This window comes from Dermacentor andersoni, chromosome 5 (assembly GCF_023375885.2).
Source record: "Dermacentor andersoni chromosome 5, qqDerAnde1_hic_scaffold, whole genome shotgun sequence".
NCBI classification, from domain to species: domain Eukaryota; kingdom Metazoa; phylum Arthropoda; class Arachnida; order Ixodida; family Ixodidae; genus Dermacentor; species Dermacentor andersoni.
In genome coordinates, this window is record NC_092818.1 from 175,254,703 (window position 1) to 175,326,791 (window position 72,089).

A 72,089-nucleotide genomic window follows, 5' to 3' on the forward strand; every position below is an offset into this window, starting at 1 on the left:
GACGCAATATCCCTTTTCGTCGCAGTGTTACGAACCTGGCATTGCGATTTTCTTGATATTTGGCGATCTTCAATTTTAATAAAATGCTCGAAGGTGTAAACCAAATTCCTCAAGCATCACAGTCTAAAATACTACCTTTTCTTCTACGCGCATTATATTTCCCCTAACTCCGCAAATAATGTGGAAAAGGGGAGCGGGGCATTGGCGTTTCGATTATTTTGGGCAACAGCACCAACAGCAGCAACAACTGTGGTCCATCGCATTTTGGCGCACTTGTGTGCAAACTTACAAAGACTGAGCAAAGTCATAAAAGCGCGAAGCGCTACCAAAGGCCTGCAGTACTGACGCCCCTTTTTCGGTAGTCACACATTTTTAGCAGTTAACCACCGCTGTCAGCACAAGCAGGCACAGCTTTCGCGGAATGGGACACGAGCTCCCAGCCATTGGAAAAGACAAAGACGCACCGAATGCGTGCGGCGGTCAAGCGGTCCGTGCACGAGTGGCGCAAGCCGAGAATTCCCAGCACCGACGGCGCGCAGCGAACCGGTGGTGGACATGGCTGGGGTAGAGCCCAACTGCTACGTAAGCCGCTCTTGCCAAACTGACAGTGTCACTGGCTTCCAGTACAGCGGCTCTGGTGACGGCATCACGGACGAGCTGGTCGAGTGCTGCCAGAAACTGCTCCAGGTTCCGACCGACCCTCGCTACACGCACACCGGGCCCGAAGAGGCGCCCGTGCGCCTGGGACGACGTCGAAACGGTGCCTCGGACGCCGACGCCAGCGCACCAGCGAGTGGGGGCAGGCGGTTCAGGCTGATCGGCTTCCTGAGCCGTTTGCACAAGCCGAAGCAGCCGGCGGAGAAGACTCGGCCGAGGTGGGTTGATCGCGTTAGCGAAGACAGTGATAAGGCCCCGGAGCTAGTTTAACCGCATACGAATAAAGAAGAAGAAGAAGAAGAAAGACAAACAGACGTACTTAGCTCTGCTCAACTGACTTTAATGAGGCAGAAGTACGAGATCCCATCATGTCATGAATAGTCGATATGCATATGACTTATACTCCATACTCAGCTATGTGTTTGACATTATGCGGCCGTTGTCTATAGTGCTGCTGCTAATAGCCTACGTGGCCACCTTTGCTCGACTACACCCCAGAAGTTCACAGCTGCTTTCTCGGTTTCTAAACATGGCATGTATCGCTATATAACGAGTCATGCAACTTTCGCTACAGAACTCGTTTCACACAGTCCATATCGCTAAATACATCATTCTTAAGCTTTTTTCATCACCTGTCACCTAATCACCTGATCGGCCCGCGTCTGAGGAGTGCTTAACGCCTGCTTCACTTCCGCCGCGGGTCGGCCCGGCATTGCACTATCTTCGGGATCGGTCCACGTATGGGGAGTGCTTAACGCCTACTTCACCTCCGCCACGGGTAGGCCCAGTATTGTACTATTTTCGGGATCGGCCCACGTATGGGGAGTCCTTAACGCCTGTTTCACCTCCGCCGCGGGTCGGGCCGGTATTGCACTATCTTCGGGATCGGTCCACGTATGGGGAGTGCTTAACGCCTGCTTCACCTCCGCCGCGGGTCGGCTCGGCATCGCACTACCTTCGGGATCGGCCCACGTATGGGGAGTTTTTTGCTTACCACAACGACACGAAAATTTCCTTTGAGGATAGAGGTATACAGCGTCGCTGTAATACAGCGCGGGCGCTTAGCAGCCAACACGCGCCGACGCATGAATTTTCGGCACCTGCCGCGGTGGCTTAGTGACGATGGCGTTGCGCTGCTAGCTCGAGATGGCGGCCCCATTTCGATGAGGGGGAAATGAAAAAAGAAGAAAAGACTGAAAGAAAACACGCTCGTGCACTAAATTTAAGTGCATGTTAAAAAATCCCGCATTAAACCTGCATGTTAAAGAATCGGGGAAGCATTTCCCCGATTCTTTAACAGCCAAGGGAACAGGCTGGCTTTAGGCGAGGGTATTCTAAAATGAATCATATCTATGCCATCAACAAGGCAATTGAGAAATCTGCGGAGTACAACCAACCTCTCCATATGGCTTTCATAGATTCTGAAAAGGCAGTTCATTGAATAGAGATAACACCAGTCATGGAGGCATTGCGTAATCAAGGAATACAGCATACCTGAATATCTTAGCAAATATATACTACGCCTCCACAGCTACTTTAATTATACACAAGTGGAAAAATATCTATCTCGAAAGAGGTCATGCAAAATAACACAATCTCTCCAATGGTATTCATGGCATGCTTAGAAGTATTATTCAAGCTATTAGCCTGGGAAGCATTAGGAGAATCAACGGCGAATATCTAAAGAACCTACGGTTTGCAGATATTGTACTGTTCAACAACGATGGGGATGAATTTCAACAAATGATTGAGGACCTTAGTCGAGAAAGCGTAATAGTAGGGTTGAAAATTAATATACGGAATACAAAAGTAATGTTTAATAGCCAATGAATTGCGACAAAGTATTGAGGACCTTAGGCGAGAAAGTGTAAGAGTAGCCGGGTTCAAATCAATATACAGACGACAAAGTTAAAGGTTAATAACCTAGCAAGAGCACAATAATTTATGATCGGCAATCAGGCTCTAGAACCTGACCAAATGGTTTGGAGAACTTCGAGAACTTCCAGAACCAAATGGGTTGGAGGGCATACGGCAGTCATTACCAAATCATGACTGGAAGCTTACTGCAATCCTTGAAAAGAAAAACGTACAATCATTGCATTCTACCGGTACTAAAATATGGGACAGAAACTTGAGAAAATATAGCGCGTAAAACGAGAAGCACAGTGTGCTTCTCACTGTCGTTCGATTCTTTTTTTTTTTTTCGCTAATGCTATGACGTCTGAAGCCTGGAATAAGCATGGACTAGCCTGTCTTCTCTAATTGGGACAGAAAAGTGAAGCTTAAGAACGAAGTCGTAGTTTCGCCCGAAAGGAGAAGCATCGATTGCGATGCGATAAATTTGTAAACGTAGGCATACTAACTAAATTCATAAGCATGGTGTCACGCGCACACAAGCGAACCTGAACACATCTCACTCGATGACCGCGGAAACTCACCGTCAAAATGCTGGAGTGAGAAAGCGCGGCAGCAGCAGCGACCCAATCCGCCTTTTGCGATGCATTGTGGCGCCATCGTGCGGTGGCTACGAGAAACAATTTGGCAGGCGCCGCTGCGCGCCGCGACAGCCGCCCCACACGAGACTCGCGACCAAACAAACAGTGTGTGAGACAAAACCGAAACAACGTTTACGCGCCGTCATATTTTGTCATCGTCAGCTAGTCATCGGGACCGCTGGTGAATGCTTTGTATTCGGAAGTTTCTTCAGCGTGACGAACGGCTCGAAGAAGAGCTTCGGCAACGCTTTACAAGCTGCTCCTTGGCCTGAAAGCGCTGCACCTGTGGCGTAAAGTGAATAAGTAATAAAACAGTATGGGTACACACAAAAACACATGACTCGAATAGGGCATGAGGTGTAGTTCTTAGGCCGAATATCACGTTTCACCACTGCATGTCTCGCATTATGGTGTGCCATGTGCTAGGCGTACGTACATACACAGGCAGTGGGGAGGCCAACAGAATGCCAAGTTGCATACGTTATTTACCCACATAAAGAGCGTGTACATCTACAAAAATGCAAAAAAAAAAAAGAAATTATCAGAATAACCGAAATCGGTGATACCCACTGTTTGTGGTGCGCCTGTCTTCCTAAAACGCGCCGTGGTACGAATATATATATATATATATATATATATATACATAGCGGTCGACCACGTCCCTCTTTTTTTTTTTTTTTTGAACTCGTGCGTGTACACAAACAGTGTCGGTATTGTCACGTAGTAGTGACGGCAAAGAAGACAGCAATACAGTGAATGACGAAACTAACTTTCATTGGCCGAACCTGTGCCCACAAAAACAGGCTACACTTAAACCCCGACGACAGCGGCGAACACAGTCGGCGATCGTCGAAATCTGATCAGCGGGTCAAGCATGTCAGCTTTTACACATGAGCCATCGAACGTTCGAGAATAATCGTTGGTGCCCGCGTGTCTTCTAGAAAGTTCTACACCATTCGCGTCGCGCATGCGTGCAATCATTACACGAGGTCCGACGACGACAGACAGCGAATAGAACGATCGATAACATTCGAGAAACTTCCGATACACGCGGGCGTGTCCCGCGCTGAGCGGTAATATTTGTTTGACGTTGAAAAGTGGTCACCCGAAAAAGATAAACAAATACACATGTCAGTATGAAGTCCAGATGTCTGGGCGACAGCGAAGGCGCCCCTGAAATATGTCAGTTACACTGTAAGACGCGCCACTCGACTCCAGAAGATGCCGCACAGGGAAATGAGCCTTAGTACATACCGTACTGCATCCGGATTGGCTAAACGAACTTGCCTTCTGCAAGTAAATTTTACTTTATTTGGTGCCGACAAGAATGATGAAACGACAACTAGCAACGATTGCTAACTAGCAACGATTGCTAACTAGCACTATCAGCTGCTTCCACAGTGCACGCCGTTTCCCACGTCAGCCCGGCAGTGCAGGTGAGCTTGGCTCAGACGGAGAACTACGCCGACCATCACGAGCTTTCGCTAAGCGTTTATAAAGCTGCAAGTGTGCACGGTGTGAAGTTGCGAAATGACTGGGTTCTAGCGACGTACGCACAGAGACGATATAAAAAAAAAAAAACCCTTCGTGTTTCACTCAACCAGATCGCGCGAGCTCAGAGATCGTTTGTTTCGCTAGCTCAAATGTGCATTTGCATCTTCGTCGATATTATTCGTTTGAGTCAGTAATGAGAAAAACAGGTAAACTGCACATGGCAATACATACCTGTCACAAAGTGCAGCCCTAATCCACGCTGCACAGCGCTATCGATCGCGTTTTACCGACGGAAATCGGAAAATCCGCATTGCCCTGCTGGGATGGTCCCGGGATGTGCAGCCGTAAACGAGACACGATATTGGCATCGCGAGAAAATTTCGATGGCAATAATGTTCGAAAAGTCTTCCGCGCGCGCGGCAGCGAGAACGGCAAGGCTGACAAGTGAACGAAAAAACTTTATTTGAGTTCGGCGAGGACGCGAACTCCTAGCGCACCCGGCTAAGCCCACGTCAGGACTGGCAGGTCTAGCCCACCGGCCCGGTCACGCCGGACAGCCAGGATTCGCTTGTCTAGAGCGGGGCTACGCAAACGCGAGTCCCACTTCTTGCTGAACTTGGGGTATCTCGACCTGCACTCCCGGAGCATGTGTGCTAGAGTGGAGGTCTGCCCGCTGGACGGGCAGGCGTCGTCGCGACATAACGTCGGGGTAAACCGTGTAGAACAGCAAGGCACGGATATGTGCCGGTCTGTAAGAGTCTAAGAGGAACGGCTGGCGCCCTATTCCACTGACAAGTGTAGCGCCTGCCAAGGTCGCACTCCACTCACTCGGAGGAGAGAGTCGAGTCCGGCCGTGCGCCTGCCAAATTGCTTCGGTCCTCAGCCGCTAGGGCACTGCGCATGCGCAGTTCAGTGTCGCAAAAGGCACATTGACCTTCGTGCTGCCTGTCACATCAACGCGAACTAAGCAGCGAAAATACAGCGCGTGGCGGGCTCTATCCCAGTTACAGGTGGCTTTCAAGATAGCGCGGCCCGGGTGGCCGCGCGCTTCCAACTAGGCCGCGTATTTACCATTGCTAGTAGGTACAGCGGGGCGTTGCACTTGCGGAGACGACGGATGTTTGCGCGCATGCGCGAGTAAGAGCGGGTGAGAGAGGAAATGTGGGGTTTTTTGCTCCTTGAATATACGACTCTGCCTAGGCACTAAGGAGGAGTTTCTAAGCGCGTGTTGTAAGGGTTTGTCCCTAGGCGTGCCAGCAGAAGTCGCGGGGCACGGTAGTGCTGAACTTAGCGTCGTAAGTTGGCGGCTGGACGTAACTATATTTATTCAGTCGTGTTTCTTACTAATTGATATAACGCGTAATTATTTCACATTAATGGAGGCGCCTCCAGCACACCAAAGCGGCAACGGGGACATCAAAGCTAGAACTTGGACTGGTCCGTGGGTTGGGGCTCGCCGAGGTCTGCGCGTGCCAGGGGAGTATATAGAGACTTTTAGCTCAGCGGGTTTACGTTTCGCTCCGCTCACGGTCTCCACCGTTGCGCCAGCGGAGCGGCTCGCGAAAAAAAAGAGTTTTAGCCCGGCGGATCACTCACCCACTCGAGCGGGGTAAAGAGCGGGGCGCTCTGCTGCCCCACCTAGTGGTCCGAATAGGAGTTACTGAGAAATGAATTTGAATTACGCTTGCTTTATTATGCAAGAAATGTTGAATAAAGATATATTACATGTTCTCAGTACATTATTTGTTAATAATATACTGAGTACTAATGTACCGGTCAGCGCCGCAGTCGCCGTCGTCGATGCAGAACTGCCGGCGTTCATGTTCGCGGCTGCCATCTTGCATTTCCCATACACGCCCGCGCGCGCTTACGCACGCTCGCGCGCTGCGTATACCCTCCGCTGGGGAGTGCTTTCCAGCGGGCGTAAACGCTGCTCCGTAAAACCGCTGGCCGCCTCAGCGTGGAGCGCATGCGCAGTCGCGTCTCCGCTCGCCCGCTCCGCTCCGCTGGCCGTAAACCCGCTGGGCTAAAACTCTCTTATGATCGGCTGTCCGCGATAGCGGACAGCCAATTTTTTTTACGCGATCACCCCCTGGCACGCTTCGGCCTCCGCGGCCCCAACTCACGGGCCGCCCTGCTTCCAGCTTTGTTCCCCCCGCTACCGCTTGGGTGCCCTGGAGATCCTGCGCCGCCTGCTCTAGATAACCTCAGGTGCTCTCCCGAGGCCTCCGTTTGCCGGTTACATGTACCCTCCTGGAGAAGTGCGTGTAAAAAATGCAATCTACCATCGCGACCCCCGACTTATGCAACACCAGTCCGATCCTTGCCCCTTCAGACACAGCAATCACCGAATAGGGCGTCCGTGCCCACTGCCTCAACGCGCTGGCAGCCAGCGGCGGAGCGTAAACAAACTGGACCGCACTCAACCACGCCTGCGTGCCTAGGGGACAAACGCATACAACACGCGTTAAGAAACCTCCTCCGTTGTGCCTAGGCAGACACATATTCAAGGAGCAAAGGCCCCCAAACTTTCTCGCACCCGCTCTTACTCGCGCTTGCGCAGAAACGTCGAGCGCCGTGAGAAACGCCACGCCCCGCTGTATCTACTAGCAATTGTGAAAACGCGACCAGGCCACCCAGAGTTGAACACCCCCCCCCTCCCTCCCCGCCTTCCGCAGCCTTGCGCGCGGCGGAACACGGCGAGCTTCCTCCCCGCTTTTCTCCGTTGCGTGCGCTAGAATGAGCCGCGATCACAGCTCACCCTCGCACGCTTTCACTCGCACACACAGCATAGGGGGCCCGGCGATCATTTTATCGCCCTTGGACTTAATACGTATCCTCAAGGCGACGGCAACAATGCACCTGGAGCGTCCATATAATTGATATTGCATAAAATGCTTAAAGGGACACTAAAGTGAAAAATAATTTCTTCTGCATCAGTAAATTACCGTTCTACAACACCAAAAACATCACTCTTACAACGATAAGACGTTCGGTAAGCCAGAAAAAGCGCAAGAACGAATACGGGTGGCGACGCCTACTTGAGTTGCCGCACCTAGGGGCTGTGGCGTCTTGGATTTTGATGGCATCTTCTAGGGCATACTAATTGCATATAGCGGTACAGATTGACTACATTGTGTTCTAAAGGAACCAAATAATAAACATGACAATTTTCGGGAACCTTTATTCAGCCAACGCGGCCCAAATGCGAAAACATACTTTGGAATCCCTGACGTCACGCTGACGTACAGGAGCTGGGATTTCGGAGCGAAATTCAAGTACTGATACTTGGACCTTCATTTTCTCATATAATAATCAAACTATATTTTTTTAAATGACTGCCTGCAGGGTTCTCAAACAATGCTTCATTAGTCTAAACTGATTTATTGTTTCGCTTTAGTGTCCCTTTAAGAAGCTATGGACCGCGCAACGAGCTATGAACGAAAAACGTTAGGCGGAAGGTTAAGTGACAGGAAGTCTGCAGTGTGGATTAGAGAGCAAATGGAGCAGCCAATATTCTAGTTGGCATTAAGAGAAAAAAATGAAGTTGGGCAGGCCATGTAATGCGTAGGGCAGGTAACCGGTTAACCAGTAGTTAGTGGATGGGTGCCAAAGGAAGAGAAGTGCAGTCGAGGACAGGAGAAAATTAGGTGGTGTGATGATGTTAAGAAAATGGCAGGCACGATTTGGTATCTGCTAGCGCAAGACGGGGGTTATTGGAGATCGCTGGGAGCGGCTTTTGTCCTGCAGTGTACGTAAACATAGGCTGATGATGATGATGGAAAGAATTCCACGTGGCCGAAATTCATCCAAAGTCCCCCACTACGGCGTGCCTTGTAATCAGATCGTGATTGTTTCGTGTGAAACCCCATAATTTACTTGATGAATGTTTGGCCCCAAGCATGGAAGAAAAATATTCATGAAAAGTATGGGCATAGTGCTTATGGGGTGGGGGCTCAGTCTAGGGCCTTGTGAACCCTGAACATACTAGCCGAACTGAAGTTTCACGGTAGGACGTTCTGAACAAGCGCAGGTCTTTTGGCAGTGTTTGTCACTCTCTGGGCGTGTCCGAGGGCCTGCTCAATAAATTCTGCCTGGCACACATTAGGTGCCTGAGGCACTCAGCCTTAAGGGAGAGGGTGTCCACCGCACCTTCTCCCTTACTCCATCCCTAATAACTTTCTATTTTTGGGGGGTGAGAGAAGGGGCGCCGTCGGGATACCCACCACAATTCAGGGGACAGGTCCCCCTGTGTGGGCACCAGCCAAAAAGAGAATACTGTGAGAGTGCGTTTTGCACCTGTGCGATGAGGCCTCCTCACATTCTTGTGAGCACTTAGTGGGCACAGGGCAGTCAGAAGTCATGGGCCGCATGATAGATACGAAAGTTCTCATCCGTGTACACAAAGCAGTGCGCACTGTGAGACAATCAAAACTCGAAATAACGAAGCAGAAGTAACGGTAAACTTTCAAGTGCCTCATGCTGTTGCCAGCAGTTAGTTGGGTTGGGGTGCGTCGTTTTGTGTTCCTCAATGGCTAGCCCTGCTGGACCAATGGCACACACAGTGCAGTCCACTGTAAAAGAGAACACGTAAGTGTAGAGCACAATCGCCTGGCTTTGCAGCAGGTGACTTGTGGCTGGTGGCGCTGGCACCATTATACTCTATGGTGTAGTGCAATGACGTTGCTTCTATCAGCACTAGCAGCTAAAGCGCTAGCAAAGTGAGAGCAGCAGATTATAATGTACTTAAGTGTACCGTACTGCACGCAGGTGGTCCGCTCGCGCACGGCAGCGCTTCCACAAGCTGGCATCGTGGGTGCACGCGCTGCGGCTGGCGCTGCGCATCCCGGGTGAGACACCGGCGCCCAAGGAGGACTACCACAGCCCAGCAGCGGCCGAGGGCGAGCACTCAGCGTTCGTGGAAGTTGCTGCCAGCGAAGAGGATGACACAGATTCCTGGCCACCGGACTGTTTTCAGGACATCCCTCTGTGACGGGCGCCTGGCTCGCTCCAAAGCCGCCATAACGACACAGGGCAGGATCGAGCACTGTCAGTTGTCCCGCTGTTTTCCTCGCAGCGTCACTCGTCCTACATTGCAAGTCAGTTTGGAGGTCATAGACTTGCCGAGGCACCAGCTGCAGGGGCAAATCAACACTTGCTTTCATCGCCTCAAACGGTACTTTGTGCTCTTTAGGTGAGCCGTTGCTGCCTTCGCTTGACAGACTCACTGTGCCAGCTGGATTTGCAGCGCTCCGGCCCTCTCCTTGTTCGTTGCATTTTTTTTTTCTGTCTCTTTAGAACACTTGACCAAAAGCAATGTTCTCTAATTAGTCCAAATAAAGCGCTTAATCTAAGCACCCAGACCTATGCACAATGTACCCCGAAATAGTGCCATCTACTTCTGCGACTTGTGGAACATTAGCGTAGGAGTGATGTGTTCTGGAAACAGCAGTGGTAGCGGCAATGCCCTGTGATGCTGTGATTGAACATATGTTTTGGTGTTGCATGCCTGTTTCCTTTATGAAACAAATACAGAAAAGTACAAATGCCCGTAATTTATTTCCCGCATACAAGAAGTCGCATTCCACATTAATTAAGCCATCAGAGCCAGAGGTGCAGTGCTACACATGCAACTCTGCCACCACAGTGATCTAGCCATGGAGTAAGCATAACTTAGTTAAACTAACTCTATAGGTCTGGCACCATGGGCACAAGGTTGCCAAACGCATCCAAGAGAAGTCATGATGTACACACGTTGACTTTATTCCATAGAAGCCTACAAATCTGTTGCGTTATATAAATGATTGCAAAATCTCTTCACAGCACAAGACACGGAAAGACTCTTGCGGAGCAGCATACAGGGAAAACACAACTATGTATACGTTCTTGTTTGCTTAAAAAGCAATGCGGGCATAGAGACTGCGTACCATCCACCTAGTCCATACATATACATTCATGCGTGTTTTCCGTACACAGATGATTCCGGGAGTCAGGATCTTCGCCACCACAAACTGCTTGTGTACAAGCGTGCTGCCGACCAATCATGCAAGCAGCTCGACTTACGTCAAGTGCATATTTTATAATGAAACCTGGTTACGTGTGACTGGTAGACGAGGGATCTTGACCCTGAAACGCTGTGGCATGGCCAATCCAGTGGTATTTTAGCAGCGTCAAAGAGTGGCTCCAGGTCACAACCGTGCACTTAGAACTTGCTGAAGGTGTCACCTTCAAACCTTCGGATGCTCATACCATGTCTTAAGCACAAACTCTTTCTTGTAAACCACTGAAAGCAACCATTATGTTAGCAGCAATTTGTTTGGTGGCTAACATTAACAAAATGCATCTGTAGCCACAGAAACGGGAGCAGCCAGTTATTTTTTTTAATTATTATTACATTTTTAGCAACACAACCTGGGAGTGGTGCCACCCTGTCACACTAGAGTGTGCAAAAGTTGCCTCCCACCTGCAAGTGTTGGCATGCACAGTTTCTCTACAACTTGGTATTTCCTCTCACCGCCCCACCTCCATGGTATTTAAAAAACCACTCTGGAGAACCATGCCCATACACAGAAGTGCAGTCTCCTTATCTTTGGCCACACCATATGGCATACTGCTTAACAACCCCAGTTGCGCACAAGCCACATCCCAAGGTCTGTAAAGCAATGCCAAGCTGCAGCTGATCCTCAACCCACAAGGTGGTCAAAACCTTGGCACCACAACAGCAACATTCACCGGAATTTATAAAACTGAGCACTGTCATCAGTGGACCCTTAATGAACATCCCTGCGCACACCGAGAAGAATCTAGCCTTGTCAAATAACAGCAGCTTTCAGCGGCTTTTCCTATCCAGTTACTGCCCCACGCACATCAACACCAACGGACCACTTTTGTCAGCATCCCATGAATCGAAAGCGATGCGGCAAGAACCACCTTCACTGCAATGTTGTCAAAGGCACCGCTTTTCTTCATACTTCCTCGTCGACATTGAGCTTTCAAGGAATTATAATACACTGAATATTCGTGAGCAGGAGTGCTCATTTCAAAAACCACAACCTCCACTGTATAGTCAATGCAACGTGGCATAGACTATACAGGTGCTTTCATGAAACGCCTACTTTTATGAAAATAAGAATATTCATTGCCTCGCATTCTAAAGCAACAAGTGGGCTGGAAATGAGCAATCTGCAAGAGAAATGCTGCAAATTGACACAAACCAAACGAGCTCCACGTCACTGTAAATAGATTCAGATTTCAGCAGCGCGAGCACTTTTAATTCTGCTTCTTAGCCTGCAACAATGCTTGAAATTGGGCTTATTTGTTAACTTGCATCTTAATGCACTAGCATTAAGAGGAAGCTTTAGCTCGGGCCCAACTCCCACGCAGCCTATTCAAATACATGTAAAATGCAAAAATGTTTTTTGAGATAACCCCTGGACCGATTTTAATGAAATTTGTTGCGTTTGAAAGACAAAGTTAAATTCTAGAGACTGTTGGAAGTGGAATTTCGATTTATGGCTCGAATTTCGTTAAAAGATTTTCAAACATTCGACAGTCTTAAAAAAATAGAAGCACGAAGTTTACAAATTCATAGCTCTGTATCAAGAACAGATATCGCAGTTCTGTAAACGGCATCCATTACTTCATTCAAAGTGGACAAATTCCATATATCATTTTACATCTTACATGAATTCGTTACTTTGTTTACAAGGGTTCTGCAAAAGCTGTATTTCCATATTACTAAATTTTTTGCTATTCATGAGTAACACATCAATTTTGTCCACTTTAGATGTACTAGTATTAGGTGCAATTCACAGAATTGTATTATCATATATCGTTGTTGAGCTACAGAGTTGTAAACTTGATAGTTTTGTTTCCCGAAAATTTTCTATTTTTGCCAATTTTTAATAAAAAATTCATGACCTAACTCGAAAATTAGAAAAGAACAGTCACTAGATTTTAAGTCTTTCATTTAAATGCAACAAACCTTGTCAAATTTGGTGCAGTGGTTGCTGAGAAAAACGAATTCTCCTTTTACATGTATTTAGATGGGAGCACCCGAGCTAAAGCTTCCTCTTAAGAAATGAACCAGTTAAAAACGAACACAGAGCAACAAGACTGAACAGGTGTTTCCTTATGCTATTACAATAAGGTGGTTCTTAACCTTATCTTTTACGTCTCAAGTTTAGACAAACTTCTTTTTCAGCATGTCTACTCATTCTTCACAGAAACATATAAGTACATGTGGCTGGGTACATTGAAGACTATACTGTTGCTGCAGCTTGAAAGGTAACTAGAATGGTAACTGCCAAGAGTTGAAACCTATTATTCCTACATTATTGCTGCACTTAGTGAACACAAAACTATGAGCAAGCCCCTTGGCACAGCATTGGCGAGCGTCCATTGATAGAAATGCTGAAGTGCAATAAAGCATGGCATTGTCATGAATTCAAGAACACAAGAGCCATTTAAAAAGATGATCATAAATACATATATGCATAGGACTTTGTTGAAAAACCCACTTGGCATGCTAGTACTAGCCAAGAAGACATATTCAAAGAAGTCATACTCGAAGTCACACAAAACGGCACATCATCATGAACGACTAACGAAAATCCATTAACAGATGTTACACTTTGTCACTGCTTGGGTATAGCATAAGAAACAATCCCTTCTTGAGAACTGCACTGTTCATTCTTTTGCAAAGTGAAACACCTAGCAACAGTAAATTGCAAGCACCCAACCATCCAGGGCACATGAGAGAACACATCACAACTTCCATTGTGCTCACAGTATCTACTTTTGTGCTTCTCCAACATTCGCACAGACAATGTTTAAACACAGACTCGCTGCTTCACGGCAAGAGAAGCAATTTCATTCAAGAAAAAGTAAAACAAATGACACCAATATTGCCCAAAAAGTTCCCATGGGTCAGGAAACAAACATATCTGGATTTCGATGAAATACCTTCACATCCTATTGACACAGCACTCTGCTCATGCAAAGCTCCACAGCATGGCTGATTCTGCATTTTTAAAAAAGGTACAGTCACTACTAAAAGAGCGTGCGATATCAATTGCGCAAGGTTAACAGGTGAACAACAGTGAAACCAGTGGTATGCTAGATGGAAACGTACTCACTGCAATGAGAGCAAATGCACAGAGCTTTGGTCTTTACCATGGGAGGCAGAGATGCAGTGACTCAAAGGGCAAATGCAAGGACGCATTAGAACAAGACAGCGCAGTCCTCAAAATTGCACTAACCTAGCAAGTTGGCAGAAACCACCATTAACAGCACAGAATACACATTAAAAGAATGCAGGATCTGCATCTCTCAAGAGACACCTAGCATCCGACAAAACTGCCCAAACATTTTTCTTTGCGCATACACAAAAGCCTACAGCTACCCATGGGCCAACATGCAACTCGCACAGAGCTCTTTCCCTGCTGACACATGCTCATACGCAAAACTAGATGCAAAGACACGACGGCACAATGAACGCTGTTGAGCTGTAGATACACCAGACAGGATCACGCAAGGACGCACTTCCTTAAATGTACTTGTGGCCGACTGAAACATTGGGTCATTTGTAGGATGTCCCCACTTGGCAAAAGAGCCTTGACAGGAAGGCGCACAGGAAGCCATACAAACTCAGACATACCAACTACTGTCCAGCCAAAGCACTGTCACAATATCACCCCAAGGTGCCACCTTAGCACTTACTGCCGAATGTCGAATAAATTAGTAAGTCGGGCATGAATGGTCTTTCCAGCTGAATGGCTGGGTTGCTTACACTTGAACATTGCAGAGAGGTGGAATTTCACAGTGAATTTTGCTTAATACCTTGTTTTAATTTTGTCTGGAGTAGGTCACAACTGCATGCCATCAGCAACAGTGCAGGACCAGAAAAGTAACGAGCATCGCTGAACAACTTGCAGGGCTCACCGCTCTATATGGACAACATGCATAAATGAATCTGGCAGGAAAGCTAACCAAGTACCATTGGTTGAGCTCTTGCCTCAATCACAGCAAACGAATGGTGGATGCTTATTCCTTAATATGGTAAGTTATCTTTGCGTAACACCGATTTTCTGTTCAGCTCTTTCAGGAATGTCAAGAGGCCACAAGCATCTAAGGGTCCTGAATACCTTCCATAGTCACTAAACATTCTTCAATTCCGTTTTTCATTTCATATGTATCTTTATTTTATTTTTTATTTTTCATTTTTTATTCGCTACTCTGCGAGTAAAATGGGTGAAACATGTAAGTGGTCGAGGTTCCTACATCACTAACAGGAAGCCAAGCAACAGTCGTCCACTATATACGTGATGCACTCGGCAAGGACAGCACAATGGGCAAGCATTAGAAAAATCCAAAATGCAAGGTGTATGTGTTTTCATTACTTTTTTTTAAAATCCATAGTCAATTTTGGTCAAGAGTAAAGATTGTCTCCATGGAGGGCATATAGGTCTGGGAAAAGTGGCACAAAGCTTTCAACAAGAGCAATCATGGGATGGCTCAGGGCACTTCACATTTGTGAGTTGGGTCTCTCACGAGTTCTTTACTCCCAAACACATCAGCAATTTTGCAACCTGCCTATGACAAAACATGCAAGACAATTTTTTCGCTCCCTCATTACTACATTCTTGACACTAGAAAATGACCACTTGATTTTTTTTTTTTTTACTTCAGCAAAAGTTAGTGTAACATGAAGGTTTGGGATAGCTGGCATTGATCCATTTGTGGTTTTATAATGCCACAAAGAAAACAGACTGTGGACTGAAATGCGTGCGCAAGTGCTGCTTCCCACTGGTTTATTCAGCAAAGAACTTAAAATATTTGCTCTTTATTGTCTTACAAACAAGGATAATATCCCAAGCCTCTAAACACGTTTTTTTAGTGGTATGTGATATCACACTTGCACTTAAATAAGTAAAGGTAAATATTTTGCTGTCAGAAGTGCCCTGTGTTTCTGTCTGCAGTCTTTTTTGCTTTCTGGAGATAAAGAACCACAAAGGAACTACAAACCACAAAAGCAAGTTTCTCCCTTTTGAGTAATGACAGTCGCAACAGTTAGACATACCATCGACAATCTAGACAGTAAAACCCCAAAAATGTGCTCCTGATCATGTTTTTCTGGTGTTAATGTCATCAATGGTGCTGACATAGTGATCACATGACACATTTTCCAGCTATAATGTTCTATTCCCACAATTCAGTGAGAAACATTATGAGAGGGGTTCTACTGTATATTGAAATAGGGTAATCCAGAACAATCTAATACATTTCAGCTAATCACTACAGAAAGCAAGAAATGAGAAGTGCAGCATTAGAAAAAAAAAAAAGACTGAGGGTAGTTTTGGACACTTCTGCAACAGAAAATATTTTCTGCTGGATGTTAACGTCGTCAGGTTTCACTCACTTCACCAACACTACACTCCAGTCTTCAGGGTCTAGAAGGACAAAGAGAATATGAAGGCTAACCCGACACACCAACCATTATTAAAGCCAGGTCATTAGGTGCAAAACACTCGATGCAAAGCAGAGGTCGAAAGCACACTGCCACCTGTCACAACAGTGCACAAATACGAAGGAAGCAGGACACACCCTTGACTACTATGTCCCTCTTGCAGAACACTAAAACAAGCACATGATGACAACAGCACAGACGACAATCTACTTAACTTGCCTCGTCACCTGCTTTTGCGAGAGCTTAAGGTGAGGGCACACGTGAAATCACAGCCAACAAGGACGCTGGAAGAGCTCTCCTCCTCCTAGAAGGCATCGGATGGCAAGGAAGAATGGAGATGGGGATGATAACGCCATTGACACGACGGCTGAGGAAGATCCACATGCAGCAGTTGCCATACTTGGAAGGGAAATGCCTGAGCACTGTTCACGCAGTACTCAGCCCTTCAGCTGGTTTCCCGGACAAGTGTGGTCACTAGGCAGACATGTGTTAAAGGAAGACCAATTCTCAATCCTTCATGTCTAGCCTGAGTAGTGTTCAATACCACTATTTAGGCATCACAGCTATGTGTGACACACGCTGCACATCCCTCCACAGGTCAACAGTGCACAGAATCTGTTTACACCATTGAAAACTTGTAAATACAAAGAGGGACAGGGTAAAGGGCAGAGGTGCATATGAATAGAAACTAGAAGCGACTGCTCTAATAGAGACAGCATGTCTGCTCTTTTACATATATGCAGTTTTAACAGAATATAGCTCAATGTCCTTGAGCCTGCCAAAAAGTTGCCGGAACATCTAAATTTCACAGTAATGATTTTCTTTCTGGATTATTGGTGAAGTTACAAACAAGGCCTTCAACAACACCATGAAAAGCCATCCAACGTAAGTCTTTACAAGACAAATCGACTCACGGTGACCATCAGCACATAAAAACGCAATCCTGTCGAGTAAAAGTCCCAACCCCCATGACACTGCACATGATTACAACATGTTGAAAAGCAAACACCACCTTTAGTGGCCTGCACGGAAGCAATTAACTTCAAGGGAAACATAACTTGGGGGAGAGTGCGGGTTACATCTCAAAGCTGTACTGTGGGCTATACAGACATCAAAGTAAAGGGCTTATTTTTAATGTTCCTTCCTATGAACCTAGAATTGAATGCACTAGCACTGTTTATGTCCTGTCCCTATCATAACAGGGACAATATAGCTGGAATTCAATCGCACAGCTGACACTACAGTGCATCACTGACAGCAACGGTCATGGTTTTACCAGTATGACCTGCAGGCGAATGCACCCGTGCCACTGCTAATGTTAGCGCTTCAACAAGTGAAATTCCAAATAGCCTGAACTTCATATTCCTTAATACAGTGCTCAAACTGAAAACAGCTTGAAAGTACACCTCCTGTAGTGGAAGACAAATCGCAACACTGCTGTATATGTAGTGTTGTGCAATACCTAATCATGTCATTGGAAAAAAAGAGTACTTGGACTAGGCCTAGCAGAATTGCAAACAAGATGCTCACAGCACTTTAGCAATACTATAATGGCCGCACTGGCCAAGAGCATGTTATGCATTTACAGTCCGTTTCAGCAACAACAGTCTTCCATTATTAAAAAATTGGGAATTGCAAATGGAGAAATGGTAACCCTTGTTGGTTAAGATCTGTAGGAGTGGTGTCCATTAGAAATTGCAGAAAGATCTTCTAGGAGCTAGTTATTAACTAAAGGTTTACTAATTAACTTGACAAATATTCTTAACTCTAGCACACATATTGTAAGGGCTAAAATAATGCCAGTCAGTGCTCGAGGCTTGTGCACTAAGCTGAAACAAGTGCCTCTGTTTGAGATGCTCATCCACAAACTTGTAGCGAAATGAGTTTGCCTTCGACTTAATATTTTTTAAGCAAGCCTTTTTTAAGCAATGCTAGAGAAAACTATACGAATAACCAATGCATAAGTTCATTGGCAATTCTGGGAATAGATGAAACTGGCACTGCTGTCACGATTGCTACTGAAATGCCTTAAGCCATAGCCTTGTGCAATCTGCAATTATAATATGTGCACTAAAGTTATCAAAAAGTTATCTAGTAGTTAGCGAATAAGGAGATTATTCATGAATACTGGTTAGTTACAGATCTCAAACAGCCTGTCTTTTCCTACATTCCCCAACTATTAAAACAAAATTTAAGAGCTGTGGCAATTTCGTGGGCTGTCTCTATTATGTTTCTAAATTCTAGATTAACACATGAACAAAAGAAAAGGAAATGGCTATACAAGCCTAACCAGTGCCTCCTTAACCATTCTTTCTCGCCGAATGCTCCTTGTCTAGAGTAGAAAAGTAATATATATGAGAACCACTTCTAGTTTATAATGGGAACAGCATGAACAAGACGACGACGGAGTGAAAAGACACAGGATGAGCGCTGACTCACAACTGAACATGCGAGTCAGCGCTCGTCCTGTGTCCTTTCACTACGTCGTCGTTTTGTTCGCGCCATTACCATTATGAATGTATACCAACTCGCCCAACTTTGTACTTTAAAACCACTTCTAGGTTGGAATACAGCCTTCAGGACATGTAAACACAAGGATTTATGTAAGCTTCCCATTTCAACAGTCTTTTTCATAACAATGTTATGTTTCTGAACCCCCCCTCCCTGTGCCTCCCTTTCCCCAAATTTACAATGAAAATTAAGTTTTCCCCACGCGTTAAAACTACCCCTCACACCTCCAGCTTTCCCTTGTTTTTAAAGGTCTCTAGAAGCCCCAGCTTTCAATGCTAACAGCTATACCAACCATTTCAGAGAACAGTGTCAAAATTCAATTGAAAGTGAAGCTACCAGTAGCAGATTCGTACAGCCATACTGAGTTTAGCTTGAGCCAATTCTTATATGGTCCCAGAAAGTTAGCAACGACAGGACATCATGGCAAGGTTTGACACTTATACAAAACAGACGCAAGATAGTGGTAGATGGTAGAGTAACCACCAAGAGAAAAGGAATCTTATACAAAGAAAAAAAATAGACATCAAAGCACCAGCCAATAAACAAGGCATGAGGGGAACTAGTATTACATTGAGGGACAAGCACTACAATGCAGTAAAGTAAGTTTGAGGACTGACCACAGTTACGATGCCACACACCTTGACCTTAGGAATACTTGATAAAAAGGTTGTGTTTAGGGTTGCCACATTTGGGTACTTGGGGCCAAACTGGCTGCCTTTAGGATCCTCTTATCTATGAAAACTTGGGCTATTTTTGAAATCACTATAATCTATTTCAGCAGGTTCATAAATTATCATGCTGATCTACGTAATTCTCATTCTGGAGCTAATAACATGTTGCGTGTAGTGTTCCTGGCTGTCAGTTGAAGGCACAGGACTGCATACCTTGTGGGAACTGGCATCATATTTTAACATAGCAATGCCAATGCTGTTTCAGGTTTGCGTTATTTCACGAAACTACCATCCTTAGTAAAACTGACACTTGGAACATCTTGGTACACCAATCGATCACTCTATCACCTCAACGAATAGGGTGGTGGATGCAAAATCTACAGATTGGGGTTAGTGCGCATCTTGTTTACTCCATGTTTATTTCTTTGTCGTCATTCCTTTTTGCATCACTTCAATTACCATAACCCATTCGTCAAGAGCCCTCACAAAAAACTGCGATTCCACTGCAAGCTAGCCCCTCAACCTTCTCAGAGAACAGCATATAGTTATTAAAAAGCATTCAAACTGAAACATTAGTACAGATGCGCAAATGCATCAGGTTATGTATGATGAAGCGGAATGGCTACATAAAGGAACAAATTTGTGCCTTGCCTCTTAAAAACAAAAAAACACATTTCTGTACAAGAAAGAAGGTCCCAAGAACACTACGTGCTCTTTCTGTGATGCAACAAAATAGGCAAGGGCTCTGTGCTGTGCCCAGTATTGTTCTATTCAGAAGCATCACACACTTCCACTAAAGAATCTAAAATTGCATGCTCTACAGTGTAAAGCACGGCCTCTAAAAAGTGTCAAAAAGTCAAACTGTACAAACATGACCACCTATAGCAACAAAGCTACGTCTCTGTTTCATTAAAGTGATATCAAGAGAAAGCTGCTGAAAAATGAAGCACTACACACAATGCAACACCTATAGTAAAGACTGCGTGTACGCAACAAAGCCCTAGCTGATGCAGGTTAGTGCTGGCAAAAGGTCTCAAACACAAGTCAATTTTCGCTTGCGAGGGTATGCAGATCTGTGCACTAAGGTCTTGCATGTTTTTCATTCGCTTTCTCATTATGAACACCTCTCAGTTAGCAACCTTCATTAAAAAATTTACATTACTCCTAAGAGAACAGCGGGTACCTACATGCCATGTAAAGGCCCCTAGACATCATGATAAGGTGTGAATCTGTGGCTGGTAGTACCTTATGCATTTCCTGCTGATAAAACACCTGCACTGTGGCATATTTTGTTGTACTGCGCTGTGAAGAAATGATACAAGTGAGAAACTATGAAGCCTCTTCTTGCAATTGCACTACTGCATTAACTTAAAGGGGCCCTGAACCACTTTTTGTCAAAGTGGAGAAAGTCATCTGAAGTTAAAATAGGATCTTTCAGGAATGCTTTGCCGGCAAAAAGTACTTCAATGCGTTCAGCAACAGCGGAGTTACTGGAAATCAAACACGGCCTCCGCTGTGCTCCCATTCGTTCTCCAATGCCTTGCACTGCGAAGGCTACGACGCAGTAAGGCGTGCCAACAACGCTCTGCCTTCTAAATGTCACCGTGGCACGCAGTTCAAATTTCATTTTGGATGTTAAGATAGACTCCACGACTTCCGCCTTTGGTGCCTATGACACACTAAACATAAGCCAAACGCGGTTGTCCTCAGCAAGCTGCAGTGTGCTTAGCCAGTGGACTCATGGCGGCACCCCGCAGCAGCCGCGGTATCTATGCTATGTAGCTGACCGCAGCTTGATGTCAGCTATCAGCCAACAGCAGCCGTCTAAGGGAATGACAAAATAGTGCATCTAGAAGAGAGTGAGGACAAGGCCTTCTATTGAAAAGTGAGCGTTTGACAGAAAGGTGACCTTGCAATTCGCTTGCAAGCTCCACACGCCGCGTATGACAGCAAAACTTAGACTGCGGGTAGCATACGCTGCTGCGAGATGTCCACAGCAGCGTATGCTACCCGCAGACTATGGTATTTCACCAAGCCAGAGGGGTGGTTCAGGGCCCCTTTAATGCTAACATGGACCTTTTACTTAAGAAAAAAGGTCTAGTAAGGGCATGCACACTACAATTCGATACAAAACTGAAATATTCCGAATGGCCTACGGTCAGAGCAAGTGTCATCACCAATGTCATCACAAAATGTCAACAGGAAAAGTTTTCATGTAGGTTGGCAACGATGCGCTGTGATGAAAATAATTCAAAATGTGACTCAAAAGATCCCAAACAAGTAGCAACAGATCCACATGAAATGTTTTTGTCATTCCGGAGACTTATGTGCATCGGAGTACGAACGAGGGAAGTTGTTAATTGAGGCATCAGCCATCACACCACTAGAAGTTGCAGTGTAGTAGCAGTAGTTCAATAAATGGAAAATATCAAATGCAACAGACCACACAGAGGACGATGTGTTACAGTCCATTGAGAATGATTAAGAGCTGCACAACAATGCTGACAATAAACATTTAAGTGCAAATAAATTTACATTTTGTGAAAGCAAATTCTGCGGGTTTTGTCTTTTTCCGATTGTGAAACTGAAAAGGCATGCGACACTTTTTCACTACAAGGCCGGCTGCAAATTAAGATTATCTGGGTGCACATTATCATTTTGCTTTGAATTCACAAGAAATTGGTGTGCATTAGAACCAGGTAAATATGATAACAAGCCAATAGTGTCATTTCGCACTACACATCAGGCCGCCAAATGAGAGGTAGGTTCCAAACTAAACAAACAAGGTGACATTATTCAGACACGACACAAAATATGAGAAGATGAAATGAAGAAAGGTGTTGCAAGTTAGCCCTAACTTGTTTGCATTTCAAGCGTCTGTGACCGTACGTTCAACATTGCAACTTGTGCATGTTGAATTGCTGCATCATGATTGTTGCAGCAATGCAACACTGATCATTTCTTCTGCATCCAGATGGCATTTGCACTGAGCAACATTGCTTGCAGTCTCCATCAATAACACGAGTTGCTATCAACACAGGATGCGAGATACTGCAAGCCCCACATTAATATGTTTTCATCGACAATTCTGAAGTACACCAAGGGTGCTCCCAAATGCACAGACCGTCAAAGCTGTCACAAAGGTTGTGCCGTTTCCAAGACTCTAACAGCCTCACAGGGACTCTAAAGAGAAACATTTAATCAGTTTAGGCTGCTAAAATATTATTTCAAACGTATATTTTTCATTAATGCCATGGCAATAGGTTGACTATATTAGTAGAGAAAATCAAAGCTCAATTTTTTAAATTTCATACCACAACCCCAGTGCTGGTACATCACGGTAACATCGTAGGTTTCAGAATGTTTTTCATATTTGGGTCGTTGCAGCTCAGTAAAACTTTTTTATTACTAAGTTCAGTCTATAGCTCTTTTGGAATACAGTGGGGTCTATCCTTACCAATAACAAATTAACTGGGCTTGTGTACAGTCTTCAAGACGGCGTGTCACCACCCATCTTTCTTTTGTTGTTTTTTGCTTCTTTTCCGGCTTGCCAAGCCTCATCTCACAATAAGAGTGGCTTTTTTTATATATATTGCAGAAGAGTAACTCACTAATGCAGCTCAACGTAATTTTTCTCTTCAGTGCCCCCTTTAATGCACCACTGAAAGCAAACATAGTACAAACATCATTTCCTTGCTGGCCTTGCCCAAGTAATCACATACGTTACATGCAGTGTTTGTGAGCAATAGACAGGGTAAAGCGTGAGCACCTGGATATGTTTTACTGTGCATGGCGGTCACGCGCACCTTCATGGTCTGTATTAACCTTACAGTACTATGCGCAAGTTTTTTAGTTATTAGGAAAAAAGGAAGTTACAGACACGATGGCACTACATACAAATGATGGTCTCATATGTCACAAAAGTGCATTCTTAAGCGGAGGTCAGAAAAAAGAAGACATCGTCACTGTGCTTGGACACAGAGTTAGAGCAATTTGGTTCGAGGCTTCTGCTTTCAGAGACTAAGCAAGCAGCAAGGCATAGGTTTTTAATACTGTCGCAGGTGCAGCAATGATGGCAAATATGCATCTGACACTGAAGTCATACAGTTCTTTGGTGGAAAAAAATGCAAGGCTTGTTATCCCCCTTTCAGGAAACGCTGAAACAACGCCACCATTCTTTTTACATACATACAATAACCTGCATCACCCACTGACAACCAGTCAATTCAGTAATGCTACATTTGATGGCCTTCACAAGCTGGCTCTATCTATTCTCTGCAGTGCAACAACAAAAAACATGCACTCCTTCCCACAATCTCCTCAACACTCGTGCAAAAACACAAGTTGGCTTGTGATAATTCACACAGTAGTTAAAGTCTCAGATCAATTAGAACAAATTCCAGAATTTTTGGCTAGCTCGCTATATTGAAGAATGGAACTCGTTGCCACAGCACATAACGCAAACAGACTCTGTCAGTTTGTTTGAAAAATCAATACACCTTTACTTTGACCTACCAAATTAACCACGACAGCTCGTTTCTAGCACATTTCACCTACTTGAAAATATGAATGTTGCTGTGTGTGCTTCTGCTACCGCATTTGTATTTTGTTGTGAACCGCAGGTTGTGTGCGCTAACTTTATTTTTTATTTGCATGTCTGCAAGGCTGTGATTGCCAATGCATTTACTGCATTGCAACAAATATTTTCCACCCTGTAACGGCCCAAAGATGGGCTAACAGTATTAATAAATGAAAATGAAATGAAATATCCTCAATGCATTTCAAAGCCGTTAAATTCAAGCGAGGCCTTTCAGTTACTTCAAACTTTCTGGCTTCACAGGGCAGAACAACGCAGTCAGAGACGGCTGATGAGTTGACACTCACAAAGCAATAATAGTCAAAACAGGCCCACATTTCACATTTACTATGGCATGCTGCCACTAACTCAGCCACACGATGGCAACTCTAACGCCCTGGACATGCAGGACATGCAGCGCAGGGACCCTTGGTGTCATCTGCAAGAGTTGTATAGGATGGGGGTATAACACTGAAATGACAATGTTTCCCAGTGTCGTCCAATCAACACAGAGACACACAAGTGCTCGAAGCATTACTTTCTCCTTCACTTATGCACAAGTGGCAATGCATTACCGGAAAAAAAATGAAACGCACATGAAAGCAAAAACAAAAGGAGTGAATGCCTTGTACATACGTTTTTTTTGTTTTTTTTTTAAAGTGCAGCGAGGCATCAGTGCCTAAGCTGTCATAGAATGCACCATGGCCCTGTGACTCAGGGTCTCTCAAACTGAATCATGCCAATGCTGCAGACACTGGTGAGTGAAGAAATGCAAAAAATTTGCCCTACTTCACTCTGACTAGCTCAAATTTCAATTCATGTTGATAGCACCTTTGATGAAGATGCTGCAGCAAACACACAAATTTCTCACCCAGAAGAGAGGGAGAGAGAAAGAGAGATGAACTAGAACAAAAGCCTTTCCAAGATGTACTATCAACTTGGACTGAAAGGCTCCTCCTGCAGACCACTTTGCAGCTCCTGGGATTGGACAGCCAGGGCTCCACCACTGAGGGTAACTGAGTCGGCCAGCTCTTCTGAGTAGTAGTGCGGTGTGTTCAGGTAGGCCTTGAGACGTGCTGGCAGCGGAAGCGCATCCACAAAGTCCCGCCGTATACTCTTCAGTATGGAGAACCTGGCAGAAGGGTGGTAGCCCAAATTAGGTTCTTCCAGGCTAGGATCTTCAGTTTCACAGACATTATTTTCAAGTTTGGTGGGCCGGCCATGTCAGTCCATCTCTATCACCTACCTACCTCCTCTTTTGCACCCTTTCCCTAGTATACTTAAATTTGATGCTGCAATAGATGTTTGCCCTCTGTTACCATAGAACAGACCATAAACCAGGCATTCCAATTCCTGGGCTATTAAAAAAATATTACAGAAAGCCATTCTGAGGAAAGCGTTAGATGCCACCCAAAACTAGCACTGGCTGGCCCAAATGCACGTCTTCTTGCAATAGCGCGCATTTTACAGTGAAGCTATCAAGGAGAGTTTTGCAGCCGTTTTTCAGGACTACAACGAAGGTTGCATGGCTGATTGATACCAGACATGCCGCTGCAGCGTATCAATCAGCAATGCAACCTAGCTGTAGTCCCAAATTTTTGCTCTGAAATGTAATTATCAGTTATTACAATATGTATAACAGTTACCTTGTGTACACCTTACATGAATAAACAAAGCCTTCCTTGCGTGTATTTTCTTTTTCAGCCAGTAATCTGTAATTTCTGTTTCTCACATTGTGTTTTACGGGCTTCACATCGAAGGTCAGCTAGGCGTTTGTACGGCTGTGGTGGTAAAGAGCAGCCAGCAACGCTGCCTGCGTGGGAGCTGCATTGCTAGCGAACCGGTGATCTCCAATTATTCCTGTTTCACATCAGCTGACTCCATTCTAATCCTGCAAACTTCCTAATCTTCTCATACCAGTCCCCTTCCTCATCTGCGATTTGCTTCCTTTGGCACCCGTTCAATTACTCTCACAGACCGCACCAGTCATCTGCTCTATGCCGATAACACGGCCTACCCAACTCCACTTTTTAGTCTTAACCACAATACCGACTACCCCCCCCTCCCCCCCCCCCGATTACTGTCTAACCCATACTGTCTTCTGCTTGTTTCGATGTTACGCCTGTCATTTTTCATTTCATAGCTCCCTGCATGGTCCTGAGCCTCTTATCAAGCTTATTTATTACCTTTCTTAGTTTTAGTCAAGGTTAGTACAGATTTCAGCATTGGTTAGTGCTGGTGAAATGCACCGATTGTATAATTTTCTTTTCAAGGATATTGGCAAGCTGCCAATCATGACCTGGAAATGCATACCATATGCACTCCGACCCCATTTTTATTCACATAAAGATTTCTGCTGAGGGAACCCTTGTGACTTCTTGGTCTCGATAATGTACATTTTAACAGCTTAAAGAGGATGGCAACAAATCACTAACTCTCATTCCCTTGCCATACTATTCAATGTTACCTTAGTCTTTTGCATATTAATCATCATACCTACCCTTAGACTTTGCCAGTTAAGGTCTTCAATAAACTCATTAATTGTAAGCCATCTTCGGCATTGCTGAACAGGACAATGTCATCCGGAAATTGCAGGCTGCTGAGATATTCCTTGTTCATTGTTACACCGAAACTTTCCCGATCTAACACTTTGAATACTCTTACCCCATTCACTTTCACAGCTGATGATCCGTCGGCCGAAAGGCCAAGGCCAAAGTCGAAGTGACCGGCGATTCACCGGCTGCTCAAAAAATGCCTGTTTCTGGCTATTTTTCATATATGGCAGCAGATTGCAGGCTATTTTGTAGTTGTTTTCGGTATTGCACACTAGACGGACATATTTGTCTACACTTTCAGCAGGAGTTGTTTGTAAAACGATGGAAAGCTTCCTGCTCACAAGACTCTGCTCTGTTGTGGATGTTGCAACCACCGTACCAGGCTTGAAAGAGAGCGTAAAGGCTTCCAAGTGGGCTAATTTTTTTCAGCAAATACCACCGGAAACTGCGAAGCAGAACCACTCAGTGCTGTGCTTAGCTTTCAAGGGCCAAGTTCAAAAGTCCATGAGGCGTTCCGAGTGCAAGGAACACAAAAGTTCACCTTGCGTTCCTTCACGTTCTAAACTTTTTTTAAGCTCACTTTTTATCTTTTTTTATGCAGCTGACGCGGAAGCCATTTGCGAACAAAATAAGTTAGACATTTTGCAAGTGCGATGCCTGTAGCAGATTTTAGAGCAATTTCTTTACTATGCAGAACACGCTCAACAAGTCAGAAAATGTGCTGCAGAACACCAGGCGGGGCGGAGCGCTGAACTGGTGGAAGCAAAGAGGTTAAGCAAGCAGTGAATAGCGCTGGCGAGATACAATGCCTGACACCCTCTTTAATCAGTATTTTTCTATTATTCTTGAGAACAATTTGTATAGCTGTGGAATGACTGTAGATAATATTTAGACTCGTGTAACGGCCACAGTTTTCTTCACAGTTTTGACGAGGTGCGACCCATACATGGCATCGAACCTTTTGTCCAAAATGGTGCCGGTGCAGCCTATTATACTTGTGCATACCCTGGATCCCTGGATGTACCATTACATCAGAGGTCAATGTGCAGCTCTCGCCATTTAGTAGCGGCACGCAGAAATACGCAGCGTGCGAAAATTTGCTGATGCACGTGCATGACATCGGGGCACCGAACACTCCATTGGAAATTTCTTTTTTCCAAATTTTGGGCTGCAAAGTTGGGGGTGCGGCCCTTACAAGAGTCTGTACGGTACTTACCAAGATATTCCTGTATGCTTTCTCCATTCCTTGACTACAAAATGCCTGCACGAGTGCTGGTACGCTACCAAATCAAACATATTTCTCTAATCTACGAAGGCCATAGGTTAATATGTGAGCTGATGCAAAAAAAAAATATGGAAAGATGAGATGGGATGCTCTAGCTTACCGGCAGAGGTGCTGGAGTGACTGGACTTGCTTGAAACGAGACACTGGATGCAGGAGCTGGACACGCATGGGACCCAGCACAGGACGCCGGTGCAGGAAGAACAGATAACGACCACTGCGCGAGTGCTCTACTGCATTCTCAATGAAGTCTACAATGGTGTTGCTGTGGAATTTCTGCAGGCAGCCAAAGCTGAAGTTGCCTGCAGTGTGAGAGACAAGAGTTGGGAGGTCACACTCATTCAGCAATCATCTGGATCTTCACATCTGCCCTGACACAAAATAACAGCTAGATGAGCAGGCTGCTGGAACAGACGGCGTGTCATGATGCAGTGTCCATGACAAGTGCAAAAACAATTGCCTCAGGTCAACACACCTGTCACATTACGGTATACAGACAGGCAGAAGGCAAGGATAAAGCAGATAAAGAAACATTCTCAATATTAAGACGATCCTGTGCATGGGAAACTAAAGGTACATTTAACTGGTTGCTTTCGAGCACACGAGTGCTACGGGGCAGTTTACATTCCTGCACTCTTGTGGGGCGGTTTACATATGGCTGGTCAAAATCAAGCGCTCGAAACACATTTGCCTGGTTCGTTCAAAGTGCTGCTCTCAGATTCAAGGTGGGAGCAGAACCAAGATCCAACAATCTCGAACACGTGGCTTCTACAATTGCTCTGGGAGACACTGGATGTTTGGCTAGGGCATGCTTTCTCAGGCTCCAATATCGAGAGGCCTCAGCACTAGCGCCGTAAACCATGTAGCGTAGTAGGAACCAGTTGAATGCACCACAAGGATCAGGCAAACGGCAGCAATAGTGAAAAGCACAGTTGTCAATCACAGGATCTAACGATGAAAATGGCCATCAGCCCCCTGCTTACTGAATATCGTTGAGCATTATGAATCGAATGGCAGTCGCTGTGACAGTTTAACAAAGTCTAACATGCATCGCTTACATTTGATAATCACTGACCTGTCACGGTATAAGCAGTAACGCTTGCGATGTGATAACAATCCGATATTGTGACTGCAATCTTGTACAAGTCCTAAAGTTACATATACAATAGGCTGAAAACATTGACATCATGGCAAAAGTAAGAAAAATAAAGAGCACATGGCAGGACAGCAGTGGTACTTAAAAACTGGTGGCATACAGTAGAGTTTCAGACTTCCGCGTGCAAAATGTTTTTGCTACAAGTTCATTATCATATTTTTTGAAAACACAGACCGGAAGAAGGTTGCAAGACGAATGTTTGGTGCAGGAAAGTAACACAGAAAGCTATCTTTCATTAGAGACCTGTTATTGTGCGGTGCTTAGATGAGCTCAGATCACCACGAGCGATTGCCACATTTTGCTTCTTGACGAGCTTACCTCCTCGTGGGTATTTTGCTACTTTCTGAACAGCTCTCTAGTGAAAATTGGTCATTAAAGGGCAGTTTTCCTTTACAACAATAGATGGCCATTAGCTGGCCTATCCTCTGCACTTCTACAGAATAAGATTTTTCACACTATATCACAGCTAGTGACCCCGACGCATTGTTGCATCGTCAGATAAATGAAAAAGGACTGCAATGGGAAGAACAGTTACAATGAAACTGGGATCGGGTGTAGGTGGGGCGAGAAAGCCTTGTGCAGAGAGTGCTGCGTTTCGAGTGCTATCATGGCGCTGGTAGTCTGCAGTAGTTCGTAATAAATAAACAATTATTCTTTGTATACAGTGTTTCTAGAGATGTCTGCGTTATTTAAACATTATATTGAAGGATGTTTTAGGTCATTAAAAAGAGTCGGCTATATTGATACCACTTTAAGGAAAAAAGAAACAAAGAAGAGCCCTCAATAAGCTAAAGAGCACTTACTCAATGACTGCACCATTAAAGGGCCCCTCAGCAGGTCTGGCCATTTTGAGCTGACAAGCGCAGGGCATACAATGCGCACTAACGATCGTGTTTGCAAAGAATTGTATCGCTACGCGTCGCGGAAAGGTCTGAACTTTCAATCCGAACACCATTTTCCTTTTCTCTCGCAGCAACCGTGTTCCAAGCCGGACGATGACGTAGTTGCGTCCCTACGCCTACGTAGTCGGGTCCACAGTGTGAAGTCGCTCGTGGTGACACGTGACTTCGAGAATTATTCAAGGCAACATTTGTTATTTGTGTGATCTGTTGCTTGAATTGAGCGACTCAAGTTTAGAGAAATAATAAAACACAGAAACAGAATATCTGTGTGTTTTTGTTTTACTTCGCCCTGAAACAAGAGAGATGTGCTTCTGCTTCGTCTGCTTGTTCCCACGGTCGTGCAGTCATGTGTGCAGGTACCGAAACTATGCCATTTTCTACCGTGTTCCAGCGCATGATCATGCTCTGCGATCCGTTTGTTCTGCCTCTGTATTCGTGCAGCGCTACTGAATTATACCGCTAGTCATGTGTCCTTGTGCACAGCGCAACAAATCGTGCACTGCATGAAACATCACAACAGCTCGCGTGCAACGCCGTCAGCTGAAGTGCGCAACGCCGGGTAAACAAAAAATCGAGGAGAAAGAAAAATGAAGGCGGGGCCCATGATGTAGGCGTCATGTGATCCTTGAGGTCCGTTATGTGAAAACGCAGGGAAGGAATTTCGCTTGCGGAAAATAGCTGGGGCGAGTGGAGAGAGTGTCTCGCTATGCAGTGGAGCTCGCCTTGTGAAATCATGGGTTCGTGGCACTGAAATATTTATATCTCAGCTATTAATGAGCCCGTTTAGGAAATGTTTGCAGCAGTACACTCCCTAGAGAACACGTAACTTCCAGCGTATATTTAAAATTATGGGGCTATGGGGCCTGGTGATGGGCCCTTTGAGGTCCAACAGACAATCCACATGCCCCCCATGTGTTGCCCAGCATCTCATGTAGCTCCAGTTTATTGCATGTAGCCTAGCACCACAAGTGTGTGGCACCACAAGAGTGTGGCACCACAAGTGTGTGGTTCAAAAGCGAAATGATTCCTAATAATTCTGTGCAGTGCTCATGTCAAAAACAGTGTTACAGACTTTAGAACTGCATTTGCGAAAGTGTGCTCAAAAGTGTAAAATTGAATAGTGGTCCAGCTGAACTATGGACAACACATTTTATAACTTATTGTTGCAGTATCTCTATGAAACGGGCCTGCATGCTTATATTTAGCTTCATTACGACGTTATGCTGCGTGGCAAACCAAGTACAAAAATAAATAAATTAGGAAGGAAGAAAAAAAAAACTGCATTTCTTGCTGTCTGGTCCAAAACAGCAATGCACACTGAAACAGTAATATTTATGTCTTTGTCACTGTAAACGTGGTCTCCACCATAAACTTCACCAATATTATTCTCAACTGTCTGCTCAGAGCAAATTACTGGCAGTGTGAAAGAAGTAGTAGTAGCAGCTTGATTGGGGGCAGAAAATTACAGACTCCACAGTGCTCTCTTCCTCCTCTTGTTAGATATGGGGCTGTTTCCTGCGCCTACTTCGAGTTCCCCAGACCACATCGAATCGCAGCACAGCTAATTGAGAAGCGCAGAAACGCGGAAAGCACATTCCAGAGGAGCGCTCGAGCAAACAAGTTTAAGGCCACAAGTTCACGTGCAAACAAGTTCGTACGCCGCCGGCGGAGCTATTCAATGCTTGACTTTTCCAGAAAGCGAAAAGATAGCCCAGCACTGTTGCAAGGAAAGTGGGTCCCGAAGCAAGGCGGCTGTGATGTACTGGGAAGGCCTGGCAGCGTAGCCCCCATACGCCCATTGTGCCGACGCGTTGCAAGCCAGCGAGGCAAGACCGCAGGGAGAAGTAAGGCACCGTGAAAGTAAGGCACCCTCCCGCCTTGGTCCGCCGTCGCCCCCACCTGGCTATTGTGACGGCGAGTTGTGAGTCAGCAAGGCAAGACCGCAGGGGGACCAAGCGGCGACTCTCTTCGCCGGGTATGACACCATTGCACGGGTGCCGACCATTGGCTGAAAATGGCGTCATCTGAGCGAACTCTCCCATTGGCCGAACATGACACGACTTCCAGTCCTCGAAGGGTTTAAAAGAAGCATTCCAGAGATTCCAGAGCAGTCCCTGATTCACCTCTCTCGAACTTCTTGCCGCGGGCCGCAGCGTCCGAGTAGCTGCCGGCCCGTAATGACTGTACGACTGTTCATTGACGTCTCACTGTATATAATGTAAAATAAATCTCCCAAGTGTTTCATCCCGAAGTCCGTCCCTCAACCCCTACAACTGGTTGGCAGCGGTGAGATCGCCTCCGAATGCAACAGCTGGTGGCAGCGCTACGGATCAACCTTCGTCGAGAGAGATCCTAAGGAACCGGGAAGAGCGAAGAAGAGAGAGCCTTCGTCGAAAGAGGTCCGAAGAAACTGGGAGTAGCGAAGAAGAGCGAGCCTTCGACCCAGGGAGTCCGGAGGATCCGGGAACAGCGGACAAATGAACCGGATGGCACGGTGCTGCAACCGTAAGTGAGCGCGTGGTTTTTTTTCCTTTTGATTCGCCAGACTCAAATGTTGTGTGTTCATTTTGATAGTTCTGGGAATCGGGAATTTGATGCATTGTGTATTTGCACAAATTAATTAAGGAAAACAGTTCTAACCACCTGTCGGGGCAGCTGCCATGGATCTTAGAAGGTTGACGAGGTTAGACTTGTTGGTGTGCGACGATTTGGGAGTTGAGGCGGACGAACAGATGAAAACGCCAGCTATCATAAAGGCAATTCAAGATAGTGGCAATGATGATAAAAGCATTGAGCTTGCTTGGGAAGTGATACAGGAACCATGGGAGCGTGAGCGTCGTGAACGTGAGCGTGAGCGTCGTGAACGTAAGAGTGAGCGTAAGCGTGAAGAACGCGAGAATAAACGGAAGCGTGAGCTTCAAGAACTTACTCTTAAGTGTGAGCGTCACGAACGTTAGAATGAACGCGAACGTGAGTATCAGGAACGTAAGCGTGAGCGTGAGCAAAAGTATGAGAGAGAGAAGGCAGCACTGATCAAAGAGATACAGTATTGTGATCAGTTAATGGCACAGAGACAACGGCTGCCTGAGAATTCTGTAGGTAGTACAGAGCGAAAGAATGAGGCAGCATCGAGCGGATTTTCGCCAAAAGCCGACGAGAAGAGTAGTGCCTGTGAGATTGGCTGCAGATTCATAAGTGGAGGGAAAAGGCTAGCTGCTAATGATGCCTTAGTGGCAACAGAGGCCGTTAAAGGCCGCAAGGAGAGCGACGAGGTGCTGTGCCAACAGATGACTGTAGAGACAGCTAGGCCAGCTGCGAACAAATTGGCACAGTTACCGCGCGTGTGCGTCGCTTGTAATGTTAGCGAGGTTGCTAGCGAAGAAAAGGGTACTGCTGACCCGAGAGACGCGAGCACCCATGTAGAGCCAGATCTGCGTGCAGAAGTGAAGTGCGAACTGGACGATGCAGTTGAGAGTAGTTCTCGGGATGGCGAGCTCCGTAGTTCACGAGAAAACAACTGCATTGTTCAGGGATCGGTGCGGCTCTCCGCCAGTCTAGATAGCCTAGATAGGGATGATTCCGTTGTTAATCATTCGGACTGTGCGCGTGAGACAGCGATCGATACCGACGGGCTGTGTGCCGATGCACAGCGTGAGCTGGGCAGTGCAGTAGAGGGCAGTTCGCAAGAGTGCGAGTTGCATAACTCGAGTAAAGCCTGCTGCATTGTGCCAGAGTCAGTTGAGCTGTCCGCCAGTTGAGGCAAAGTGAGAGTAGATTTTAATGTAATTCACTCAGACTGTGCGGGTAAGAGACCGATCCGGGCAGACAAAATGTGTACCGGCCAGCACGAGGCACGAGAAGGCGACATGAAAGCGAGTGCAAAGAGAAAGCGCCGTAAAAAGAAGCGCGGTAAAGACCGAAAGACGGTAACTAATGTAGCGCCGCCAAAGATGGCGAGAAACCCAAAAGGGCAGGGCGCGAGGAAAAAGGTGCGGTCGTCACGGACGATGTTGACGCATCCAAAACGTTCAAGCCACCGGTCAAAGGGGGACCGCGAAGCATGTTCTGCACGGACGCGAACAAAGGGCACGGGGCAGTTAAACTCCTCGTCGTTCCGTAGTTCTTTTCAAAGCTCAGCTTGCAGTACGAAGAAGCGCAAGGTGGCAGGACGAGACCAGGTGGGGAGTAGCGACGCGGTCAATCGAGTTTGTGAGGAAAGCGGGGCGCCAGGACGCAAATTGGCAGGAGACCGTAAAGTCTTGGGGGAGCTGATAGTGAGTCAGCCCTTTTGTTGTTCCTCGGCAGCCAGAATAGTTTCAAACCGCGACCACCTCGAGTCCAACTCAAAGTATGAGTCAGACATAAGCGTTTGGAAAGGGAGGCCAAGAGCGCTTCCATAGAAATGAAGTGTTTGTTTTTTTATTTTGAGCATCGGAAAGTTTTCGCGAATTGAGACTAGGATTTCTTTCAATGTGTAAGGTTTGAGCTTTGTTTGTGTTTTGTTTGAGAAGCTCGAGATTTGAAAGATGAGGTTTGTGTAAACATGTAGTCTCGCGAGTGTTAGTTAATGAGTAAATCGGCTTTCTTTTTTTGTGAGTGAGTAACCTGAAGGACAAGGTTATCGTTGAGAGGCCTATGGTAACGCGCGTGTGTTTTAGTTAACCTTCTTTTTTTTATAAGCGTTTTTTTTATTTTCTAAGGTTAACCGCGTAGTTTTCAGTGAGTGCATGATTTGCACTGAGAGGCGTCCTTAGTTCCTTTAGCGCGTGTCCTGTGTGGACGGAAGGAAGCAGATTTATGACTGGGTTGCTCGTGTGTGTTGAGGGCAGCCGTATTCCGACTTCTCTGATAAGTATGCGTGGAACGAGTTATTAAAAGACGCATTATTTTAAGGGTTTTGCGGAGTGTGTAAGTCCCGCAAGTTTAATTGTTCGTTTAAGTCACGTGTTCTGCAGGACTTTCAGGGAAGAAACGTGAGTAAGCGTAAATGAAAAGTTTGCCAACAACGCAAGTACGCGTTCTGTTTAGTGACCACAAGGCTAGTGCGCTTGTGATTACGTACTTGTGAGGTTCACCAGAATGTTCAGTGGCACCAATACGTGCGATAAGTACGCCACTGCGATAGATTGGAAACATGCTGTTCGTGTAGTTAGGCCACTCAAGTTATGTTCGGCTGTTTTCATTTGTTGTTTGCATCGTCAGCGACACTTTGTTTTGCAACAACAATAGTACTCTGGTCTTGTCGGCATTCGAGGAGAAATGGATAGCTGTTTGGAAGGGTGGTTGGAACTGTTTTGTCAAAATTGGGGAAATAAATGATCAGGGTTCATTTTGACTCAGTAATAGCCTGGCGAGTCAGGGGTGAAGAGCCTGCGCTTACACGTGGTGCAGCGCTGTGTTGTTTTGTTTGTTTGACGTATGTTTTCCAGGGCCCAGGATCCCGAAGTTCGTCAAACGAGGCTCGACACCAATACCCTGCACGTTCTTTCAGCGTTCCTCATGGCCAGCGAATTGAGTTCACCGGCCATTCAGAACAACCGGGGCGAGGACGAGCTGTTAGATATGGGGCTGTTTCCTGCGCCTACTTCGAGTTCCCCAGACCACATCGAATCGCAGCACAGCTAATTGAGAAGCGCAGAAACGCGGAAAGCACATTCCAGAGGAGCGCTCGAGCAAACAAGTTTAAGGCCACAAGTTCACGTGCAAACAAGTTCGTACGCCGCCGGCGGAGCTATTCAATGCTTGACTTTTCCAGAAATCGAAGGGATAGCCCGGCACTGTTGCAAGGAAAGTGGGTCCCGAAGCAAGGCGGCTGTGATGTACCGGGAAGGCCTGGCAGCGTAGCCCCCATACGCCCATTGTGCCGACGCGTTGCAAGCCAGCGAGGCAAGACCGCAGGGAGAGGTAAGGCACCGTGAAAGTAAGGCACCCTGCCCGCCTTGGTCCGCCGTCGCCCCCACCTGGCTATTGTGACTGCGAGTTGTGAGTCAGCAAGGCAAGACCGCAGGGGGACCAAGCGGCGACTCTCTTCGCCGGGTATGACACCATCGCACGGGCGCCTACCATTGGCTGAAAATGGCGTCATCTGAGCGGACTCTCCCATTGGCCGAACATGACGCGACTTCCAGTCCTCGAAGGGTTTAAAAGAAGCATTCCAGAGATTCCAGAGCAGTCCCTGATTCACCTCTCTCGAACTTCTTGCCGCGGGCCGCAGCGTCCGAGTTGCTACCGGCCCGTAATGACTGCACGACTGTTCACTGACGTCTCACTGTATATAATGTAAAATAAATCTCCCAAGTGTTTCATCCCGAAGTCCGTCCCTCAACTCCTACACTCTGGGTTCGTTAGCTGCCTTGTGAAGTCCTCATCATGGAAACATCGTTGCAACTTCAATATCGTTACTTAACTTGCATTAACCTTCCCACAACTGCCTGATGGATAGATCGGATTATCTTCGCTATTTATGGCACCACCATTTGACAAGTTTGGCAGACTTTTCTTGTACTATATGCCAGTTAGGGAAGTGGTAGTATTGGTTAAAGTGCCATTTAACCGGAGTTCCCAAAAAAATTTGTTCCATTTAAGCTAAGTTTGTTAACATTGTGCCTGTGAAAGACCAACCAAAGTTGACACCAACATTTCAGTTATCCAGGAATTATGTTTAAGCGAGTCTCATTTATCCGAAGTCCGCTCTATTTTCCCAATTCAAACAGCCCCCGAATCCGACATGCACCTACTTTCTATGTGTTCAAAACAGAAAACATGTAGAAATGACATTATAGCTCCTAAACAAAGTAGAGACCTTACATGCACCCAATTCACGTTCTTTTGACATTTCATATTTTGCATTTCTCAAATGACTGCAACAACTGCAAATGGGATGGTGACCCCTACCTATACTAACCACTTCCTAAGCTTGTCCTGCGACATAGGCAATTTGGGATGAAGATTCAAAAACACATTGTTGCTGCTAGCTTAGCAAGCCAAATAACTTAGCTTTTGAACTTGCTTTCATAACTGAAGACTGAAAGTGGTGCCTCATCGTCATTATGCTACACGAGCACGGTCATAGTCTCCTATATAATTTCCATGCCAGCTCAAAGGTAGCCAAGCTACCGTCTGCTTTCTCCCTCTGGTTGACGCAGTTTCCAACAAGGTATCGCTGCCAGCCCTGGGTAGTGCACACGATGATTGCCCATGCTTTTGTGTCTAAGCATGAGTTGCACTGTCACTCCCAAAGATTTTTGTATGTTCTTGGGATGCCATGGCCTACAATTGTTTCGCAAGGTGAAAGTCCGACGCTAAAAATAGAGTAGCTGGCATTTCATTTCACGAGATTCCTAGCGAAAGCGAAGCGAGAGAAGCGTGGTTGAAAACCATCACTAGGAAGGACTGGACGTTCAGTTCAGCTCCATTGTACAGATGCATGATTTTCTACCGACAGGCTATCACGGAGGGTGCAAAATTCAGAAGCTCAAGAGGGGTGCAACTCTTAATGTTTTTGACGACTACCATGAGAACATGCAATGAAAGCTGAAGAATGAACGGAGAAATGCTGCCGTGAGGAAACGGGTGGCTGCTGCTCACATCATTGCTGCGCTGCCTCTCAAGCAACAGACTGACAAGTGTAAATATTGCTGTTTGGTGCCTCTTCCAATAAAATACTGTTTTAGTGCATGTGAATTTTGCTATCGTTTGCTTCATACATTAAGAATATTTCACTGAACAATTCGGTTCAAAATGCTAACAAAGTGAACAATTTTCTTTCTGGTTTCGAAGACAACACACAAAAAAAAGTGTAATTTTCTTAAATTCTGATGTACATTAGTAGCAAATATTTTGCTGCGAAATAAAGGAAGGCCTATTTCAGCATGTGATAAGGAAAAAAATAGACATTTTGAGCTAGTTGGCTGTTTCATTGCTGCGCCCGTTAATTTCCAATTTTTTTCCCAGAATTTCAAACTTGCCATGGTGGTGTAGCGGCTTCGGCGTTGCGCTACTAATCTCGAGTTCACTGGATCAAATCACAGCCACAGCGTCCATGTTTCAATGGGGGTGAAATGCAAAAACGCCCATGTACCATGCATTGGGTGCATGCTAAAGACCCCAGGTGGTCAAAATTAATTGAGTGTCCCCCACTGCAGCGTGCATCATAGTTGTATTGTGGTTTTTACTCATAGAACCCCAGAATTTAATTTGCTCTTTTATAAACTTCAGCTGATATGAAATTTTACGCCGTCCTCAGAGTCGTACCATCAAGATTCTACCGTAGTCATTAAGAGCCTTCAGCCTGGCAGCTTTATGAAAAAGGCAGCTAAAAGTACTGTGGTTTTGTTTATCGAACTCAAAGGTACTGTAAATTTAAGATTTCTGTGTATAAATATCAGTTTGGTTGGTTGGTATAATATGGATACGAGGCAGTGCGTAGACCGCATGGAGACACACAAGTTGTTTTGTCTATAGGTCTGTCTTTAATGCAGTCAATCCCGCTGTATTCTCACCTTCACATGTGACGCTACTGTTTACTAAGCGCTAGCACAAGTAGACTAAAATTATTACATTAATGTGTTTCTGTATTTACACCAGTTAATTTCACACTTACTGCGATGTTAACACCCCGCTAGCAGCAAGGCGACAATGCTGCTCCTTCATCTGCCTAACCAGGGCTGTAGTCTCCATTTGGGGGCCCACATTTAAAGCAAAGCTTTCTTTGCCTACCGTTCTATGATTTCACCTGGGTGGGTCGGTCAGCAGGCTGGTCGCTGCTCAGGTTCTCGCAGAGTAGATTTGCATCCACTTTAAAAAAGATGAGATTCAGGTCCAGCTGCAGGATTCTAACCTCAGCCCCTCAGCGCAGCAGCCCGATGCTTTAACCATTACACCACTTCGCGCACATAGACTTCTCTCATGCCAACCTAAGGTAGCTTTTTTCAATGCTCGTCGCATGGGGATGGTTATGATTCCCATACTATAGCATGTACTCACAATGGAGAATCAACCAACAAGCGTGTTCTTGCGTTGGTTACTATGGTGATTCTCACACTAAGGCACATACCCACAACAGGATTTGGCCAAGAAGTGGGTGGTACATATCTGATGAGAAGCCTGCCGTGCCTGCAGTGGCCACAAAACTAAAAGTGCTGAACATAGCCACAAAGCGAGCAACTTTGATGGAACTGTCTCAGAGTGCTAAAAACTGTGAGTTGGTGAAGTACAACCCGTCGAAATCAACCATCTCGATGATTATGATGGACAAGAAAAGATCGCCAGCTCCGACGCCTACTCGATGGACAGAAAGTGCCCGCAGAAGGCCACCTACGTGGACGTAGAGGATGCGCTGTTTAGGTGGTTCATTGACGCACAGGCTTGTGACATTCCAAGAGGTGGACCAATGATGCTGGGCAAAGCCAAAAACTTCCCATTCCTGCTAGATTTTTCTGACTTCTACAGAGGTAATGGCTGGCCACATCGATTCAAAGTTAGACATGGGATTGTTTTCAAATTGACTGTCGGCGAGGTGGCTTTGGCAAGCGACCAAGACGTTGCCACTTAGCTTGTAACAAACCGAGCCATTATTGCGAGCTACGCGGAGCAGGATGTGTATAATGCAGATGGAAACCGCCCCCGATCAGGTCTGCACTGCAGAAACAAGAGAGTATCATGGACTCAACTTGGGTGAGCGAAGCTACAACTACATCAGAGACTTCCTGTCGCGCCGCACAGTCACCCTCGCGGTCGGCAGCATGACATCCGACGAACATACACTAGGAAGCACCGGCACTGCTCAAGGATCGGTCATATCCCCGCTCCTTTTCAACCTCGTGATGCTGGGTCTCCTGGCCTACCTCGACGAGATCGATGACCTCCATAACACCTTGTATGCAGATGACATCACCCTGTGGGTCGACAAGGGCAGTGACGGTCAGATAGAATGCACCTTACAAGCAGCGGTCTCTGCAGTCGAAACCTACCTCCAAGACACAAGTATCCGACTATCTCCACTGAAATCGGAGCTGCTCGTCTACCGCCCGCGCCGCCGGCCCAAGCCTACAGCCGAATCGTGCCAATGTGACGACATAATCCTCTATACGCAAGACGGCTCCTGCATTCCCCGAGTCCCGAAGATACGCATCCTAGGCATGCATATAACATCCAACAGGTCAAACATAGAAGCTATTCGCAAAATCGAAGGCAAGGTTACAGCGGCTACCCGCCTGATCAAACGCATTACAAACAAGCACACGGGCATGAAGGAGGACAGTGTCATGCGCCTCATACACTCTTTCGTAATCAGTCACATCACTTATGTGGCTGCCTTCCACAACTGGAATGTCACTGAAAGGGAGAACATCAACACCCTTATACGCAAGACTTACAAGATCGCCCTTGGCCTACCAGAGTCCACAAGCACTGCTCGTCTGCTACAGCTGGGGGTATACAACACGCTTGAGGAAATTGTGGATGCGCAAAGAACCTCTCAACTCGAACACATGTCTCTGACAGCCACGGGTCAGTACATCCTGCACAAACTCGGCTTCAACTACCACGTCCAACACGGTCAGAAACAGGTCATTCTACCTGACCTCAGCGACACGCTGATTGCCGCCCCTATACCTCGAAACATGCACCCCGAATTTAATCGGGGCCGACGCCAGGCCCGTGCCAAGGCACTGCTGCGCTCCTTGGGTGGAAAGAGGACTACGCGCTTTGTAGACGCCGCAGAATACACACGAAAACACCGGTTCACGGCGGTAGTCGTAGACGTTAGCTCCCGGCTTACGCACGCGTGTAGTGTCGCAACGGAATACCCCGAAACAGCAGAAGAGGTAGCGATTGCGCTTGCGCTTACCGACCCCCTCTGCGAGGTAGTTTTTAGCGACTCACAATCCGCAGTTCGCAACTACGCGTGGGGGCGCATTTCCTCCGAAGCTCTCCAGATTCTAAAGAAAGCTGGTCGACAGCACTTCGATAACACCGCGATCATATGGTTTCCAGCGCACGTCGCCACCCCCACCGATGAGGGTCTCATTAACTTGAACGAGGTAGCACACCGCTCTGCGCGAGAACTGACCCGCTGCGCAGAATCGAAGACCGCCTCTTCGACTTCGGAACTCCTGGCTCAAAACACGCGAGAACGCCTGGTCAGGTACAATGACATCACCAAGCACTACCAGCTAGGCAGGCGGTTGCTGCCCCCACCTCACCCCATGCTGAAACGTCGCCAGGCAGTCATCTGGCGACAATTGCAAACACAAAAATTCCCCAGTCCGGTGCGATTGCAGCACATTTTCCCCGCACAATACCCGACTGCTCTTTGCAAATTATGTCAGGAAACTAGAGCGACGCTGTCACACATGTTGTGGGAGTGTCGGGTTACATCAGCTACAATGGCAGTAGCTCCGGAGGCTCTTGCGTCGAAGTGGGCTGCCGCTCTGTGCAGCTCCAACCTCAAGACACAAGAGTGGGCTGTCCAGCAAGCCCGAGAGGCGGCGACGAGGCAAGGCCTCAATGTCCTGTTACGTTTCGCCTACAACGCGCGGTAATGCCGGCGCGGATGCAACGGACGCCGGGGCTTTGTTCAAAACGGCGGACATTTTGGCCTGTTCGACGCCGCCGCAACGCCTACCCGCTAAGCGTGTCCCGGCGTGTTTCAGTGCCACGTGTCTTCGTGTGTGCGTGTGTGTGTGTGTGCCCTCGCTTGTCAAAGCGCGGCAGCCGGGGAGCGGAGTTCCCCGAATGAGGAGCCTGGACGTCTCTCGGCTCAACTGCTCACGCCGTCGTGTGGGTGAGGGTTGGCGATGCGTCACTACACTCGGTTCAGCAGGTCTCTCGGCCCGACAGTTCGCGCCGTCGTGGGCTCATGCTCCGCCGTCCCGTGACCTTCATCCCGTGACCTTCATCCCGTGACCTTCCCTTTTGGACCGCGACGCCGAGAGTATAAGAGCAGCTGCCCCCGGACGCCAGGGGAGAGGCTCCGATTTGTACTGTTGAGTTACGTGCTCTCCCGTCTCTCCACTTCGGTCGACCTGACCGGCCGCTCTTTTGCTATGTTAGAATAAACAAGTTGTTCTGTTACCAGTCTTCTCTTGCTTCGCCGGGACCTTCGGATGCTTCCAGTGCCCCAGGCCGCCAGGCCAACGCTACCCTTGGGGCTTGCGACCCATTGGCAATAACGGGCGTCAGCACCGAGACCCCAACAACTCGGGCCAGCGGTGCGATTCCAACATCTGGTTGCCAGCGGTGAGATCGCGACAACGGAGGCCAGCAGCGAAGAGATGCGGTTGACTGTATGCTGAGCAGCACAACGACCATCCGGGAGCAGTGCAACGAGCCCTGTGTGACGACTGGTTGCCTGCAGCGGAACGACTGCGCTGAAGTCTTGGCTGCGAGGTTTGGTGAGTGCGGGACTTTCTTCTTCTGAGTTTTGCCAGGCTTTTGTTAGTGTTAGAAACAGAGCTGGTAATTGTGGTTGTCGTTGCTACCGGGTTAGTTTGCGGCAAGACAATAGTAGGCAGTAGAGAAAGCAGCATTCAGAGCAGCCATGGATTTGAAGTCGTTGCGCAAACCGAAATTGCTGGAGCTTGCGAGAGAGTTGGGTCTGGATGTCTCAGACAAACTCAGAAAACCAGAACTGCTAAGGGCTATTCTTGAGTTAGAAGCTGAGGATGACGAGCTGTCGGAATGCCTTGAGACCATTGAGGAGAGGGAGCGTGAACTTAAAGAACAGAAAGAGAAAGATGAGCGTGAACTTAAAGAACAGAAAGAGAGAGATGAGCGTGAACGAAAAGAACAGAAAGAAAAAGAAGAGCGCGAACACGCTTTGGAAATGAAGCGTCTCGAGTTAGAGATGGAACGCGCTCGTAATGGAAGTCAGGCACACGGTGCAGGAGAACGAGTATTGTTCAAAATGACTGACCTGATGCGGCCGTTTAAGCTTGGAGAGGACATTGGTTTGTTCCTGGTTAACTTTGAGCGAACGTGCGAGAAGCAGGGGTTCTCTCGGGAAACGTGGCCACAGCGCTTGCTCACTTTGCTACCCGGCGAGGCGGCCGACGTAGTCGCTCGCTTGGAGAGAGAGGAGGCAGAGGATTTCGACAAAGTGAAATCGAGTCTGCTAAAAAAGTACCGGCTGTCAGCGGAGGCGTTCCGTCGGAAGTTTCGGGAAAATGAGAAAGGCAAAAGTGAGTCATATACAGAGTTTGCGTACAGGCTTATGTCAAACATGCAGGAGTGGCTCAAAGAAGAGAAAGCGTTTGGTGACCATGAGAAAGTTCTGCAGTGTTTCGGGCTAGAACAGTTTTATAGTCGGTTACCTGAGAACGTGCGGTACTGGGTCTTGGATAGGCCAGACGTTAGTACGGTGGCTAGAGCCGCTGAGTTAGCCGAGGAGTTTGTGACGCGTCGGGCTCGTGGAGCTAAGGACGGTCAAAAGGGTGAATTTGGCTCCAAGTTTGAGAGGCCAAAGTTCACGCCCATGAGAGCAAAGGGGGACACACGTAGTTTGGATGCGAGTGAAAGCAGTCCGACCGAACGTAAGGAGACGGCGGCAACCGAAGCCGAACGCAGAAAGCGGTTCGAGATGAGGCAAGCGCGCGTTTGTTATACGTGCCAGAAGCCGGGTCACTTTTCGGCGCAGTGTCCAGAAACAAAAACACAAGTCGTGTTTTTGTCTATATGCAGCACTGACGAGAACATGAAGCTTCTCGAGCCTTACATGCGAGACCTCCTCGTGAACGGGAAAGAGTGCCGAGTGCTTCGCGATTCCGCAGCTACAATGGATGTAGTTCACCCCTCTTACGTAGAACCCGATATGTTCACGGGCGAGTGCGCATGGATCAAGCAAGCAGTGGAAGCTCATAGCGTGTGTCTGCCGGTAGCAAAAGTGCTTATTGAAGGACCTTTCGGAGCACTTGAGACGGAGGCCGCAGTGTCATCTATGCTGCCCCCCCAGTACCCGTACCTATTTTCGAACAGGTCCGATCACCTCCTGCGCGAGAAGGGGCTTTTGTTTGGTGAGGCTAGCGTTCAGGCCTTAACCAGATCGAAGGTTCGGGAGCTCGCTGCAAAGGCGGTAGTTGCGGGGCCAACGTTGTTGAACGATGAAAAAGGGTCAGAGGCGCAGCAAGCTGGTATTCAGAGCACGCCCGAACGGGATAAAATTGAGCCTGTAGCGTTAAAGGCACCAGATACTGGAGAGGAAATTCCCGATGCGGGAAAGTTAGAAGAGCTTCCGGTCGAGCTTCCGGGACTAGGCTCAGTGACGAACAGGAAAGACGCCGATCAAGTCATTAGTGACTTAATAAGTAAAGCATCGCTGTCGCCTGAGCAGAAAACCGAACTACACCAGCTCTTACAAGAGTTTCAAGGTCTGTTCTCTGAGAGGCCTGGTAGGACTTCTGTCCTTACTCATGACATAGAACTTACCTCCCCAGAGCCAGTACGATCCAAGGCGTACCGGGTGTCACCCCGCCAGAGCGATATTATGGAGGCTGAGGTAAAGAAAATGCTACAGCTCGGTGTTATTGAAGCGGGTGAGAGTGATTATACCTCCCCTTTGATTTTAGTTGAGGTACCGGGCAAGGAACCTCGTCCTTGCGTCGACTACCGCAGGCTTAATTCCATCACTAAGGATCAAATTTATCCGATCCCTAACATCGAGGAGCGCCTTGAGAGAGTGAGTAGCGCTCAGTTTATTTCCACCCTAGATCTTGTCAGGGGTTATTGGCAGGTTCCACTTACAGAAGAGGCTAGTAGGTATGCGGCGTTCATTTCACCAATGGGGACATTCCGTCCTAAAGTTTTGAGTTTTGGTTTGAAGAACGCGCCATACTGCTTTTCAAGCCTCATGGATAAAGTGTTGCGGGGACAGCAAGAATTCGCTTTACCGTATCTAGACGACGTAGCGATATTCTCCGCATCCTGGCCGGAACATATGGCGCACTTGCGGGCAGTGCTAACCCGCCTGCGCGATGCGGGCTTGACAGTCAAGGCTCCCAAGTGCCAGTTAGCACAGGCCGAGGTTGTCTACCTCGGACACGTGATTGGTCGGGGTCGTCGCCGCCCCTCTGAAATAAAGGTGGCCGCTGTGCGAGACTTCCCGCAACCGCGCACGAAGACCGATATTCGGTCGTTCTTAGGTGTCGCCGGCTACTATCAGAGGTACATCCCCAGGTACTCTGATATCGCGGCTCCCTTGACGGATGCTCTGAGAAAGACAGAGCCGCAAACAGTCGTCTGGGATGAGACGAAGGAAAGAGCTTTTAGCGCCCTAAAGAGCGCCCTAACAAACCAGCCTGTGCTACGATCGCCCGACTACACAAAAGGGTTCGTTGTTCAGTGTGATGCTAGTGAGCGAGGCATGGGCGTTGTACTGTGCCAACGGGAAAATGGAGAAGTAGAACACCCCGTCCTGTATGCTAGTCGTAAGCTGACCAGTCGTGAGCAGGCGTATAGCGCCACCGAGAAAGAGTGTGCGTGTATCGTGAGGGCCGTTCAGAAATTGTCATGTTACCTAGCCGGCTCGAGGTTTATCATTGAAACGGATCACTGCCCTCTCCAATGGCTGCAGACCATCTCTCCCAAAAATGGCCGCCTCCTGCGCTGGAGCCTCGCTTTGCAACAATATTCCTTTGAGGTGCGTTACAAAAAGGGGAGTCTCAACGGTAACGCCGATGGCTTAAGTCGAAGCCCCTAACGTGGGAATCAGCCTCAAAATTGCTTGTTACTGAGGTTTTTCTTCCTGAGGCAGGATTTTTTTTAACCTATTGCTTTTGTGTAGTGTTTCAAAGTGATGATGTGCTTTTTAGTGCAATTTTTCCGATTTGTGGACGCGTTCTGAGTGCTGCTAAACTACTGTAAGGAACTAGGCAGCAGTATAAAAGGGGAAAGAGCCTGGCAGGGCTTAGTGAGGGTTGTGCCGTGCTTGCTGACTGAGCGGTTGACTTTTGGCGTGGTTCTAACGCTTGCCGGAAACGAGAACAAAAATGTCAACTCTCCCGAAGTCACTTTGCAGTGTCCTGTGTGCACCTGAACGTGAGAACGAGGCCTTCTCTGTGCGCTGCGCTCAAGAAACGCCCAAGGACGCCCAACTTCGGTTATGAGCATCATCGAGCGACATCCCTCCGGACAGCGGATGCAGTCCCCTGACCTTCGGGATCTCCTTCCCCCGGCGGGGCGGTCTGTTACGTTTCGCCTACAACGCGCGGTAATGCCGGCGCGGATGCAACGGACGCCGGGGCTTTGTTCAAAACGGCGGACATTTTGGCCTGTTCGACGCCGCCGCAACGCCTACCCGCCAAGCGTGTCCCGGCGTGTTTCAGTGCCACGTGTCTTCGTGTGTGCGTGTGTGTGTGTGTGCCCTCGCTTGTCAAAGCGCGGCAGCCGGGGAGCGGAGTTCCCCGAATGAGGAGCCTGGACGTCTCTCGGCTCAACTGTTCACGCCGTCGTGTGGGTGAGGGTTGGCGATGCGTCACTACACTCGGTTCAGCAGGTCTCTCGGCCCGACAGTTCGCGCCGTCGTGGGCTCATGCTCCGCCGTCCCGTGACCTTCATCCCGTGACCTTCATCCCGTGACCTTCCCTTTTGGACCGCGACGCCGAGAGTATAAGAGCAGCTGCCCCCGGACGCCAGGGGAGAGGCTCCGATTTGTACTGTTGAGTTACGTGCTCTCCCGTCTCTCCACTTCGGTCGACCTGACCGGCCGCTCTTTTGCTATGTTAGAATAAACAAGTTGTTCTGTTACCAGTCTTCTCTTGCTTCGCCGGGACCTTCGGATGCTTCCAGTGCCCCAGGCCGCCAGGCCAACGCTACCCTTGGGGCTTGCGACCCATTGGCAATAACGGGCGTCAGCACCGAGACCCCAACAACTCGGGCCAGCGGTGCGATTCCAACAGTCCCCTCATGGGAGACCTGAGCCCGGGTCGTCAAATTTGCCGGATTCAAAATAAAGTTGTTTCCATCCATCCATATCATGGACTTTTTTGCAAAGAAATCAATTTTGTGTTTTAACTAGCAACTTTTTTTTTTAGCTGTGCGCCCACTTATTACGAACTTCGGGATAGAATGAACGGGAGCCATGTGACAGTCAGGTTCACCATAAATGGGTTCGACTGTATTTCATTAACCGCTTCATGAACGCTTCGCTTCACACATATTCCAACATGTGTGTTGGATCTGCATAATCTTTCGAAGTAATCACAATGGCGCAAACTAATGGCAAGCGCAGAGATCGAGCAGGCACAGAGAACCTCTTCAAAGCTCAAGCCCCGACTTCTGTTGCACATGCCACTGGTAGCGGGCACTATTATTTTCTTAGCATCTGGCACAGAGAAAGTATATGGGAGCTGGCATGACACGCAAGAACTGTGTTTGTCAGCATCTTGTGATGGCAATGGTGATGATACTGACTACCCTAGCTCTGAGAGCAGACTGTGTTTACGCGATTTTGGTTTCATATTCGATTGCCCCATACAGGTAATTTTTGCACAATTTCTCACATGGGAAGTACAACTTGTGAAACAATTTTACACTGCGTGAAGCATGATCCAGAGGGTGCAGACACGATTTTCAGTCAATTTGACTATGTGATGCCATGTATTCTCATTGCAGTTTCACAATATTCAGAAAATTTTCAATATAATGTATAATTTGATTTAATTAAGTTCTACATAACTGGCTTTGGATATGTTTGTGGCACAGAAAGAGCCACAAGGAAAGACCAGAGCGAAAACAGGACAAGTGCTAACTTTCAATAACACTGTCAAGCATGTACTCCAATTCAATTCAATGAGTCACTTAAGGTAGCATAACTTTTCAGCACGATACCTTGCACAGTCTTTAAGCCCATGTTATGTGCTGCCCTTGAATGCTAATATTTGTTCTGTCGAAAAGGAGTTTAGGGGCATAATATCAGCAAATTTTCACCTACATTTGTTAGTTTCTGGACAAAAGTGATCATCCCTGCTCTTAATAAAAAAAAGTGGGGCTAAGTTTGCTTTATTTTGTTGCACGACGAGCTTGGACTATAGCATGTTTCACAAAGCATATGTGCAACCAGACAAATTTGCAAGACCACACACAAGCATTCAAGCATGTTGAATTCCCCACCTTGATCATGCTCAATGCGCACATGCCGTACAAAGCCGTTGAGCTTGAAAGTCAAGCTGAAGATGTAGTGCTCGTCGGAGCTGTCACGCACGACAAACGAACCATCTGGTTCATGTGCGAGCAGCCGTTCAGCTGTCTCTCCACTGATGGGGCCCCAATACCAGCCACACTGTGCAAGAGACACATGGGAGCAAATATTCAAAATACTAATCTCAATAAACTCTGTTTCTAAATTGTAAATTCACTTTTCTTCACTGCATATTTGCCCAACCAATGGCAGCACCAGCCACTGTTCAAATGAACACAAGTGCTAGCTACACATTCTTGGGTTTGTCTCTTGTGCATAGTTTCATCACAAGAGCCACGTCTTACACTTTCAATGTCGTATTGTAGAGGCAAACTTGTACAGGCTGTTTGCAAAAATGACTATGCCACCTTTAGTTCGGCAAACTGCCTTGCAAGAAAGCTAGCTTTGCCATAATGAAAAGGGTCTATTTTAACTGATGACTAAGTGTCTTATTTTCATTTACTTTCATCGTCACAGACTCGGTTCAGCCCAAGCAGGAGTGAACTAACATGAACAGCATGAATTTTCGTAATTGTATGTACACCATTGCTGCCTGTAGCATTTTTTGGCAAATGGATCCAGTATCTCATGAAACATAACATCTAAATTTTGAAACGGCACAAAAAAAGGGGGGGGGGGGATGAAAAGCACAGGGAGAACACAAGACAGATGCTGCTCTATGTTTATTTTTTTTAATCACACAGTTTGCAACAAGGCATATTATTTAAATAAATGCGTACGATCCTTGTTCATGAAGAAGAATTAATCGTTGGGCTAGTTTGTTTACAATGCTGGGGAGGAAAACTTGAAGAAGCACTTGCTTTCCCTTCCTGTGTGTGTCGCCTTTTTGTAGTGCTAATTTTCCCAATCAGCAATTGTTCATGAAGAAACTGCATAAATCAGCTGTAGAGCTTATAATCTATAATTAACTGTGCGTAATCTATGGGCTGGTCTGTGTATCCCATTCTTTTTGTGCCGTTTCAAAAAAAAAAAACATTCACCAATATGCCCAATTGTCCATATTGTGACATAACATTTGTACAAGTTGCTCAAAGCCCGCAGTTCTTGTGACACTTTTCACCAATGTTAGGATGAGTATTTTTTTGCACAAGATGCAGGGTGGAAGTAAAACAACTCACCAGTTTTAACTTTGCCAATACGTACCAGGTACACAGCGTATATAGCAGCCTTAACCTCTGTTTCATGCCCCCTCACCCCAAAGAAAGCAAAAGAACCCACAGGCAGAACTCAAAAGGAAACATAGGCGGTCTCAACATTCAACTCAAAGGTGCATAATGCCTAAGCACAGAGACCTATGCTTTGATCTTAAAATTAAAATAGAACAAGAAAGATATTGCGCTTACCTCTACTCTGTTCCTACCCAAATTTCATAGTAACATCATATTTTATGGTCCAAATCATTCCATGTAAACAGGCACTGAGACTTGCTTGGTTTGTCAAGAAAAAACTGCCAGTTTGCCTTTGTCTGCGCCTCTCATGATGGACAATGCTTGAAACAGAGAAGCAGCATCACTTTAGGCATTTGCAGTATGGCAAAAGAAGGCCTTCAAGACTGGTTTCCGTATATTGTTGGGGGGTATGTCTGAGAAAGGCAGAAGGCAGCAAATTCACAAGGCAAGCCACAGTGCCAAGTGTTACATCTAACAAATTCAAATGCAATCTTGCTGCTAAATTTGAGCAGGAACAGAGTAAGAGAAAGCGAAAAATCTTTTTTCAAGATTTTAAAGGAAAAAGACCGGTTTCAGTAGTATGCCCACACATAGCTTGTGCATTTAGGCATACATAAGCAGTAATTACAAGCCCATAGCCAATATGGGCTGGGTGATTGAAGCAATGGAAGCAGCCTAGCAATAAACTTGTTTTGCTTTTAACTAAGTTGTTATAACTTCGGTAACAGCACATATTACAGCATTCTAAACTTAGCTTGGATGAGCTCTTAGAGAAAGCCAGTCTCGCAATATAATTTGACACGCTTTAATGCATACCCTCTAACCCTTTCAGCGTCACTGACGTACTGGTATGTTTCCGTGTTTCTACCCTGCCATGTTCCTTTCGGCATTTCTTTTGTCAGATAGGAATGTGGGGACCACCACCAAGAGATCATCTGCTGTTATCTGTCATTTCTTTTTTATTTCTGCACAACCAAAAATTAAACCACTGTGCTCATTTTTATAACCTCTGAGAAAAAAACCCAACACTGGGGGTGCATAACATAATCTAAAACACACACACACACACACACACACACACACACACACACACACACACTGAGAGGGTTCGATAATGAGGAAGAAATTAGAATTGCCCCCCACCACCACAATTTGTTTCATGACTATGGAATCAAGTTGAGAGAGTTTCCGAAATGCAACGCCATACTGTTTTGAAAAGCTTTCTGTTTGCCAGTGCAATCACGCATTGGAATAACTTATCACAAAGTCATGTTAACTGCGAAGTTACATATACATTTTGTGCACTGATGAAAGCATTGTTTTCAGGAGTGTTATTAATTAGTGGGAATATTGTTTCTTGACCCAAATTATTTGAGCCATTCACTTTATTTCTTCTTCAGTATAAACAAAGTATACCAAAATAGACATCCTAGTTTGTACAGGAGAAATGTTTTTGGAGCTATCAGTACTAAGGATTTAATATCCAGCATGCACTGATGGCTAAAATGGCAAAAGCAGAGGCAGCAGACATGTGGTAGGAAAACCTCCCCTCAGGGTTACCTTTATGTCCCACAATCACACATTAGGAACATTGCCTGAGCAGATAGCAGAAGCTTCTAGACACCAGGTAACACTCTTCACAATAAGATCTCTTACAAATATTTCTCAAGGTTTAACAATCTAAAACACGTAGAACTTGTAGCTTTAAAAAATCTGTTAGAACTGCTTGTTGACCCAAAACTTAACCTGGAGTACTTACATCCTTACACCCTTACAAGTAAGTACACTGGAATACTTACATCCTTAACTTTCTCTATGCTGGATGCATAGTCGAGGCTCTTCCTGTCCGAGTCATCCGAGGCACAACTGACTGCATCAGCCCTGCCAAAATGGTCACATAGTGTTACGGTAGCATTGCCTGGAAGTGGAGGCAATGCTCGCACCGCATATGGACTGGTCGCCTTCTCACTGCACCGAACCACCTCCTCTGGATAGGGGTCTGTCTGACTTGAACTGTTTCGCACAGATGGTGAGGTGCTAGATCCCTTGCGAAAAACGTTAAGCAGTGCATTGGGCAGGGTGAATGAAAAGCGCCTCTTTGATGATGCTTTCTCAGCAGGCCGCGATGCACTCTGACCTCTAGCACCCAAGCAAGAGGCCAGTGAATGCCGCAAAGAGCCCTTTTCGACGGGTCCAGACAAGTCTTCAATGCAGTCACAAGTGCCATGCGTACCAATTTCTTCCGAGCAACATCGCTCAGCGCGAGAGTTTTCTTTTCTCTTCTTGCTCCTGAGTTGTTTCTTTGACTCAACAGTGGTGGAACGTGATCTGCGGCAGTTGCTACACGTTGACAAGGTTCTTCCCTCCTTCCTCCCATGCACATCTGTGTCCCCTAGTGCTGTCAAGAATGGAATAGGACTGTTGGGGCTGCTATAGGGCATCTGCGGCAGCGGTTCGTGGCCCTCTTCACTCAAGCCAAGTACTTGCGATGGTGTGCTTCCGGGACGGCTGACAACTTCAGGCCTGTCGAACGAAGCCCCAGCTGAACATGCAGAGTGGGCAGAATGCACAGAGTGGACGGACCCTCCCGCGGGGCAAGGCTTCAGTGCTTTGGGCTTCAGAACAAGCGTGTAATTTGAAGGCTCATCCAGGGAGCAGCGTGACCTGGAGGTTCTTGTGGAACCGTCAGTTCGACCAGACGTGGATGCCCGGCGGCTGGCCACGTCAGAAGGTGATGACTTTGCAGTGGCACTGTGCGATTCACAGCAGCATGTGGCTTCAAGATGGCAGCGCTGACTGGAGACCTGGCAGGAGTCTAGAGACAAACAAGCCATGTAGACACTCAGAGGCAACGCCCCTGCACCTTCTTTGGACGGCCAGTCTACAGACAAGGTCGAAGCTGCACCACTTCCCGCAGCCCCACAATCTTCAACGTTTGAGGATGGTGGCCGGGCAGCCGGCACCCTTGCTTCCCATACTCCGATGTTTTGGTGGCCTGAAGATGGATGAAGGTCAACTTGAAAGATGACAGGGTGGCTGGAATGGTGCGGCTGTTCAACACCACCCTCTTGGGCCTGACTGCTGAGATGGTGGTCCTCCCGAGCGGGGACGTCACGGAAGTCAAGGCTTCCTGGGGAAGCCTGTTGGTCCATGTCACGGGGTGAACTGTGCAGAAGGCAACCGACCAGGGCAGGCCATAGGTGGAGGGACACTCGGTGTTCCTGTTGTTCACAGCAAAGCATTGTCGGAAAAGCAGCAGCTGCCTGCAGGCACAACAGCCGCTACCAATGGTGCTGCCATTGTAGGGGCCTCACTGATGACGTTTCAGAAACTGGACAGAAATTTTTTTTTCATGGGAAAGAAAAAGCAAACGGTAAGAAAACTAACAATGGCCCGAGAAGCACACTTACAAAAGAGTTGAAACCATACAAGATTTGAGTCATAAGTCTAGCATTCAACAGCTCTGAACACTTTTCCACAGCCAGGACGGCATTGCAAAGCATAGGAGTGTAGGATTTCCACAGATACACAGGTGCAGAAGCATACACACATGTTCTGAATACAGACGCGAACAAAAAAAAAAAAATATGTGATAGCTACTAACTCCACATTAACATGAGACAGCATACGCACACTAGCAGTATCGAACTGACATATGAAAGGTTGATGCAAACCTAGCATAATAATAAAGCTGAAAACATGTATTTACTTTTTGGTTCTCCTGTAACGCTTTCAGCAAAAGCGAACTCCAGGAACTATCAGCCAACCAACGCATGCCTGCTTACTTCGTATTACTTTAAAACGTACGATCACGTTCCAAATTCAATAAAGAAACGCAACTGACCTGCTTAACTCAGGAATACCACACAAAGGACCTGTCTGACCTTGCTAACAAATCACCTAAACCAGCCGCGACGCCAAAGACTAGAAAAGAATGCGATATCTGCTGCTCACAACTCTCGGTACAATCAACCCCGATCTTCAAAACACTGCGAGTAAAGCACCTAACATGCTAAAGAACATTTTCAAGGGTACAAGATATTAGTTTTCCAGGGCTCGGGAAGCTTTAATTTCGCAAGCTTAAGCACGGGCCCCCAGAAATAAGAAACAAACCGCACCTCACAACACCTGGGTTTTTAATTTAGTGCTTAACGACACAAATCGTTACAGACTACACTGGGAAATCGCGCAAAGCATCAGACAACAGGACGACGCGAGTTGTGAAAGCAAAGAGCTAACGGCATTGATGTGTATATTTATTGCTTGGATAAACACACACGCACACACACAGAGAAAGAAAAAGAAAGGAAATCACTCTTTTTTAGGCACAACAAAGAAACTCTGGCTGTTCAGGGACAATTACATTCGGTTCCAGGAATAGAAAATGAATAGAGACATTCACTTTAAACGACGGAGGAGTATGCTCCAGAGTTTACAAACAACTGAACACATTACCACACTGAAGGAATGCAACGAACAAGTAGGTTTCGCTTCGTCCGTTCAAGATTGAATGTACTTAACCAGCTTAATAAGGAAGAATCGGTCTCAGAAGAGTGACCAGAGATGGACTAACCTGCAAATGCCTTTTATTTGTCGACACCACAGCTTGGACGAGGAAATATACCACCCGCAAATAAGGTAGCCATTATGAGCTGATCCCATTGTTGCCAGGCCGCTGTAGGATAACGCCATGCACGGAGAAGGACCAACTTGGCGCCGAAATTTGAATGCGATATATCAGGCACCGAAGAAAAACATCAGCAATGAAGTATCCTAACAGCAGCTACATCTTCACAACATGTCATAAGAAAGGAAGGCTCCCACAGAGCAAGCAGTGTTTATTTATATCGGAAAACTGAAAGACAAGAAACATAATTGACTGGTAGATTACTAATTTAAAACAGTTCACTCTGTAGAAGAACTGTGGAGGTTTATACAATGCTGACTAACGGCCACGTCCTCTGCTATAGAGGTCTCCCAGATGAGAAGCCACACGGGGTAGGATTCCTAGTCCATAAGGGCATAGCGGGCAACATTGACGAATTCTACAGCATTAATGAGAGGGTAGCAGTAGTCGCAATAAAGCTGAATATGAGGTATAGAATAAAGGTAGTACAAACCTACGCTCCAACATGCAGTCACGATGATGAAGAAATATAATATTTTTATGAAGATGTTGAATTAGCGATGAGAAAAGTGCAAACTCGGTATACTGTAGTCATGGGCGGCTTCAATGCAAAAGTAGAGAAAAAGCAGGCTGGTGAAAAAGCAATTGGAAACTACAGCATCGATTCTAGGAACACTAGAGGAGAGATGTTGGTAGAATTCGCAGAAAGGAATAAGCTCCGAATAGTGAATACCTTCTTCAGAGAGCGTAGCAAATGGAAGTGGAACAGCCCTAACCTGGAACAGCCCTAATGAAGAAACTAGAAATGAAATAGATTTCATACTTTTTACCGATCCCAGCATAGTGCAGGATGAAAAAGTGTTAGGTAGGGTAAAGTGCATTGATCATAGGTCAGTGAGGTCTACAGTCGGATACAACTCAAGTCTGCAGGGAAGCCCCGCCGACGCCCTCATAACTGCCAGCCACTGTTCCTCCGTGAGACTGCAAATAGTTCGTACTTCAAACTTTCCCTGTTGCCTAAGTAAGGCTGTAACCACAGTAATAAAATATTAAGTGCATAATTTTGGACGTTTTCATTCGTATACTATAGTGGAACGGTGACAACCTAATTGTTTATTGAACTGAAATAAAACACTTGCTCCGCTGCAACTATTTGTTGTCAACTTTCACTGCAGTTGGCAGTGAAGTTTCATGAGTAAAACGGGGTCAGCTGTGAAATGAACTGTACCGCGGGCTTTTGAAGAGTGAAATGCTCAGAATCCATACACTTTGTCCATGTCTGTTGCACACCTCATCGCTTCAGCCGATGAAAAGTCTCTTCAAGAATACCAGACGCTCCGGAGGTATCAAGTACGACGCCATATTGAAATGGTCGCATGACGACGATTTTGTTTGCTTCTGTGATTGGCTGGCGGAGTAACAACCCCTAACAACCCCGCGCGGTCCGTGTGCCTTGGTTGCCAACTGCTGTTTTTTTTTTTTTAAGTTGTATCCTACTATAGGATTCGCCGCAATATGAAGAGAGAAAGAGCATAATTAGTCAAGAAGAAACAGACTAACCTAGATGCAATAAGGGTAAAAGCAGACCAATTCAAACCGGTGCTTTCAAGCAAATATGCAGGTTTAGAACAGAGAGATGGAGATGATATATAGGTAATGAATGAAACCCTAACTAGGCTTGCTTCAGAAGCAGCAATTGTAGTGGGAGTAAGGCACTAAGTCAACCAATAGGTAAGCGCTCCCAAGTAACAAAGGGCCTAATAAAGGAATGACAAAGTATGAGAGTGTCCAACTCAAGAGATCAGGTAAAATTCGCGGAACTGCCAAAACTGATCACGGAAAAAGTAAGGGATACTTACTCGAAATTTTAACGTGAGAAAGGCTGAGGAAGCAATAAAAAATGGCAATGGCCGCAGCATGAAATCAGTAAGAAAACTTGGCATAGTACAAGCCAAAATGTATGCACTGAAAGATAAGCAGATAAGAGACAATATCATCAGCGATCACCATCATCAGTATCATCAGCAATTTAGAAGATATAGTAAAAGCAGCGGAAGAGTTCTATACTTACCTGTACAGTACCCAGAGCAACCGCGGTGCCTTCATTCAAAGTATTAATGAACAGGATGCAGAGGCTCCTTCTATAACTAACGATGAAGGTATAAGGGCCTTGCAAGACATGACCCGTGTAAAAGCGGCCAGAAATGGAATAACAATCGATTTAATCAAAGATGGAGGAGATATCAGGCTTGAAAAGGTTGCGGCTCTTCTCTACAAAAAATGGAGATGTTAAAGAATTGAAAAATTGTAGGCCCATTAGCTTACTTTCAGTATTGTGTAAAATATTCACCAAGATCATTTCCAAAGAAATAAGGGTAACACTCGACTTTAGTTAACAAAGAGAACAGGCTGGCTTCAGGAAGGGATACTCCGCAATGGATCACATCCATGTCATAATCAGGTAATCAAGAAATCTGCAGAGTACAATCAAGCTCTGTATATGGCCTTCATAAATTATGAAAAGGCATTTGATTCAGTAGAGATACCAGCCATAAGCGGAGTTTTCATTCTGCCGGGGAAGGGGCCGGGGCCCGACCAGCTTTCCCAACCGCATATATATATATATATATATATATATATATATATATATATATATATATATATATATATATATATATATATATATATATATATATATATATATATATATATATATATATATATATATATATATATATATATTTCTCGCACTTGAAACTTCGTGGGACCTCGAAGAATTGAATGCGGAAGTGATGGCGTTATATGAGTATATACAAGACCACATAGTAGGAGACAGTTCAATTCCACAGCCTGAGTCCTCTCAGTGGTGTAATCTTCCTTCGTGTAATTGTCGCATACTTGGCTATTACTACTACTAATACTGCTTCGCCTTTACGGCGAAATTGCAGCCGTTCTCTCTCTCTCTTCTTTTTTTTTTTTTTTCTGTGAGTCCGAGCATAAGCGCTGTTGCGCATGACTGCTGTTGATTCCGATTGCGAGTGAATCCGGTTTGGCCTCATTTCGGTGGCTGAGTGAATTATACAGTGTTCCCCAACTATCATGCACCAAGGCTTAAGAAAAGAGCAGTTGCGTTATTGCGTTATGTTTCCAGTACAGTGGAATAGCCGCCAGTAATTATTTCGTTACTGAGATTTAATTCGGTAATTGCAATTAATTATCTAACTCGAGAAGTACTGTCCTAATTTTCAAACTGTCAATGAGGTAAAAATGACATCTAACTGCGGTGTTTTTCAGCGACCTACTAATTGCGTACAATTTTTTTCTGCCTGGCAAAGAAACCTCACGAAGTATGAAAAATACCACGTGACTGCGCTCCCACCCGCATGATAAAGTAGCGCCCTCAAATAAGCTGATTGAAATCAACTGCAATGCCTGTCGCAAACCCGAAGAGACAGCGCATTACCTTGGCAATGGTACGGAAGGAGCACCAACAGCAGGTTTCGCTGATTCGCAGCTATTCCTTCCTCTTATTTCTATATCGCACTTATTATCTGTCTCTCAAGGCCGACTGATCACATTGATAACAAAAGCCCCTTGATAATGCGGCCGAAGCGCCGCTCTGACCACGCATGAAATGCGAAATGCAATGTAATAGGCATAGAATGTTTCCAAATCCCGGCTTCGCTCGCACCGCATCTAAAGAGTGCGAGCGAAGCTATATTTCGCGCCAGAAACTTGCTTCGGCCCAAAGCCAAATTAAAGTGACTGTTTTATATTTCATGAAAGTGTATATGTGCAGCAAAAAGAGGTTCGTGGCAAAAAATGAAAGCTAAATAAACAGAACGGGAAGAGACTCACGTGTAGAGAATTAAAAGGCAGAACCGATGCGTTCAAGAAATGACTTCTAAATGACAAAGTTTCAATAAAATATTTGTCCTCAACTTGTTAATTTCATGGCATTAGATTTTTTGTATCAGCAGCATGCACTGCTTCGCTGGTTTCGAATTGGTATAGTTCTAACGTTCGTGTGATATTTTCTTTACTTATTAAATATACAAAAAACATGGAAGCATTGATATCAGTTATTTCGGGCACAATTTCTGGGACATACGAGTATATTCTTGTATAAAAAAAACACATATTTTACTTGTCTTGACAATGCGTAGCGTTTAAGAATTCGTTTGCAGCATCTTTGGCAATGACAATGCAGGTATTATTCATGTATTTGATACCTTGACAAATTTCGTGAGGAGGAGGCCAAGCTGCTGTGGAAACCAGCAGAGATTGCAGACCAAATCGTCTTTAATCAATCACATTTTCAGGTTTTCTTATTGTTATGTGTGTATTTTACATTATGCTAGGTTAGCGAAACAGATGTAAACACCATGGGCAGTGTAACCGTTATTCTCATTGATCAGCATTAAAAGCTTTATCTCGGGGGCTCCTATCTATGGAAAAGAAGAAATCGTGTTTCTTGGCGAACCACTGCACGAAATTTGATTAGTATCCATGCATTTAAAAGGCGAAGTTAAAAGCTAGGGATTGTTGCAACCGGATTTTTTAATTATAGGGTCAATCTCTTAACAAAAATTGATCAATATCAAAATGTTTGAGAAATTACCAAATTTACAGCTGTGTAACTCAGCAATGAAACATAAATCACAAATCTCTAAATTGCATCTAATAGTGCATCTAAAGCGGACAAGAGAGCGAGAGAAAAGGATGCATAGAAAGGCAGGGAAGTTAACCAGAGGCAGTTCCGGTTAGCTACCCTGCACGGGGGGAAGGGTGAAGGACGATAAAAACAGAGAGAGAGGAAGGGGGAGATAGAGAGAAATAGAGACAAGCCCGAAGAAACCGCGTACACTAGAGAGCAGTAGGGGGCGGCGTTCCTAAAGTCTATCGTGAAGCCCCGCAGACCGCAGGAACCTTAATAACGCGAGTAAGGCCTTCAGCGGGGATGTTCTGTGGGAGTACTGACCTAAAGCTTTGAGTTCTGATAGTGCACAATTGTCCAACTGGTCCAGTACTCTTCAAAGCACTTGTCTGGGCACTATATCGCGGGCAGACACAAATAATATGTGCGAGCGCCTCATTGATGTTTCATGTGGTGCACGTGGGGCTGTTGGCCATTCCAATAAGGAAAGCATGTGAGTTCGTAAATGCAACGCCTAGCCACAGGCGGTACAGCATGGTCTGTTCACGTCGTGGTAACCCAGGCGGTAGATGCATCCGTGTGTCCGGGGACAACGAATGCAAACGACATATGGTGAAAGCGCTCGAGTCCCACAGAGGCAAAGTACATGCACGGGACATCAATCGCAGCCCAGCCGCTGCGTTTGTTCGCAAAAGTTTAATCAAGACACGTTGACCACCTACATGTGCAGATCGGGCGGCTCCGTCGGCGTGGTCATTCCCGCTGATGCTGCAATGTCCTGGAAGCCATTGAAAGATTATGTTCTATCCCTTATCATGCCTGCGATGCTAAATCTGTCGAATTTCTGAGGCCAGTTCAATGGTTCCGTGATGCATTGGCCTTTTATGTGCTGAAGGGCTGCCCTGAAATCACTGAAGACTCGCCACTGCTGCGGTGATTATTGTTTAATAAAATCAAGTGCAGCACGGAGTGCCGGAAGTTCTGCACCTGTCGATGTGGTCACACAGGAAGTTTTTAATTTGATTTCTTCAGATTTTGCCGGTATGATCACTGCAGCAGCTGTGCTGTTGAGTTTTACCGAACCATCTGTGTAGACATGTTGCCGGAATCTGTGTACGTTGTGAATGTGTTCCAAAGTTGCTTGTTTCAAAGCTTACAACGGCGCTCCAGCTTTCTTTCTGATGCCCGGAATTGTAAGATGCACTTGCGGCCGGTGCAGACACCACAATGGGTCTGATAATCATGTAGCAGGCGTAAATTGTGATGGCAAGTAGGACACATTTCCTACAACACTTTTGGCAAAAGTTGAATATGGCCTCTTTGCTGGCAAGCAAGCAAGATGGTGTAAGGGATTCCTAGTCAGGTGTCGGATGTGTGCTTTCAGGACATCTGCATCTATGTTGACTGTCAAAGGAGCGTCTCCGGCAATGGCCACTGTCGCAATCGATGACGTAGTTATGGGGATACCGAGACAAGTTCTGACCGAGACAAGCACGTGCTTGTGCTTGCACACTCTGGAGTTTGCGGATACTTGTAGTGCAAATATTTCCTAGTATAGGTAAGCTGCACCGCAGGAAGCCCAAGAACAGTGCTTTATATAGTTGCAACATTGATGGTACTGTTGCGCCCCAGGACTTCCCGCCGTGAGGGCTCCAAGACGTGAGGGCTCCAAGACAAGTCCCTGTCAATGATGACGACAAGAAAGCGGTGCGTTTGTCTGTATCGTAGAGTTTGGTCATTGATCCGCAAAGCATACGGGGCCATTGCTTTGCGAGTAAAAGCAACGAGTACACATTTCTCAGGAGAAAGCTCCAGGCCTTGTCTTCTTAGGTATGTTGGCACGGCCGTTGAAGCCTTCTCAAGTCGTGCGCGGACTTCTACACGTGTCACTTCTGAAACCCATATGCAAATGTCGTTTGCATATACGGAGAGCTGAACGGTTTGCGGTAACGAATCGGCGAGACCGACGAGCACCAGGTTGAACAGGGTCGGGCTGAGTACTCCGCCATGCGGTACACCACGACTGATAACGCTAGGCGGCGTTCTGTCTTCAGTCAAAATAAAGAAAGATATTCCATTCAAATAGCTGCGTATCCAGCGAAAGGCATGCCCACTAATCCCTACAGCTTCTAAGGCGTCCAGAATCGCATGATGGTCGACATTGTCGTATTCACCGTTAACATCAAGGAATAAGGCCGCAGTGATTTGTTTCAGATGTCTCTGGTGCTATACATATATTACAAGGTCAATAACGCTATCTATTGACGAGCGTCCGCGTCGAAAGCCAGCCATTATATCTGGATAGATGCTCTAAAATTCCAAGCATCATTCTAACCGAGTAAGGATAATTCTCTCCATTACCTTGTCGACACAGCTGGCCAGTGCTATCGGATGGTAAGATGACAATTCCAGTGGAGATTTGCCAGGTTTGACGAGTGGAACAAGGTGACTGGATTTCCACGTGGTAGGGACCAGGCCGTCACGCCATGTATATATAGGCCAAGAAGTGCATCTCTGGCCTCTTGATCAAGATTTGCAAGTGCAAAGTACGTGCTGCCATCGGGTCCTGGTGACGAAGATCGTCTGCACCCAGCAAATGCGGCCTCCAGTTCTTCGATGGAGAAAGGAGCGTCCATACGAAGGTCTCGGGAGCAAGGTGGTCAATAGGAATAGGTGCGCAAGGTGAATAGGTGAACACCGGACCTGCGATCGTTGCACGGTAATCTTCGGCTACGTCGACTTCTCGGCGTCCTTGACGGTGGACTAGAGATTTAAATGGCCGGCGCTGTTGAGGGGTTGTTCGAAGTCCGCGGACTGTTCTCCAAACAACTGACAGATGTTTACGCGGATCGAGACTCACAAAAGGATTTTCAGCGTTGATTTTGCAGCACAGCAAGACGACGTTGAATTTTCTTGTGAATGCGTCTGGCCTCTCTAAGGTCGTAAATAAAGGGGACAAAATGCATTAATGTACATATCTCCTAAATATACCACTTATTTGTAAGTAGGACTTTTGCATAAACCTTGTAAACAATGCAACAAATTCACGTATGGACGTCAGACTCTGGAGTTTTGCAAGACGCGTAGCGCCACCTGCCGGTGCAAAGAGGCAGTAATTGAGTAGTGCGAAGCCCGACTCCCTTGCTAAGTTGCCTATGCAGCTAGCGACTGCGAAACAACGATTTAACTAGATTTTGGTCCATATTGCGAGTGTTTTGCGCATTTAACACCCAGACAGAGAGCTATGAATTTCTACGCTAGTCGGACGCGCCGACGAACTGCCATAAAGCGCTTGCTGGCTCACTTTTCAGACTGATGGCGGAAACGACGGCAACCGCGATAGCTCCGCGTGCTACGAAGAAACGCCGCAATCGACGCTACTGTTGTGTTGTAAATTGCCATGAACGTGAAGGGCGGAATAACAGCGTTCAGTTTTACCGATTTCCATCGCGATCGTATGAAGAGGAAAGGCGAGAGCGCTGGATACGGGCCGATCAACCTGTTGGGCAATCGGATTACTTGCATTCCCCACAACACAGCGGCTCGCATGAGAAAGTGAGACAATATTGTTCTTCTGTAATTGTGTTGCGTAGCTCTGACGGAGGACCGTGGTAACCTAGCAAAAACTCAAGAATTTGCAGCCGCCATTTCGTTGGTAACAGAAAAAACAACTTTGCGAACAATCCTGCTTATGTGCCATCGATATGTCCACCTTTTAACAAACGTTCGCCTTCCGCTTGACTCAACAAGTGGAACAGAGAGATTTGGCAGGTCAGCTTAACCAAACATTTTGGTTCGTTTATGAATTCAAAATCCTGTTCTAGAGCATCGTTGTATGGCGAGCTCATTTCTACTTTCGGTATTTTGTATATTCTGCGCCGATACGACAAGCACGCTTCGCAATGTGCTGAGCCTGCTCGACGCGCGTTTTTCAAATGTGAGCAATGAAGTTGCTGTAGGAGCACTGGACGAGTAATTGCGAAGTAACGCACGTGTGTAAAGAAAAAAAAAATGCCGCGTTTATTTACATTTATTTGTGCGCGCTTGTTGCTCGAAGCGTCAGCGAAAAGTTCAAATTAAGGTACGAGCGATGCTGTAGCTCGTGCGAGAAAGAAAGATGCAGCGCGTAGGCACTGTAGGAAGCTTCCTTCGTTATGATCGCACGCTGTTTGCTGCCTTGGAAAACGTTTTCTGTTTGCTGCCCTGGAAAAGGCTATGAAAGGATTTACTCTCTGTAAATAATTGCGAGACAAAAAATTACGATAAAATGCATAAATATATAGGAGATACTTGAGTCTTGTGTTCAGGACATATTCAATATGAACCAATTTGAAATGCTTAGATTTTTATGCTGATATGCCTATCGACAAACCTGATGCTCTCTGTACTTGCGAGTTGCAGCCCGCTGAAATAACACTTGAGACTTTATTTTATATTGTAGACATACTTCGCCCTGCTGAGCTTCCTTTCCGAAGCGTGGATGGGCGGAAGACGCTTTCCAGGTCCTTGATTTTTAGGAAACCGTGCCTCAACACAAACGATAGAGAAGGGTCCATTGTGGCCTATGCACCTTCGCTTGCGGACAGCTCTCCTTGCACTACTCAGTTCGCGCCAAGGCTCCGATGAGGGCGCTGGTGACGGGTTTTTCCGCAGCGCCGCCTGGGCAGAGTCTGAGGTCTATAGCCGGATACAACTTAAGTCTGCAGGGAAGCCACGCCAACGCCTTCATCACCGCCAGCCAGTGTTCCTCCGCTAGACTGCAAATAGGTCGTACTTCAAGCTTTCCCTGTTGCCTAAATTAGGAGGTAATCACAAAAATAAAGTTATAATCGCCCATAATTTTATAAGTTTTCACCCGTCTCTTATAGTGGAACCGTGAAAGCCTGTTTACTGAAATGAAACAAAAGAAAGGACAGGGGTAATTGGAGATCGCATGGAGAGGCCTTCGACCTGAATTGAAAATAAAACAGGCTGATGATGATTATGGTGATGATGATGATGAAAACACTTGCAACGCAAAAATCCGGCGTGCGCCACATATCTTCACAAGAAGCAAAAGCCACAATTTGTCGCAGTTTTGTACAAGATGGAAAATCCTGTTACGTTTTACAATAAACGTTTACACCTAATAATAATTATTATTCTTTACTGCGTTATAAGAAAAAATTGTCTGCACAATATTAATCGGCGCTTAGACATACTCCAGTTTCCAGCATGGACGTCTCTCCTGTGGAAGCGTTTCTCGCTGTGCACGATTATGCATCTGCCGTTCCTGCTTCATCCATGGCACTGCACCGTCACCAGGTACGTGCCAGGTTACTCCGACGACACCGAGTCACTTGTTCAAGGGAAACAGCAATGGGAATGGCCTTTGCAGTGGCGTTCAGCAAATCTTCATGAATGTGTATATGAAGCTGCGAAAAGAGCCACCTAATGTTGTGATCACACAGGTCTACGAGCGGGCGTGAGGACTAGCCGGTGTGAGCCTATGCAAATTTTTTGATGTCAGGTGCACTGCCAAAAACGTGGACGGAGAACTACGGACGAATCGACGGAAGCGCAAATTTAGAAAAGCACGCCAGCAAGCCAAGAGCGGTTGTTCAATGGTCCTGTTCAAGCCTGAAAAATTACAGTAAAACGTATATAGACCGACCTTCACGGTATGGATCCGGGCGGTTACCCGCAGGGTTGTCTCAAAAGAACCAATCAAATGCTCTCTTCCTTTATAGGAGGTTACTTTTGTTTGCTTAAAAACGACCAGCATTGCCTGCATTGAGCGGCTTGTCTTGTCTAATTGGGTCGCAAGAGGCGAAGAGCACGCTCAACGGGGGAGGGATTCGATGGGGACGAGCCACTGCACTGAAAATCGATAACTGGACGAAGAGGGTGGTGTCGGCGTCTGCGATTGGTTCGCTTTCCCTTACTTAGCTTGTGGTGGCTGCTCGAAAATCGCGGCGGTATGCAATGACGAGAAAACGGGTCCTCAACAAAGAAGAGTTGGCAGAGCGAGGTCGTAAACGTGCCGAAAGTGCTCGAAAACGTTACAGGGCCACGCAAAATGTTTTATCGTACGGAAATAAACCCATGCTCTCCGGCAGGTGCAAGTAGACAGTGCCCGAGCGATCGGTGGCAACCATCTTTTATTCCTTTCGGAACGGGGCAGCCTGCGGCCATTCAGAATAAAATTCAGTTTTGTTCGGCATATTAATGCACCTTTAACGCGTACACGTCAATTTGACGTGGTGAGCTTTTGCGGTTTTGTGACGTCGGCGATAGGCAGGTGACGTGGGTGCCGCTCGAAAACTTTTGACCAATTGCAGAGCGCTAATTCGAAAAGGCGTCGAATCAGAAATAACTATTTTTCTTTTTTGTTTGGTCAAATCATGCATAATAGTGCGCACACGTCATACCAGATGGGGAGCTATCGCGGTTTACGTGACGTCACGTGACAGACTGGTGAAGTGGGGGTGGTCCAAAAAAGTTCTTGAACACTCGCGGAGGGTTGATTGCACAAATGGAATAGAAAACTTTGGAATAGTTTTACGTTATAGCGCCCAACAGGCAGCGAGCGCAGGGTGAGCACCTCCTGCACGTTTTCTGCTACTCACCGAAAATCGCAGTGCCGGCGTCGTAGCAGAAATCTTCCTCGCGTCTGTGCTTGCTGCATACCCGAGTTGTAGCCGATGGCTGTTTGCCGGTTCTAAGTTTCGCGAGCCAAGCTTCGCGCGGCTTCTTGTTCTGCGGCTAAGTGTGAATAAGGCTGACGCCGGGCTCTGTTGCGTACGTCCGGCACTGCGGCACCAAACCATGTAGTAGCCTACCATGTTGCACGCTTCCAAATGCAGCCGCTACCTATTATAGTGCTTTCAGATGCTGTCAAGCAGATACCCAAGGCGGGAAAATCTCACCACCACTTAATCAGAACCGCAGCGTAGGTGGGACATTAAAGTGTCGTTTTCAGCTCACTTCGGCGTTTCCGAAGCAGCCGACGCGGCCGTTGTGTCCATGATCCCTCATGGAACGTCACGCCGACGGTGGCGCCAGCATTTCTAGTGGTGGAGCTCGCCTCCATGAGCCAAAGCCCCCAGATTTTCTCTCTCGCGCCCGCTCTTACTTGTGCCAGCGCACAAACGGCTGGCGATCCCTCAAATGAATGTCTCGTGAGGCCTTAACCTCCAGCTATGAGACGTTCATTTGAGGGACCGCCAACCATTTGTGCGCAGGCGCGAGTAAGAACGGGCGTGAGAGAGAAAATTTGGGGGCCTTTGCTCCTTGAATATTGGGGGCGAGGAGTTAAGGAGTCGCCATCTGTTAATGTAGGTAGCCTCAAAATGAGGGAATTTTTTGACTGTCGATATAATAATCTTCAGACATTCTCAGATCATGAACAGCAGGTTGCCATTCTCCTTCAAGCGAAAAGTGTATAACAGCTGTGTCTTACCAATACTCACCTACGGGGCAGAAACCTGGAGGCTTACGAAAAAGGTTCTACTTAAATTTAGGACGACGCAACGAGCAATGGAAAGAAGAATGATGGGTGTAACGTTAAGAGATAAGAAAAGAGCAGATTGGGTGAGGGAACAAACGCGAGTTAATGACATCTTAGTTGAAATCAAGAAAAAGAAATTGGCATGGGCAGGACATGTAATGAGGAGGGGAGATAACCGATGGTCATTAAGGGTTACGAACTGGACTCCAAGAGAAGGGAAGTGTAGCAGGGGGCGGCAGAAAGTTAGGTGGGCGGATGAGATAAAGAAGTTTGCAGGGACAACATGACCACAATTAGCACATGACCGGGGTAGTTGGAGAAGTATGGGAGAGGCCTTTGCCCTGCAGTGGGCGTAGCCAGGCTGCTGCTGCTGATGATGATGATAATAATCTTGGGCAAACTGAAAGCACAGAATCGTTTACAGACGCTATCTCTTTACCGAATACGTACAGTGAACGCCACTACGCGCCGTCGCCGCGATGGAGTCTCCCGAACCGGCTTCTTGCGTGAAAGGTAGGCAAACGCTGAAAGTAAACTATGTGATATATGTTCTTATAGTGGGTTGTCTGTGTAAACAAATGGGGCATAACAAAATGAAGCCTCATTGCAGCGATCGCACGGGTTCACAGCAACCGACTGCGCGCCTGCATGCATGTCCGCGCACTATGTTTTGCTTTCGCTGTGAGCGCGTTTTCGCACCATGCCGTGAGCTTTTGGCATATGAGCATTTGACAGTACACTAGCAACCATTGTTGCGTGGACGCTATGAGAACTGTTCAAAAATAATTTTGTTATAGAGACTTTGACGCCTACGGCGACTGTGATGTGCCGTCGCGACGATTCAATCTTTTTTTGTCTTCTAAAATCTTGGACATTTCAATATTATTTCTCAAGTTGCGTCGCACTGTATGTTTATCGTGCTCAGCGTACGATTTCCCTCTGCTTCTTTTTTTGTAATCCAGTGCATTAATTCATAACACAAACATGACCATATGCCACGCTTTTCCTTAATGTGCGTCTTACCGCTCCCTTTCCGTTTTAGTGAACTTGCCAGTATCTAGCATCAACAAGTTGATAGACGAAACCGTCATGACTTTAGCCGGGCAGCGGGCACGGACGAGCGTCTCAGTGCGCGTTTTCTGCTACTCACCGAACATCGCGCAGTCCCGGCGCTGTAGCAGAAATCTTCCTCGCGTCTGTGCTTGGTGCATACTGTTACGTTTCGCCTACGACGCGCGGTATAGCCGGCGCGGATGCAACGGGCGCCGGGGCTTCGTTCAAAGCGGCGGACATTTTGGCCCGTTCAGCGCTGCCGCAACGCCTCCTGCCATGCGCGTCCAGGCATGTTTCAATGCCACGTGTCTTCGTGTGTGCGTGTGTGTGTGCATGTTGGTGCCCACGCTTGTCAAAGCGCGGCAGCCGCGGAGAGGAGCTCCCCAACTGTGAAGCGAGGAGGTCTGACCGGCGCCGGCCCGGCGGATGCGTCACCTTCTAGTCTCAACGTGTCCGCGCGGCGCCGTGACGTGCGCCTCATCCCGAGCCGTTCCTTCTTGCCCTCGACTCCGAGAGTATAAAAGCAGCAGCCCACGGACGCCGAGGGAGGCTCAGATTTCTTCCGTTGAGTAACGTGGTCTCCCGTCTCTCTACTTCGGTCGACCTGACCGGCCGCTCTTTTGCGATGCTATAATAAACAAGTTGTTCTGTTAGCAGTCGACTCATCCTTTGCCAGGACCTTCGGAAGCTTCCAGCTGTGCCCCAGGCCGCCAGGCCAACGCTACCATTGGGGCTTGCGACCCAGATGCAACAATACTCGAGTTGTAGCCGATGGGTATCTGCCGGTTCTAAGTTTCGCCAGCCAAGCTTCACGCAGCTTCTTGCCCTGCAGCTACGTGTCAATAAGCTGACACCGGGCTCCATTGCGTACGTCCGGCACTGCGGCGCCGAGCAGTAGCCTACCATGCTGCACGGTTCCAAAGGCAGCCACTACCTATTATAGTAGTTTCAGATGTTGCCAAGTTGACACCCAAGGCGGTAAAGCCTCACCACTTAATCAGAACCGCGGCGCAGGTGGGACTTCAAACTTTCGTTTTCAACTCGCTTCGGCGCTTCCGAAGCAGCCGACGCGGCCGCCATAGAATAAACGGCCGCTGTGTCCACGTGATCCCTCACGTCCTTATGACGTCCTGCCACGCCGACGGTGGCGCCAGCTTTTCCAGTGGTGGAGCTCGCCCCCAATATGACTCTGCTTAGGCACTACGGAGGAGGTTTCTTAGCGTGTGTAGTATGCATTTATCCCCTAGACATGCCGGCATCGCGGAGTGCGGTCGAGTTTGTTTACGCTCCGCCGCTGGCGGCTGGCGCGGTGAGGCAGTGGGCACGGGCGCCCCGCCCCATTTGCTGACCGCTATGTCCGAAGGGGCAAGGTTCTGACTTGTGTTTTATAAGTCGCGCTTAGCTTTTTTTCGTCGCGATGATAGATTGGATCTTTTACAAGCACTGCTCCAGGAGGGCGCATGTAACCGGCAAACGGAAGCCTTAGGATGGCACCTGAAGTTATAATAAAGTAGGGGGCGCATGAGGGGCAGCGGGGGGGATCAACGTTGGAAGCAGGGCGGCCCGTGGGTTGGGGTCGCGAAGGCCGAAGCGTGCCATGGGGTGTTCGCATGAAAAATTGGCTCTCCGCGATAGCGGACAGCCGATCTTATAGACCCCTGGCACGCGCAGGTTTCGGCGAGCCCCAGCCCACAAACCAGTCCGGGTTCTAGCTTTGGTGTCCCCGTTGCCGCTTTGGTGTGCTGGAGGCGCCGCCAATGATGCGAAATAATGACACGTTACAATTAGCAAAAACACGATTGAATAAATATATTTACGTCCAGCCGCGAACTTGTGACGCTAAGCTCAGCACTACCGCGCCCCGCGACTTCTGCAACACCACTCAGAACTTTGCCTCTGGAGGTACATAGGACAGACTTTCTCGCGCTTGCGGCGCTGGTGCTGAGTAAGTCATCGTCACCGGCGGCCTTTCAGTCACTTACGTTCAACCGCGGTTGCTCAGGCGCTCTGTCGTCTAGATTTTCAATATATGCGTCCCAGCCTCTACTACGGTCGCTACTGCTCCCACAGAAACATTCGTGATGGTATTTACAAGGTACATGGCCGTAAGGCGCAAGAAAGCTATGATACGCCACAACTGATCTAGCCCGCTGCTTCACCTATTTTACCGCGCCGGAAGCCAGCGCCTGAGCGTAAACAAACTCGACCCCATTCAGCAATGCCGGCATGCCTACGCACAAACGCCTACAACACGCGCTAAGAAACCTCCCGACCAAAACCGCGAGCGACGAAAAGCCAGAGCAGCAGCCCTTCATAAACGGTACGGCGATGAACAGAATGCAATATGGGTAGATGCTGCATGTGATCATCACGGAGCCACAGCGGTTGCTTACGCACCGAACACCCCTCCCTTAATACAGGAACTACCCCCGGGAACAGACTCAGAGGAAGCGGAAGAGATCGCTATAGCGCTAGCGCTCGGCAGCTCCAGTGCTACCAACATCCTGAGTGATTCTAAAACTCCACTGCTAAATTATGCTAGGGGCAGAGTTCACCCTGCCACCTTCCACGTACTGACCCAGAACCCTCCCTTCTCCCGCAGCGCTGAGCTCATCTGGGCGCCCGCGCACTCGGGAAACCCTGGCAATGAGGCCGCCGATTCTTTAGCCCGAGGGTCGAGTAACCGGGCACAGGCGGACCTCATGGGGATTTCTCGAGGGAGCGTGCGTGTACCTTCGCTGACTTCATCGCGAATGCTCGCGCCGAGAGGCAAATATACCCACCCCCCCCACTACCAGGAAGCAACACTTATGGCGCCGCTTGGAAACGCGCACGCTACTTACTCCATCCCTCCTATCCCATTACCAACCCACCCCACGTTCTTGCCCTCTGTGCAATGCGCCGAAAGCAAACCTCACCCATATATATACTCCTGGCCTGCCCGGCTTCTCCTCCCCCCGGTGGGCCGGTACCACTCCAAACCTGGGAGGGCTGGGGGATGTCACTACGCTCCACGGACCCGGCAAGGCAGAAGATCGCCGCCAACCGGGCTGCCAGCGTCATGGACATGTTAAACATGAACGTTTGAGCGCAGTGGGGTCGTGCGGGGACCCAGGGGGCCTGGGAGGTCCCAAATTCCTGTGAAAAATAAAGTTTTTTCCTCCTCCTCCTCCTCCGTAGTGCCTAGGCAGACTCAGATATTCAAGGAGCAAAAGCCCTCAGATTCTCGCTCTTGCGACCGCTCTTACTCGCGCCTGCGCACAAACGGCTGGCGATCCCTCGTATCATGGAGGGAGGAAGTTTCCTTCCTCCATGCCTCGCCTCGTATGAACGTCTCGTCCTTCCGCTCGCCCTTCTCCGCGGAGAGAGGCCCGTTGCACCGTGCAGGCGAGGAGATCGTACGCGCCGAAGCAACACCACATTGGCCCTAGTCACCAACGCGGCGCCCAGATTCTTCGGCGCCGGCCAAGTGGCCGCCTCTCTGGCGCCTCACGTAGGCGCCCTGCCGTTGCGGATATTGCGTGCTTTCTAAGAGGGACGAAGAAGCGATCAGAAAGGAAAGGGGAGATCACCGCTCTGTTAACAACACTGCAGTGTCAGCGAGGCATATAGAATTCGCGGGACATGTGTCAGCGCTTGGGATATCATAGGTACGTTCACTGGTTCAATAAGGTGTACGTATTCCGCTTGTGGTTGACTTTGAGGCATGAACCCGAGGCAGTGGTGTGGTGCCGACAGCGACAAGATTTGCGCGTAACGTCACCGTAGTGCGCGCTCTCGCCGCAGAAGTGGCCGCGACTGCTGGAAGCTGCGACCGAAGTCTCGCGGATTACTTGCGTGCGTGTCTTGGATTACAGTCGCGTACTTGCTGCGAGGAGGCAGTGAAGAAGAAGATCATGGTCTTCTTTCGTTTGCCGTGTTTGTGCAGTTCAAGCTTACGGTACATGTGAGGTTGCATTGCGGTGAAGGCTTTCCTCGCGTGCCGAGTGACCGTATATAACTTTTGTTGCTTAGGGTCAACATTTGTGTTGCGGCAGAAGCTTTCGTGAAATTATCAGCGCAGGGATTGGCGTTGACTTACTGCCACGAGTAGCACTTCGCATTAGTGGAAAGCTCGAACCCGCTGCTTTCCTTCGTCGTTTCTATATCCGTGACCGTCAGACTTCTGTGAGCAACCGGACTGTCCGTTGTTGTGCAGAGCGGATTCTGAGCTGAAGACGCTGTCCAGCGGACCGTGACGCTGTGCGTCCGTGTGATCAGTGTCATGAGTGTCACAGGCATCGTCGACGGCCCGTGTCAGCCCCGAGCCCTGACCAAACGCAGCTCGGGCGACGCGGACTGGAAAGCGGGCCCCGCGACTCGTCATCAGACGCCCTGCTACGAGGGTGGACGCCGCCACTCACCTGTCCGAGTCGAAATGCTGAGGAACTTGGACGCGGTGCACTATACTGACCACGATCTGCGCTCTGAGGTAGACCGTCTGCTACGCTTGCCACTGCTCATGGGCCTGCCATCGGGACCTGTTTTCCGAGGTACTCCGAGGCTAGGAACTTATGTTCCACGCCACGGGACCTGTTTCACGCCATCGGGACCTGTTTTCCGAGGTACTCCAAGGCTTGAAACTTATGTTTCACGCCACCCTCCCTTACTCATTACCGTAAACATTTACGTCGTGCATGCGTAGAATATCAATAGCTTAATTGCCTGATATGCGTATTATATGTCAGTGGTATAACAGCCTCACGGTATAAACGCCACAGTTACTTGAACTGCGCACAAAAACCGCGAATTCCATTGCTGTTCCAGTTTCCTTCATTATTTTTCTGTATACAATTTTTTAACAGTGCGGAAACCTACCCGCTTCAACAGCAATGCATTTCGTTGCAGATATTGAATACTTATTTCCTGAAACTGGTGAAAGGGAAAAATCTTCTTGCAATAGGTTTGAGCAGTGGCTGCCTTCGACTAATCAATTAAAACATTTCCCATAACCTCATTATTTAGAACATTCACGTACATTTTGATAACTAATTATTGTATAGCCGATTAAACTAAATTCTGACGGTGAGACCACCCCTGTTATGAAGCTGGCTCGGCAAGAATGACTAATTTATCTAGAGTACGCTATAAGTGTC

The 72,089-nt window shown here is 47.1% G+C and overlaps 2 protein-coding genes across 2 annotated transcripts; one reads left to right on the forward strand and one right to left on the reverse strand.

Annotated features, from left to right (window-relative positions):
* The first annotated feature begins 508 nt into the window (after positions 1-508).
* Positions 509-10,001, forward strand: LOC126531643 (uncharacterized). The gene is made up of 2 exons (XM_050179261.2): positions 509-875; positions 9,417-10,001. The coding sequence occupies exons 1-2, from the start codon at positions 556-558 to the stop codon at positions 9,637-9,639; spliced, it is 543 nt and encodes a 180-aa protein (XP_050035218.1). The 5' UTR covers positions 509-555; the 3' UTR covers positions 9,640-10,001.
* Positions 10,002-10,186: 185 nt separating this feature from the next.
* On the reverse strand, positions 10,187-53,801 carry LOC126531644 (uncharacterized). The gene is made up of 5 exons (XM_050179262.3): positions 53,702-53,801; positions 50,928-52,459; positions 47,872-48,040; positions 27,812-28,010; positions 10,187-25,003 (listed from the first exon to the last, which is right to left on the reverse strand). The coding sequence occupies exons 2-5, from the start codon at positions 52,368-52,370 to the stop codon at positions 24,805-24,807; spliced, it is 2,010 nt and encodes a 669-aa protein (XP_050035219.1). The 5' UTR covers positions 52,371-52,459; positions 53,702-53,801; the 3' UTR covers positions 10,187-24,804.
* Between the last annotated feature and the right edge of the window lie 18,288 nt (positions 53,802-72,089).

What these genes read in the sequence shown, in the direction of transcription:
- LOC126531643 (XM_050179261.2), top strand. Translation starts at nt 556, where the DNA reads ATGGCTGGGGTAGAGCCCAACTGCTACGTAAGCCGCTCTTGCCAAACT. An exon ending in GCGGAGAAGACTCGGCCGAG is followed by an intron (nt 876 to 9,416) that starts GTGGGTTGATCG and finishes TACTGCACGCAG; the next exon opens with GTGGTCCGCTCGCGCACGGC.
- LOC126531644 (XM_050179262.3), bottom strand. Translation starts at nt 52,370, where the DNA reads ATGCTTTGCTGTGAACAACAGGAACACCGAGTGTCCCTCCACCTATGG. An exon ending in GCGCATTGAGCATGATCAAG is followed by an intron (nt 28,011 to 47,871) that starts GTGGGGAATTCA and finishes CTCACACTGCAG; the next exon opens with GCAACTTCAGCTTTGGCTGC. An exon ending in TCACTCCAGCACCTCTGCCG is followed by an intron (nt 25,004 to 27,811) that starts GTAAGCTAGAGC and finishes CCCTTCTGCCAG; the next exon opens with GTTCTCCATACTGAAGAGTA.